This window comes from Macaca fascicularis, chromosome 10 (assembly GCF_037993035.2).
Source record: "Macaca fascicularis isolate 582-1 chromosome 10, T2T-MFA8v1.1".
Taxonomy (NCBI): domain Eukaryota; kingdom Metazoa; phylum Chordata; class Mammalia; order Primates; family Cercopithecidae; genus Macaca; species Macaca fascicularis.
The window spans coordinates 115,081,067-115,152,890 of NC_088384.1; the positions used below are offsets into that span (position 1 = coordinate 115,081,067).

A 71,824-nucleotide genomic window follows, 5' to 3' on the forward strand; every position below is an offset into this window, starting at 1 on the left:
AAACAGTGCCAGCCTCCAGGCACTGAGGTGGCCTTTAATCTTGCACTCACTCTCTAGGAAATGATGGGGCAGTATTCTGTGCTGAGAGAGGAAAAACACCCCCTTCCAAAAGCATGACAGGCAGAAAGCAGAGAAGGGCCAGGACTGGCTGAGGGCGGGGAACTGGGCCTCTGGGGTGGACACACCCTTGGTCACATTGCGAGGGTAGCTTAGTTGGCCAGTCCCACCACTGCAATGACCACAGTTGTGTTGGGCTCACACCAGTGAACCAAGGCTCTGGATTCTGAGAGTCTGAGGATTCTGTGAAGATCTCAGACTTGGGCTCACAGCAAGGATGCGTGAAATTGTCCATATTCAGATTGGCCAGTGTGGCAACCAGATCGGAGCCAAGGTAAGTAATGTCTGGTTACTAATCCTAGCTTTGCCACAATCCACAGAGGCGGACAACCAAGAGAATACCCTAAGTTAGCAGGGAAGACAATGAGTCGAGCAGATTTCATGTACTTGCTAAATATCAGACAATGCCTTTGGGCTTTAAAAAAATTCTTAAAAAAAGAATTTCACACGGGAAAAGAAGGAAACAATCTTTAAAGAGCTACAAGATACATTAAGGGCTTACAGTGTTAAGTTAATTTTCTCCATAGACACCTAGGCACAACACATGCCAACCATTACATTATATAATATGCTTATCATCTTTTTCTTTGCCCACTCTGTTGCCCAGGCTGGAGTAGAGTGGCAGAATCATGGCTCACCACAGCCTCAACCTCCTGGGCTCAAGCTATTCTCCTGCCTCAGCCTCCTGAGTAGCTGAGATTATAGGCGGGCACCACTATGCCTGGCTAATTTTTTAATTTTTTTTGAGAGACAGGGATCTCACTTTGTTGCCCAGGCTGGTCTTGAACTCATGGGCTCAAGTGATCCTCCCGCCTCCGACTTCCAAAGTGGTGGGGTGACAGGTGTAAGCCACCGTGTGTGGCACTTTTATCATCTTTTATTTTTTTGAGATGGAGTTTTGCTCTTGTCGCCCAGGCTGGAGTGCGATGGCGTGATCTCGGCTCACTGCAACCTCCACCTCCTGGGTTCAAGTGATTCTCCTGCCTCAGCCTCCCCAGTAGTAGTAGCTGGGATTACAGGCATGCGCCACCATGTCTGGCTAATATTGTATTTTTAGTAGAGACGGGGTTTCATCATGTTGGTCAGGTTGGTCTCGAACTCCTGACCTCAGGTGATGTGCCTGCCTTAGCCTCCCGAAGTGCTGGGATTATAGGCGTGAGTCACTGTACCTGGCTTACTTTTATCATCTTAACAATGAACTTCTCATATCTAAAAACAGTAATTTGTCTCAAAACAGCTTTTTGAAGTTTTTTGAGAAACTTTCTATACGCTGTCACTATGGTGTCTTTTCCCTCCCCTCTCATGTTTATTATAGCCCTTAAAAAAATCAATTACTGTTTGATTAGTATGCAATTGAAAATTTAAGAGATAGACCTAAAATAAAGTTTTTGTGTACAGTAACATCATTAATTAAAATACACTCCCTGGAATATAAATGAGTTTTTCTCTCCCTTGCCCCCCTGCTTAAAATTTTCTACCAAGTATGTAACTTACTTGGCCAACCCCAAGAACACAGATGCCCGAGCCCAGGATCTCCAGTCTTGATTTTAAGATGGCCAACTGCACTGAGAAAATTTACCATGTTCTCTTTGCTATTGTGAAGTTACTTTTACTAATATGAGATGCATTAAAAGTAAGGTTTTAAAACTCTTTGCTATTGTGAAGTTACTTTTACTAATATGAGATGCATTAAAAGTAAGGTTTTAAAACACCTACATTCATCATCCATCAATGACACTTGGGTTGTTTCTGCCTTTTGGCTATTGTGAGTAATGCTGCTAGGAAACAACTAAGGCTTTTAAATGCAGGTGTTTTAAATCCGGGGCAAAGAACATTACTGCTTGAAAAGAAGTCCCCATTCCTCCATGCCTCAGGGGTAAGACATTCATAACACACAGGCAGAGAAGTGGGAGGCAGGAGCCCTGCTGCTCTGAAGCTGGAAGATAACACAGAAAGGGGCCCTCGAGAGACAGTGTTGGGTTTAGATAGGGTCTTCGCTCTCACTCTCAATTGTATTGTCTAGCGTTGAGAGTCCTGGCTGACTCATCCTTTAGAGTCATAAGAACTTTAAGACACATTTAATTTGGGGTATCTTAGAACTTGAATTTATTTATTCTTCCACTCCCTGAACAGTGCTGGCAGTTTACCACGAACTAGTGCCTTGTTATTAAGACCATGGCCAGAGCAGCGCTGTCATTTACAAGATATGGTTGGAGTTTTAAACATACCCTTGGGGATTTTACTGTATGTGAATACATTTTCATTGCATTTTAATATGTGCTTTTCAGGGTGATCAGAAGGAGTCTTCCCAGTAACTGTTTCCATATTAAGAGCTTGGCACGTATCTATATTAATAAGTACTGTGTATGAGATTGGAAGTGCTTTATGTTTCAAATAGTTACTAGAGGACAACAATGTGTAATTTTGAGTTATGTGTATACCTGATCATCAAAAATGCACATTCCTGGCCGGGCGCAGTGGCTCATGCCTATAATCCTAGCACTTTGGGAGGCCGAGGCAGGTGGATCACCTGAGGTCAGGAGTTTGAGACCAGCCTGGCCAACATGGCAAAACCCCGTCTCTACTAAAAATGCAAAAATTAGCTGGTCATGGTGGTAGACGCCTGTAATCCCAGCTACTTGAGAGGCTGAGGCAGGAGAGTTGCTTGAACCCAGGAGGTGGAAGTTGCAGTGAGCCAAGATTGTGCCACTGCACTCCAGCCTAGGTGACAAGAGTGAAACTTGTCTCAAAAAAAAAAAAAAAAAAAAAGGCCAGGCATGGTGGCTCATGCCTGTAATCCCAGTACTTTGGAAGGCCAAAGTGGGCGGATCACGAGGTCAAGAGATAGAGACCATCCTGGCCAACATGGTGAAACCCCGTGTCTACTAAAAATACAAAAATTAGCTGGGCATGGTGGCGCATGCCTGTAGTCCCAGCTACTCAGGAGGCTGAGGCAGGAGAATTGCTTGAACCCAGGAGGTGGAGGTTGCAATGAGCCAGGATCACGCCACTGTATTCCAGCCTGGTAACAGAGCAAGACTCTGTCTAAAAAAAAAAAAAAAAAAAAGTGCTAATTACTTAAAATCATGCACACAGGTCCAAGTTATGGGTTGCTTGAAAACGTTCATGAAAATAAATCCCCAAAGTGAAATGAGATATTATTGTGAAATCAGATAAGAATTGTTTATTTTCCTATAATGGAATCTATACTTTACTAGCTTGACGCATCATAAGGAGAAATTAAGAGCTATATTGACATTAAATTCTAAACAACAGCTTTAATATATATAATGGCCTGAACTTAATAGGAAGAAAATCCAATTTAGTATTCTGCGTTTGACATGTTATGTAAGGAGTTCAGGTGGGGAGAAAAGGCAGTCTTCATATTACTTCATCTTGCTTAGGAGAGGCAAAAAGTGAATGATGCCATGGTTATTTATGAAAAGGTCCAAAAAGAATGTCTTGGGGAGGGTCAGGCAACCCCAGGGAAACAGGCCTGGGGGTGCTAACTTTCTCTCTGGTTAACACAGCGTTTTTCTGGGTCCGTTTACTCTGACCTTCCTCCTGCTTTCAGTTCTGGGAGATGATTGGTGAGGAGCACGGGATCGACTTGGCTGGGAGCGACCGCGGGGCCTCAGCCTTGCAGCTGGAGAGAATCAGCGTGTACTACAATGAAGCCTACGGTAGGACTGGCAGGGCTCTGGGAGCAGTGGTCCCGCAACTAGGAACATAAGTAGAGGAAGGGCAGAGGCCCAGGAGATGGAAATGTCAAAGCAGTGATGTCTAGGTTCAGGGAGGCGACAGGCAGGGCAGCAGCAGGATCCCAGAGTGGTAGGTCCCCAACCCTTGGTCAAGAGGCAGGACTGGGGAAGGAGCTGCTGGATGGGGCACACACCTTAACACAAGCAGGTCAAGTACTCACTTCCCTTTGTGGCTTCACAGATGAAACCAGAATCATTTCCAGTGCGAAGGAAGAGAATCTCTGTCACTGGCAATACCACAGGGCAGACGATGGAAATTGTTTCTTGGGTATTCTATAGATTTGTGGTATTGTTGTTGGGGTAAAAAATATGTTAGATACTCAAATCTCAACCTACCAAGGGCCCCTTTCTAGAATATCCATGATTTTTTTGGACCAGTATCACAAAGTTCTCTTTTGATAAAACATTAACTTCTAGAAAAACAAATAGGCTGACTTTTTCCTATTTTTCTACACAGGTAGGAAATATGTGCCCCGAGCAGTCTTGGTGGACCTAGAACCTGGGACGATGGACAGCATTCGATCTAGCAAATTAGGAGCCCTCTTTCAACCTGACAGTTTTGTCCATGGTAGGTTTTTCCAGAAGGTTCCACCAGGAGCAGGGGGGATGCCTTACTGGTGCCCTTCCCTTTTCACTTTTCTTCCCCTGCTGGTTACTCTTTTTGGTCACAGGTAACTCTGGAGCTGGCAACAACTGGGCCAAAGGCCATTACACGGAGGGAGCCGAGCTGATTGAGAACGTCCTGGAGGTAGTGAGGCACGAGAGTGAGAGCTGTGACTGCTTGCAGGGCTTCCAGATCGTCCACTCCCTGGGCGGGGGCACAGGCTCCGGGATGGGCACTCTGCTCATGAACAAGATTAGAGAGGAGTACCCGGACCGGATCATGAATTCCTTCAGTGTCATGCCTTCTCCCAAGGTGTCGGACACGGTGGTGGAGCCCTACAATGCAGTTCTGTCTATCCACCAGCTGATTGAGAATGCAGATGCCTGTTTCTGCATTGACAATGAGGCCCTCTATGACATTTGCTTCCGTACCCTGAAGCTGACGACACCCACCTACGGGGATCTCAACCACCTGGTGTCCTTGACCATGAGCGGCATAACCACCTCCCTCCGGTTCCCGGGTCAGCTCAACGCAGACCTGCGCAAGCTGGCGGTGAACATGGTCCCCTTCCCCCGCCTGCACTTCTTTATACCTGGCTTTGCCCCACTCACAGCCCAGGGCAGCCAGCAGTACCGAGCCCTCTCCGTGGCCGAGCTCACCCAGCAGATGTTTGACGCCCGCAATACCATGGCTGCCTGTGACCCCCGCCGTGGCCGCTACCTCACAGTGGCCTGCATTTTCCGGGGCAAGATGTCCACCAAGGAAGTGGACCAGCAACTGCTCTCCGTGCAGACCAGGAACAGCAGCTGTTTTGTGGAGTGGATTCCCAACAATGTCAAGGTGGCCGTCTGCGACATCCCACCCCGGGGGCTGAGCATGGCTGCCACCTTCATTGGCAACAACACGGCCATCCAAGAGATCTTTAACAGGGTCTCTGAGCATTTCTCAGCCATGTTCAAGAGGAAAGCTTTTGTGCACTGGTATACCAGCGAAGGGATGGACATCAACGAATTTGGGGAAGCTGAAAGTAACATCCATGATTTGGTATCCGAGTACCAACAATTTCAAGATGCCAAAGCAGGTCTAGAGGAAGATGAAGAGGTCATGGAGGAGGCAGAAATGAAGCCAGAAGATAAGGGACATTAACGGTGAGAGAAGCTGTGCCGTGGAGTCGCTTACAGAACAGTTTCACATTAGACGAGTGTTTCTCCTGCAGCACTCCAAAACCTATTCTGCACTGCAGCACAGTGAATGATACGCACTCATCATTAGCTTCGACACGGGGACTGCGGGAGACAGGTGGGGAACAGCTGACAGGCATTAGGGTCTTTGCTGACATTTACTAACCTTGAAGAGTTTGACATTCAATGCATACTTATTAGCTTAAAAAAATAGCAAATTTATTGTAAAGTGCTCCCTTTGTTTCAAAGTGTTCACTGAGTATTTTATTACATGCCCTGTGCCAGGCACCCAGACTACACATGTGGATTTGCAGGAAGCCACTGGAGTTGGTGTTAACATTTTTAAACTTTAGCAGCACTGATAAGCACCCTGGAATCCTCACTTGGTATCCGAGGGTTACTAAGACTCTTCCCTTAGGTTCTTTCCTTTGAGCAAATACTGCCTGCCGTCCTGCCTTCCTGTGCCTGCCAGCCTCCAGAAGAGCCAGGTGCCTGACTAGTACATGGGGAGCTACAGAGCCAAGGTCAATGTGAGTCAACATCCACTAGAAATATCCATGTTGTGTAGACCTGTGCACACACATGCTAACTGGAAAAGAGGAAAAAAGAAAAGCCACAGTCCTCTCCACAAAAACACCTGGTCCAAACATGAAAAACAAAAAGACAAGCAAAACTAAAGAACTGCAGTCCTCTGATCTTTATTTCTGAAGAGCTAGCCTTTAACATATACGTTTATATAGTTTAAATTTCTTACTACTGTTAGATCCCAGTAATTCATTAATCACCATCCTTGGTTTTCCTTTTAGAGGCTATTTTGAAATGCTCTTTTCACTTTCATTCAGCCATCACCCCCCAAAATGCTCTGCAGCCTCTCTGCTCTGAGAAACGGCACACCATCCGCTCGGCAACAATTCAAATGCAGGAATTAAGCAGCAATGGCTGCAGTGTCCTTCTCAGTTACGGAGGACATCGTCTCATTAGAAAACTTTTACAGTTCAAATTAATTTGCAGAAGTTGCCATAAATGTCTGCATAATGACACAGCTTTAACCACTACATGATTTTAATCTGCTCACATTACAACAGGACCAAATACACAAGAGCGTAATCAAATCATCCGTAACTTCTTAATTACAGTTTACCTATTTCTGACATGCAGCATTGCCATCTCTTCCAGTACCATCAGGGTTTTAATGGCCCTCTAGAATTACCACTGAGATGCACTATTTGATCCATGGATAACTGGTAATGGGAAAATGCTCCGACCCTCAATGCAGTAAATATTTACTTGCCGGCAACTGGGTTCTCATCTCTTGATTTGCTTTTGTAATTGGCAATAATAAAATAGCAGGTGGATGGATGACAGTTGCTTATTCTGAGAAACTTCACTCTTTTCACGTATGCATCATGAGGAAATACTAAAATACATACCAAGAGAAAAATACCTTGCCATCGGATCATCAACAAGTCTTCTATTTACAAACTTCAAAAAACACAACAATCATGTTTTAAATGCTTTCTACTTGTGGTTCAAGAAGTACTAGATTTAGTAAGAAACTCCACCTATACACTTTGTTTGAAGTTAGTAACTTCCTGAGATGCTAAAGACTTACAGCCTGCGATTATACAAGGATTTACACATGCTTCCTCTGGTGCTTTACTTCTAAAATCTAAAAAGGCAATGAAATAGGTATAAGGAGAGAGGAATTTAAACCTTTTAAAAAACTTTTGCTGACTTATATTACTGTAAAGATTTGTTTGCTCAATAGTAATCATTAAAGTACAAAATAATTCAATTTTAAATGGCAAAATTGCTTTATTTCAGACTAAATAAATTCCTTTTCTTGAAGCCTAACCACCCAGACTGAGTAGTTAAAAATATTTAGAAATGCATCTCACCATCCTACTCTTTCGTATGGTAGAAATAGATTTAAAAACACAAAACACAAACTAGAAACCTAAGAAATCTGTCCCTTTTGATTTTGAAGAGCTTACTCCTTTAGCAGTATGGTTGCTACGGCGACCTTGGTCTCTCAGAGACCGAGGTCTCTGAGCACAATCACCGAATTTTAGGGCTTATCCAATTCCTTCACTTTACTCACAAGGACTACGTGAACTAAGAGATTAACTGACAACCTCAAACATCTTCCAACTAGTTAGTGGGATACTCATTAAGTTGGTCTGATTGGGGTCACCTCATCATTGGGCACAGTCATCCTGCCAGTTACTCAGCACTGCTGGAGAAAGGAAGTTTATTTCATTATACTACTGGTTCAGGATATCTACTAATCACAGAGAAAAGAGCCTCTAAGAATCTCTGCTGGACAGTAAACTTGTCTTTTACTCAGTTAGTTCACTCCTTTCCATATCACAAGCCCTGTCCCTAAGTCTCACCTCTACCATCCGCCTCCTTAATAATATACCATCTATATACCAATAATCTACCAATATACTATCAATCTACTATACCATCTATATACCAATAATACCCCATCTGCCTCCTTAATAAATGACTTATCTCTAATTACCTGACTGGAAATAATTTAGCCTCTTTGCCTATTAGTTACTTTATTTGTCCTGTGTCAAAAAGGCCTGACAGCCTTTTGATTCATTTATGCCTGTTCTCTGTAATGGAGGATGCTTCCTAGTACCTTAATCTTGGGGACCACAGCACTGAACTGAGGTGCCCTAACTTGCAAGCAGGAGGATGACAGCTCCGAGGTGAAGGACCCCAAGGGCTCCTAACCCGCTGTTGTCCAGAGGCACCCTCTCACTCAATCGGCTCTGCCTCCCTGCTCGCTCTGTGCTGAGAATTCAGTAAAACCTACAGGTCAAGTGTTGGGACAATAAGTCATTCCCAGAAGCCGAGAACAAAGACATTCTATTTGGCTTAGCCTCGGCATGGCTGACAGTAGCCCAGATAAATTATTGTGAGCTTTAAGTACCATGTGAAAACTGGTCCCAGAACGGTGTTTCAAAATTTCCAGTTCAAATTTATTTCTCCATTCTCCAAAAACAGTTAAAATTAGGCAATTAACTTTTCAATGGTGTCTTACTTGCTCAAGCGCTTCCAAGTTTCAAAGAAAGGTAACGACATAACTTGCAACAATTTTCCATCCCTAAATAATGAATGAATGAATCACTATGGAAATATCAAGAAACTGATGTTGTGGTCACCGTGTCTCAGACCTACAGTCAAAACTCCTAGATTTTAACTTCAGTTTGGCTATCAACTCAATGAGCAAGTTATTAAATAGTTTTCAACATTTCCTAAGAGAAATGCTACCACAATATATTCATTTACAAAACAATGTGAAAAACATTTTGTGCTTAAATTCTGTAATTGTTCTTATCTATAGGTTTTAAGTGCACAATACGAGTACAATTTAGTATTTCTTCTTCTAATCAATGCTTTCAGTATTTAATAATTATTTCCATGTAGGTTACTGATGACCATGTCATTATTCTGACATGGCAACAATTCAAACATAAGGGACTACAAAGCCTCAATGACAGCAGATAATTTTGATCACCAATTAATGTCATGAAACAACTATTTTGAGACATTTTCAAAATCCTTTCTGAATCCCTTTGGTCACTATATATTAAATCTGCCTTCCCCTGCTTTTAAGAAACCCTGGTTCACATGGCCATAATCACGCAACTGTGCAGAGTTCCTTTAAAGAAAATGAAAAAGTCTGACAAACTAAAAATCAAGAGTAACAGTGAACCATACTTCAATTTATTGACATTGTCAATTTATGAACAAGACAGGAATTTTTTTTTTCCCCATGAAATGAGATCCTTTTCAATCTGCCATAACATGTGCCCACACATCTTCACCTTGGAAATGTAGCATTTCAAGCTTTAGTCAGGGTCTAGGAGGAAAAAGAAAATGCAACAGTTGCTGGCTAGTTCTTGGTTTTCTTAAAAACTCAACATGAATATAAGAAATAACTTCCTTATAGTGAACTGTATAACCGTGGCTATCATTCACACTGCCTTGGCTCAGATGTAAAAAAGCACTGGTTCAAGTACACAGGTTTAATCAAGCAGGCATTTCTCCGCTGACTAAAAGTAAACACTCTCCCAGCAATAAAGAAACTACTTTGCCTTTAAAAGACACTAACATCTCCTTGTGCTAATGAGGTGGGGTCAGTAACCCCGAAGGGCATAACAGAGAGGGGCTAATGTTCCTGACCCCCAGGACTTTGCAAAATCTCAGCGTTAGATGCAGTCTGGTGGCTCTGAGCCGAGTGAGGCTAACTGATTTTCTGTTAGCTTACTTTTTTTTTTTTTTTTTTTTTTGAGACGGAGTCTCGCTCTGTCACCCAGGCTGGAGTGCAGTGGCCGGATCTCAGCTCACTGCAAGCTCCTCCTCTCGGGTTCACGCCATTCTCCTGCCTCAGCCTCCCGAGTAGCTGGGACTACAGGCACCCGCCACTTCGCCCGGCTAGTTTTTTGTATTTTTTAGTAGAGACGGGGTTTCACCGTATTAGCCAGGATGGTCTCGATCTCCTGACCTCATGATTCGCCCGTCTCGGCCTCCCAAAGTGCTGGGATTACAGGCTTGAGCCACCGCGCCCGGCAGCTTACTGTTAAAACAAAACAACCCAACATAAAATTTAAAACAAAACAACCCAACATAAAACCAGGTCTCATTACTCAGAATTATAAGATTAGACAGAGAGCCCCTAGAAAAAGGGCTAAATTCAAAACACTGCATCTCCAGACTTGTAATAAAATATTTACTAATTCAAAATGAAAATGAAAAGTTAGGGGAGACAGTTTCAATAAGTAAAATTGCTCATAACCACAAGCTGCCAAAGAATTAATATTTATCACATTTCTGTGCTATTATGGGTCTGAAGCTTTTTAAAAGCAAAACTAGAAAAATTAAACCTGAAAAACATCTCTGATAATTTGCCTTGCCTACTTTTGAAATAACAATGTCAAGAAAGTACTTTTGAGATCAAACCACTTTTATAATTTGGAACACAAAAGTCTACACTTATCAACTGTACAGAACTTTTTATTTCATGTGAATGTAACTTTACATCACCAACATCTTTGAAAAAGTAAAATGAACCAAACCCTCTGGAAACATAATAAATTAGCAAAACAGTATTCACTGCAGGTTCTTGCATATTTTATTGCTTGATGCAACAGCAGGACCCTTGCCTGTACTTGTAGTTATTATGTTCGGGAAGCAGTGGTTTGTGAGAATATTAGTAGATGTGGGGGAAATAAAAATGTAAAGAACTGTAGTTTTTTATGCTCTTGAACTATTATGTAACTCCAATAGCAATTATAAAAGTGGGGAGTTCATCCTCCAAGTTATTTGATTTGTGCAGACAAATGAAACAGGTTTAACTAAAATAAGATGGCTCTCTACCTAAGCATTGCTAAATGAATTGAAAATCAATGTGCCAATTACTTCTGCTTGTCGGGCCCAAAAAGACTTTCTTTTTACTAGGCCATGGGACTTCTATAACCTGCATGCTTTAAATTATATTATCCTAATAACTTCCAAATACACTGACTAAAAAATGAATAGAACCCAAAATTAAAATTATTTTGATTTTTACGGTGCTCTAAAAACTTAAGATGCAACTGTTCTTCTAAATACATCAGTAACTTACAGATTATTCCTTCTTTACTTTCACAATTTTGACGCTGCTGCCAGAAGCCTTCTCGGCATTTGCTTTGAATTCTGTCTTCAGTGCATCTCTGACTGCTTTTGCACAGATCTGGGAGTATCGGATGTAGCTGGGAGAAAATGAGAGAAGGTATATAGTTAATTATCAATATTCCAGCCAGACCAACTGTTACCACTGTGCTTTCGCTTTTCTTCCTGTACTTTTTATTTTGGTTTGGTAGTACCTCATTGCAGAACTGGTTTTAAAAATATGACTAATGCCAAAAACAATCTATACAAAGCAAAAGAACACTAGAAAAATATGTACCAAAGTATTAATTGGTGTTTGGACAGATGATCTTTGATTTTTCTTCTTTGTACTGTGTTTTCTCTTTAGTGTATAGTAATTCAAAATAAAAGATGCATAAATGTTTTTTAAAATCCCACAGCACAGGAAAAAAAAAAAAAACCCTGAAATGTTTAGCGACTATAACAAGAATGCATCATCAATTCTCTCCTCAATTTCTCTCCTTAAAACTTTTATTACTCTTGGAAAATGAGGTATAATTAAGAGAAAACTATTTTGAATTACAATTCTTTCTAAATTATTTAAACTCTTTTCTGAGAAAAATGAATTCTGTCTTACAAGTCTGCCACTGAAAATACCTCCTAATCAAGATTTCTAAATGACACTGAAAAGTGCTTTGAGAACATCATCAATTCTAGCAAAATTGTAAAACCTGCTTCCTGTTTGGTAGATGGACTCCCATCAACGTTGTAGTTTCCAAAAGATGTCAGATCACCTTTCCCACTTTTGAAAAACAGGAAGTGGGGAGGGGTGCAATTTTCTCATGTTTTAGAATTTGTTTTGGGGACTCTGAAGTATGAGTTCCAATGCCTGCTTCCATTCTTACTAACTGGTGACCTTCAGGCTGTTCAAACTTTTCAGCATGTTTATTCACCTGAAAAAACAATAGAATAAAAGGATAATACCTGTCCTGCTGATAGCTGGGAGGAGGAAAAACAAGTGCGAAAAGGTATGGATCACAGGGTAGGTTGCCTAATAAATGGTATCTACTACCTTCCATCCTTCCAATTCTACAAGACTTCGCTTGCTTGACCTCAGCAAGTTGGGAAGCTCCGTTGTAGTGTAGTCACATGTACCCACAAAATGTAAAGTGCTACACCATCTAGTCAACTAACAAGGTGTGTCACCGGGAGCAAGGTACTTCTGCTCACTCAGGCGCACGGATAAAAAAAATTAGATGTGACACCTAGACCAATGGTTTGCGGTTCCACTATTGAGACACCATGTCCTCAAGTGGGTTCTATATTTGAGCTTTCCAGGAGCCACCTCTCACCTTTGTGCGGAGCTCTGAATAGTTTACCAGTGGCTTTCACCCCTTTTACACGGAAACCTGAGATCAACAGGAATTAATAGTTAAAAAAAAAAAAATGTGTAAAGTTGTAAAAGGCTCCATCTCGATGCTGGATTAAAAGTCAAAGCGGCTAACAGCTGTCACGTGGAGAGAAATCTCCTGTTTACTGAGGTGGATGTGACTGTACTACTTTCACCACCTGGCTCCAGCACCATTCTAGAAGAAAAAGGTTTAATGAGTAAGAGCTGGCCTCTCTCTCTCGAAACCTCCCATTCACAAAGGTGTCCACGGGCACTGTGCGGGTGCTGGGCCGCACCTGTGGGAAGCGAGGCAGTACACAGATGCACTCCCACGCGAGGCCGAGGCCTCGCCTGCCTGAGCGCTTTGCCCACAGCGACGCCATCTTGGCGGCGACGCCCGAGGTTCGGCCCAACCCCGGTCACGCGTGGGGCCACTGCTCCGTGTCCTGTATGACCTCTGGGCACGGGGATGCGCGCGGGCCGGGCTCGCGGGGCCCTTCCCTCTGGAGGCCTGGGCCTACCTGAGTCCAGCCTGTCGCCAGTAGGCCACCATGCTGTAGCGAAAGTGGAGCGCGTCGGACCGAATCGCTAAGACGCCGACAATGTCGGCTCAGCCGGGCGGTTCAGCCGCAGGAAGAGCAGACCACAGAAGCGGAAGGGGCGGGACGTGCGGACCTGCCAATCGCCGCCTCCTACCCGGCCCCGCCCCTGCGCGCGGCCCCTGCTGCCCTGCCGCGGAAGCCCCCCGGCGCCGGGAGCCAATGGGCGCGCGCGATCTGGACTGCGGGTGCCAATCCCCGGGCGGGTTGGCCGGCCGCGCCCACCTATTGGCTCCAAGAGCGCCCGGGGAGTGTGTCCCAGAGCTTCCGTATTGCCCCGGCGGGGGCGACCGGGGCAAGAAGGCAAGAAGGCAAGAAGGCCGGGGCAGCTCCGCTTGCCGAGGGCCGCGGAGTCGCGTACTTTCGGGAAGCGAAGACGCGAGGCGGCGCGGGCACGGCGGCCCCGAGGGCCTGGCTTTGCACGCGCTTCAGGGAAACGGCGCCGGCTCTTTTATATCTGTGGGCAGACAAGCGTGTCCTGAGAGCTGAGATTTAGAAAGGCTCTTAGGGCACCCCCTTTCTCGGAGTGACACTAAACCCTGGAAACCCAGTGGAGACTGGCGTTTTCTGTAGTTCTAGGACCTGCTTCCGATGTGCGACATGAGGGAGGGTAAGGCAATAGTTGCCACTGTTGCCCGTAATGGATGGGAAGAAAAATGTGTGGAAAACTCACTGGAGGCACAGGGGAGCTGCCACGGGGCCGGGAAAATGCTCATCTCAGTGCCTGTGATAGAAGCTCTAACCCAATGCAGTGAAGGCTCACAGTCTAGGAATTAAAGTGTTTCTGTCATAAAGAAAAGAAGCCTTTGCCCTTCACCTTTAATTACTAAAAAGAAATTATAATCAGGAAAAACATCACTTAAAAGAAAGTTTTTATTAACAAAAGTTTTTCTTAATCCACATATCAACTTTAGTATTAAATAGTCCAAGGGTTTCATTTATGAACACTTATTCCAGTTTAGTTCTCTTAAATTCATTTGCTTGTTGTGCATTTATGTTTAACTGCACTGGAAAATGAAAATTTATAGAGTTTTATCATTAGGTCAGAGTTTAAAAAAAATCAAAGGATAAGGATTTAAAAATCTCTATCATTAGGTCATTACACCTTTTTCAGAACAAGGATAATTTGCAGAAATTATACAAAGCAGATTTTCATCAAGTATCAATTATTTAGCGATATTTTATTTAGCTGAAATGTTATTTCACTTGTAAAAACTATCTCTGGTTACAAAAAAAACAACCAGAAACCTTATTAAATTTAACCTGCTTTTACAAATGTCCTAAGAAGTCTTAAGCTAAACAATGTTTAAGTAGGAAAACGATAATTTAAAAATAGTTTGTTATACTATTTCTGTGGTTTATGTACATATATTAACTGGTCTCTTTGATAGAAAACATGACTAGAAGTTTATCACACTAAGCACTGTAAAATAAAGGCAAGAGCTAATCATCTTCTAACAAAAATACTCTATGCAACAATTGCAAATGTCAAAGCTATTATTTAGTGGTTAATTGCCTGCTACAATATATAAAACAAAGTACATTTACTAGATTGTTTTTCAGTTTGCAGCTGCCCTCCTGACATCCCAAATAAGGAATTCCCATAAGTAAAACCTGCAGTGCAATTCACGTAGTGGTTAGTTTCAGGCCAAGCCTCCCCCTACCATCATCCTTGTTCTTCCCCACCACCCCCAAATCCTGCAGTGGCACCATATTATTAAAAACACTAAGTACCTGGGGTTTATGCCTCAGAGCAAGACATCATTTGAGTAATTTGAAATGATGTACAGCTCCTTCATGTAAAAAAGATGTTTTGTGGTCACAATTACTTCAAAAAGTAATTATATTCAAATAACCTGACATATGCCTTAGCAATTACAAAACCATGATTTTGACACATGGCAATTTTTAAGTTAGGCAAATGTGAAATGCTAAAAGATGTGAACAGCTGTTCTTCTGTTTAAGTTAGAGCGCTGCAAAACTCAGGTAATTACTTTATTTTTTTCGGTTAACATAACCAGCCCACGACACAGCATACTAAATCACAAAGTACAAATCCAAGGAAGTTAATACCTTTACTAAGTCACAAAACTTTGGCAAATCAATACAGTACTCTTTTATAATGAAACCATACTTTTGTTGGAGTCATGTTACTTCAGTGATAATTTTTCACTACAAAAATATTTAAGTACCAAATCAAAACACTGGTTTTTAATGGTGGTTTATAGCAGAGTAAGGTATTTTACACAAAAAATATTTTACAACTACACAATTTCTCCTTTTAAGTGAGCTCCCTTGTGCAAGCTGTTGAAGTGTACAGCAGCAGGGCAATGGGTGTCTATAGGAGGTGGCTCTGCTCTGTTCTGGGGTTGGTCCAAAGTCAGGTGGAGTTCCAATGTATGAAAAGCTTGAAAATTCTACCTTAAGGAGATTGAATATCAATACCAGTTTCCAAGAAGTTCTTGTTCAGTTTTCACAGAAATATTGGAACCCTCAAAATCAAGATAGTAATTTCAAACAACATTAATTTCAGATGATCCCTTTTATTTAGAGGCCCTGCATCTGTTTAGATCAAGTCACATAGCCTTATACCTACTTATAAAAAAACAAAAAACAAAACCCCAAAATATAGTTGTATTTTTTAAATAACAAATAAATATATAGTCAGCTTGGAGAGACCTGGAGTACCCGATGTTGTCTACCAACTGTCATGATCACTTCTCTGCAAACGCTGCTGCTGCCATTGGAGTCCTTATGGTTCCTCTTGCTGAGGCTGTCAGTTCTTCAATCTCAGCATTTAATTTATGTATTACCCATTCCATTGCTTCTCGGCCCTTAAACAAAAATCCAATACATTTATTGTTACTGAGTGAGAGCAAAGGCATATATCGAACTAATGACACACCAGGAAGTAACAAGGAGTATGACAAGTTTAACTCAATCTCAGGATGACAGATCATTTTTGTCCTGGCTTTTTCTTTTCTAATGTTATTTAGCAAACATCAAATGCCTTGAGCAACTGGCTTGATCCATAAACTGACTTTTATTTTGTATGCAAAAGATGTTCTCAAATGAATCTACAATGACAGAATGTCTTATTTGTTTCATGATTATAGTGGTCCCCTTTTCAGGGGGACAAGAAGGTCAAATCCCTTTTCTTTATATTGTAAACCAAAATCCTGTACAAGGGATCTGGTCCTCAACTCCCTCCTCACCCCTTCTCTCCTAGTGTTCTATGCAGTTCCTTGAAAAACAGAAAGAGCACTCCCCACTTCCTGTTCCAGGGCCTTTGCACACGCAGCTCCTCCACCTAGAACACTTTTCTTGGCATACCGCTCGCAATCCACCTGCCCCCATTTGGCGCTCAGCAGAAACATCAGTTACTGAACACTCATTAAGCACTCTCATACCTTTCTGTACCTTTTCTTTCCTAATGAAATGCTGTGTGATTAATTTCACCTGCCTCTTAGTTCCACGAGGGCAGGGACCACATTTATTTTGCTCCCTGCTGTATCCCCTGTCTAGCCTAGCACTCTGCATGGCACAGAGAAGGCATCCATGAGTATCTCCTGATAACTACATTAACCATGTGTTATGCAACAGTGCATTAGGCATCTTTCTCTAAACTTACTGTTTTAGATCATGCATTCTCAATAAACAAAAATTGGTTCTTGGGGGGGATGGAAAAAATTTCCCTCTTTTATGTATAAAGTCCACACATATGTATATGTTACATAACTTAATGGAGGTGGCAATTAGGGAAAATATGTCTCAAACGAGCTGGGGGGAGACAATAGTGAAAAAGGTTGAGAAACAGTGCTTTAAAAGACACACAGCTACACATCATTGAGTACTTCCTGAGTGCTGGGCCCCAGGCTACACACTTTCCATATGTTATCTCATTTACTCCATGCAAACCCTGTAAAATGGGTAATCTCCACTTCAAAAACAGGAAATTGAGGCATAGAAAGGTTAACTTAATTGCCCAAAGTTAAAAGGCTAAAAGTTAGAGCTTGGATGTGAACCCAGAGCCTTGGTAAGTAACTGTCCAACGTGCTGCAGTTTCCTATGGTAGAACTGGCAAGGGTTGGCTTACAAGGACACATGTGCAGTCAGCACCCCATTCCATTCCTACGAAACGAACCAGGGATAATAACCAAGAAGCAGCCTCACTTACTTTACTAGCGTTTGAGGATATCGTACTTGCCATCAGTCCTTCAAGGTAACTGCTGAGGCTAACGCCTTTCACAGTGATTATGGCTTCTTGAGTCAAAACGGTTCTGGAACAAAACATATTCATACAGATTCAGATGATCCAGCTTTCATTTTCAAAAAACTTGATTAAAAAAACTTAAACACCCTTTACAATACATTTGTTAAAATATTTTTTACTCACTTGTCTGGATCCTGAGGATGTGGTTTGTATATAAGTCTCTCATCTACTGAAACCATGTTTGTAAATGAAATCTACAGAATGAAAAAAAAAAAAAAAAGGTCAAATCATTTTGGAACTGAAGATTCAAAATGTTGCCAAAATCAACACACAAACCAAAATCTTACTAAACATATAAAACAACAAACAAACCGCTGCTATTATTGCATAAACTATTCACTGTCTACTTTTTATTTAAAAAGTAAAGTTGAGGAAATAAAGTATAATAATGATAATACACATAATCCCAAACTCATTTTATTGAGTGCCATCCCCTTAGAGATAGGCAGGATCATGAGAGCAGGAAGTTTGGAAGCGACACCCAGGGCCAAGTCAGGCCAGCACATAAGCAGGGATTCTCTGAACCACACCATGAACATGCACTCACTTCTATGGCAACTAGGAGAGAGACAAAGAACTCAGCCAGATAGTTAGAAATGAAACAAAAGGAAGCCAAGACTTACATTAGTAGATTTAAGTTCCATTGTTTTCTCTACAGGATCAACTACAGAATGTTCTTGCACATATGTTTTCGTTCTTGCTGCACCAATAAGCTAAGTAAAACATTCAGAATTAGGAATCAGAGGAGGAAGAATTTCTTACCAAGTGTACCAATATTTTACTTGAAGGAAAAAATGTATTACAATATTTTGAACCAAAAATCTGCTTCCTAAAAACGAGAGGAAACAAAGGTCAGAAAGGAGGCCTACTCACATATCATGGATGAGAGGAGACTGCCAGACACAAAAATTTTTCCCAGGGGCAATTAGAAACCAGCCCACTGAGAATGTCTGCAACGTGAGGCACCACCCTGAATCTGCCGCAGTGCGACAGTGGAGCGCTGAGGCTGAAATAAGGAAATCAGGTTTGGGGCAACATGGCAGCTAGAAAAAGGAGAACTCAAAGGCATCTATCAGCATCGTCCTAGAACAGCCCAAGGGAGGGGGCACCTCAGCTTCATTCTTCAGACAGAAAAACAGCTTTCTCACGATGGAGGATCACACATCAGTGTCCACTGTCACTCCCTGTGCTATGACCCTAAGCCCACCCCCAACTCTGCTCATTTCTGTGTCTGCACTATGGTTTGCATAAAGGAGGCAGTAAGTACATTCCTATTGAAAACGTGTACTTTAGTTTTCTTGGTGAACCTACTCTCCATAAAGAGACCCTCTAAAGAAACCTGGATCCACTTATTACACCAGTTTTCTCACATTATGGTAAACTGGCATTCTAGTTTCTTCCTGGTAAAATCTGCTCACTAAAGCCTGTTCATTCTTAAGGGAATAGAATTTTCTAAATGCACAGGAAGGAATTCCAGACCTTGGAACAAATGTGGCAATAACAAGTCCGAGAACATACTCCTTAAGGTACATAACCCACCACTGACCACAGAACTGTCACCTAACAATTATGACCAGACCATTACTGCCAAATCTTAGTATTGGTCTCAAGTTGCTGGCAAAAGCAGAAAAAGCAGAATATAACTCCTTTCAGATTACACAGCATTAGCTGGCTTCCTTAAGAAAATTTTATCGGGTGCCTTCATGAAGACTGTAATAATATTTCCAATTCATTATACACTCATAATTCAAGTTTATTATAATACAACTTGAACGGATGCAAAAAAATGACATTCAGAATAGGCTCCCACAACCTATTTGAAAGTATAATGCGGTTTAGAAAACTTCTCAACAGCAGTCACATTTCTCCAGGAATAAAGACACACTTACAGACTTCACAATGGAAGGCAGTCCCCACTCTGTGCTGAGAAGTCTGTGGCTGTGCAACTTTCCAGAGGGATCTATATGTCTGTCCAACACATCAACTCCAACCACACTTGGGTTCATAGGGTTTGGGTATTTCTGCATTGCAGCTGTTGTAACAGTTTCCCATGGGTGGCTGCCGATGTGAACCAAAAAACAAAACAAAACAATCAAACATTTAAAAATATGCATATGAGTTAAACAATTTTTATAATCTATCAAATCATTCATTCCAACGTAAGTTTAATGAGTTTATCTAGGAAAAATTACCTTCTGAAACACTGATGATTATGGGAACCTGATCTACATTTTTAACAGGCTTCAGTATTTTTCCACAATACAGGCTATGTAATAAAACTCCTATCTATAAAGATCAAAGCAGCCTACAAAGCATTACGGTATAGTTTCTCAAACCATCTTTCCTGCCTATCATTATCCACTTTCACATGTAAATTGTTTCTAGGAAGAACCAGTGATTCATGAAAATGTATTTAAAAATTATGTTCTGAAACAAATAGCCAAAAGTATGATTATGCCATTTATTATTTTTTCTGACCCCAATTCTATCAGTTTATAAGGAAGTAAAAAAAAGTAAAAGAATGTATGAGCACTATAAATTCTTACAGGGATCACAAAAAGATCCAAAGCATTGATTTCATTATTGAACTTTCCCTTCATTTTAATGTAATAAATAACAGTGGCTTCTCCAGTCAATCTTTATCTATTGTTTTTCTCAAAGGAGTGATTCTGATTTCTGTTTTGAAAAGGTCACTCAATGTCCTTAAGGCACACTCCTAATATACTATTTTCTAATAGTCTCTTTTAATATAATAAGCGTTTGCTTATCACCTAGTATTGAAGTGATAATATCACATCACTTGATAACTTGCAGGATCTTTATTTTCTTGAAAAAGCACGTGTTTGGGTGATTCAAAATGTGACGCACCTTTGTTCACGTCACAACTTCTGTGAATAAGACACTTGTACAAAAAATGTCATTTTCTCCTGCCTCAGCCTCCCGAGTAGCTGGGACTACAGGCGCCCACCGCCACGCCTGGCTAAAAAAATATCATTTTCAAAAGGACCCCTTATTAAGTACGATCAGTATTAAAGGTGATTTAGTCCACCTGCAGTCTGATTCTAATGCCTTCTATACTACTTATCTGTGCTCTCATCTTCATTTAAAGGAAAAAGACAAGATCTGGGGATGATGTTTCAAGCTGCAATGACTGATAAGCCACACAGCATTACTTTCTATTTTTCTAAAAGTGAAACAAGTAGACATTATTCCAACTTTTTAGAGAACTCAGACTGACAACTATATCTTGTCAACAAAAGGAAAATCTCAACTCCATTGATTTCCCAGAACCCTGGATAACCAGTGACATCATTTTTTTTTTTTTTTTTTTTTTTTTTGAGACGGAGTCTCGCTCTGTCACCCAGGCTGGAGTGCAGTGGCCGGATCTCAGCTCACTGCAAGCTCTGCCTCCCGGGTTCACGCCATTCTCCGGCCTCAGCCTCCCGAGTAGCTGGGACTACAGGCGCCCGCCACCTCGCCCGGCTAGTTTTTTTTTTTTGTATTTCTTAATAGAGACGGGGTTTCACCGTGTTAGCCAGGATGGTCTCGATCTCCTGACCTCGTGATCCGCCCGTCTCGGCCTCCCAAAGTGCTGGGATTACAGGCTTGAGCCACCGCGCCCGGCCGACATCATTTTTAATGTTTTCATTATAATCTTCTTTTCTCTACAATATTGTACCAATGAACCTCATTCTGTCTTTAGTCTCCAGCCTTATCCAGCAATCAATGCAGGTATATAAGCAGCGTTGCTTCATCAATCTGAAGAGTCCCCACAAATAGAAGCACATAGGCCAAGCACTCTGTTTCTTACCAAGGCAACTCTCTAAAATGAAAATCAGATGAACCCTCCCCAGGTCTCCATCCAGTCATATACCATGGTTAACTGGCTTCCATGCCCTTATCTCTTCCTCCAACCCTCTCTAAAAAATTAATAATCGCATGACTTCAGGGTGGTTATGCATTATTTGTAATTTAGTCCATCTCTCCTTTCTGAACCAACTTGAAACCGCTGATGTTGACTTAGCTTGGCTCAAGATTGCTTTATGAACCATAACCAGTTCAAACATTACAAACAATACTTACTATGATTAGGAATGTTCCAGCAATTAATCTGAGCTGTATTAACATAATTACGTGGGAAAGATCTCACAATGGAAGACATTCAAAGACCACACCAAAGTACAATCAGGACCTGGCTATGGCTCACTGACCTGTCCAACTTCTTCACCTTTGAAACGAGGTGAGGACATTATCAACTCCACTGGGGCAGCATCGATGTCTTGATTTACTTATTAAAATGTAATCAATCCAAAGAACAGTGCCTGACACATACTGGGCATCTCTGTATGTTGAAGGAATCAATGAATGACTTCACTTGGATACCAACTACAGGCCTCAGAAGAAAAGTGTTGGAAAATCAAAGACAGATAAGATGTAGAATGATGGCCGGGCATGGTGGCTCACGCCTGTAATCCCAGCACTTTGGGAGCCAAGGTGGGCAGATCACAAGGTTAGGAGATTGAGACCATCCTGACTAACACAGTGAAACCCCATCTCTACTAAAAATGCAAAAAATTAGCCGGGCGTGGTGGCGGGCGCCTGTAGTCCCAGCTACTTGGGAGGGTGAGGCAGGAGAATGGCGTGAACCCAGAGGCGGAGCTTGCAGTGAGCTGAGATCGCGCCTCTGCACTCCAGCCTGGGCGACTGAGCGAGACTCCCTCTCAAAAAAAAAAAAAAAAAAAAGATGTAGAATGATGACTTAGATATTGTTAGAGAGTAACATCCTAAAGATCAGAAACAACACTCAGATTTGTGAGGGGAGATGATGACTTCAATTTCAGATAGGTTGAGTTTGAAGGGCCTGTGGGACAGGAGGGTAGCGATGCCTAACAGGCACCTGAAAATGAAAAGCGAAGCTCGAGAGAGGCTGGAGCTCAAAGTACAGACCCTGGGTGCCATAAATGTATACCTATCATTTGGGACTTTGACCAAACAGCTCAGATTATGTGGGGAGAAAGCACGGATCAGGGCTGCTTCTCCCAGGACAAAAAAAAAAGGCTGTGACAAAAAGAAAAAAAAAAAAAATACCACAGGTGAAATCCAACACAGGAAGGCCAACAGAATCTTACTGAACATTTACACTGAATGGGAAAAGACAGGAAGTACTGAAGACAAAGGCAGAAAGAGTGTACAGGGAAGGATGAGCCAGGAAGAAAAGTTAGGGAAGATATGGGAGAAGAAAGTTCTAGGGATACTCAGTGCCAAGAACTTCTGAAGCATGCAAACCTAGAAGAGGACTGAAATTAAACATCCTCAGAGCTGAAATGGATTAGTGATGAATGTGACCAGGTTAATGAACATCTCAATGACTACAAATCTTGGGTCTTTTTCCTCCCAGAAAGACTGTAAACAGCAGGGAGAAAAGAAAGCTTCCTTCTGATTCCAATATTCTATACTTTGCAGGATACAGCAGGCCCTAGGATGTGTCCCACTAAGTACAAATGCTGACAACGTGTTAAAAGTTGCCTTCAGAGGCTGGGCACAGTGGCCCACACCTGTAATCCCGGCACTTTGGGAGGCCGAGGCGGGTGGATCACTTGAGGTCAGGAGTTCGAGACCAACCTGATGAACATGGTGAAACTCCATCTCTACTAAAAATACAAAAATTAGCCGGACGTGGTGGTGGGAGCCTGTAATCCCAGCTACTTGGGAGGCCAAGGCAGGAGAATCGTTTGAACACTGGAGACGGAGGTTGCAGTGAGCCAAGATCACGCCACTGCACTCCAGCCTGGGCAACAGAGAGAGACTCTGCCTCAAAAAAGAAATAAAAACTAACAGATGCCTTCAGAGACACTTTTAAAAAGATAAATGGCTTTGTAGTATATTTATTTACAAGGTTATACTAATTAAAACGGTGTGGCAACGACATTAAGATCAGCGGAACAGAGCAAGTAACTCGGGAAAAAAGGGATTTCGCTGCTTAAATTTGTGGCTGTTTTGTAAATGGAATCAGGGACCTGGAAGAGAATTTAACTCTCCACATCCAACTGGTTCAAGGCCTATTTTCGTTAGTAAACATTTCACATTATCCAAAAAGATGTTCCTGAACGTGGCCTCAAAGGGATCTAACACGGGTGGTCCCTGACGACCCTGACGACTTTTCCATCTCTCAGATAAAAATGGGTAACCCAGGGTCACACGCTTATTGCAGCCAGAGCTAGACCTTGAATTCCAAATCCAAGGCTCTGCTGCGTAGATGAACGAGTTGTGAAAAGGTTTCACATCCTGGTGGCCAGAGTTCACCCGAAATTCACATTCGGAGGTAGAAACTCCACCCAAAAGGCGGCCAGGGAAAGTACACTCTGGAGAAAACCAACACCTCCCTTTTGGGATCCTCGGGTCCACGTCCCAAAGGGGTTTCGCAGGGCGGGATGTGGCAACCCTGAGTGCTGTCAAGGGCCTCGTGCTCCGCGACGCCCCCAGGACCTCAGGAGGCCGCCGGCCCGAGGCTACCTCATGGTAGAGGACAGCCTGGAAGTGGCCCCCGTCACCCTCCCGGTCGCAGGTCTGCCTGGGTCTGGAGGTCGGAGCCGTCCCCTCGGCTAGGGAGCCTCGGGGTCGTGACCTTGGCCTGCCCTCCATGTCGCCAGGGCCCGCAGACTTCTGGGTTCGCTCCCCTTGCTAGGCCCGACGCCTAGAAGCCTCCTGCGGGCCGCCTCTGCCTCGCCTCGACTCCAGGGCCAGCGTGCCCGCCCTCCACGGAGCCGCCCCCGCTCCCCAAACTTACTCAAAGACGTGCTCCGAAGTCCAGATCTTCATGATGCCGGCACCCTGAGCGATGTCCGGGTAGCGCCAGGGGACAACGAGGCACAGAGGCTACACCGGCCCCTGCCCCGCCCCCAGCACTCCAGCCGGCGGCGCAGTGCGCAGGCGCTGTCGGGCCCGACGCGAGGGACGTCCCGACGCGCGGCCCTACGCCCTATCCCGGCCCGGGTTTTGCCCCAGCCTTGCGCGCAGCGCAAGGAAACCCCACCCCTTAGCGCCGGCGCATGGCGCCGGCGCAGTGCCGCAGACGGCAGCTTCGGGGGCCGGCGCGGGCGCTGTGCTGCGCAGGCGCGGCGGGTGGGGCGGGAGCCTTGACCTCTGGGCAGAGTTGGGTCAGGTCCAGGAGGTGCCTGGGCGCCCGCCTGGCCTTCCTTGTTCTTCTGGCCCAGCATATCCTCGCCTGGCATTTCGAGGCGTGTGGACGCATGCGGTCAGCCTGCTGACATGGATGTTCCTTGTGGTGGTCACTTGTGCAGAATTTCCTGGTGCCCCATAGAAGAGTTCCTGCCACCTCCTGGGTCAGCCCCGGCTGTTGTCCCAAATCCACCAGCCAGCCAGCCGACCAGCTGTGCCCGTCCCACCTGCCCTCCAGGAGCTTGCAGCCCTCGGAGGGGATAAATAAGGCGGGACGCGGAGAAGCTAACATCAGACATGCCCATGAATAATACCCCAACGAGGGGTAAAGTCCGGAAGCACGGTGCCAGGGGTCGGGTGGAAAAGCTTCCTGGCCGGGCACACCTTGCCCTAGGTGCATAGGATGCATCTGAGTTGAGATGTGCCTCCCGGAGAGACTTCCCTCGTCACCGTTTCTCACCTCGTTGCTGTGCTTCATCACAATATCATGTTGCATTTTCTATAGCACTTACCCCTCTGACGTCATCTTGTTAATTTATTTGTTATAATTCCCAATCGAACTGAATACTTGAAGGCAAGAATCTTGCCGGTCTTGCTCAAAAATAATTCTCAGTGTCTCATATAGTCACGGCTAAATGATTATTTATTGAAAAATGAAAAAAATCAATAGCTATTTGTGGGATGAATGAATTAATGGAGTCATCTAGTTTATTCGTTGTAACTTCCGCTAGACTGTAAGCCCCTGAGGGCGAGGCTCTTGCCAGACTTGTTCAATGATTTCCCCCTTCCTACATGACAATTATTTGTTGCATCAATGGATGAAAGAATGACTAAGAAGTGCTAGGCCAGGAGGAGATGGCATGTGGTTTCATTCAGAGATGAGCCTTGTCCAGGGGATGTGGGGAAAAGAAAGAGATCAGCCTGTTACTGTGTCTATATAGAAAGAAGTAGACATAAGAGACTCCATTTTGTTCTGTATTTGTGATGCTGTTAATCTGTGACCCTACCCCCAACCTTGTCCTTTGCAAGAGACATGTGCTGTGGTAACTCAAGGTTTAATGGATTTTGGGAGTGCAGGGTGTGACTTTGTTCCTAGAAAAGCTAGGTATTGTCCAAGGTTTATCCCCATGTGCTAGGATGAAACAAAGTTGCTAAAAGGTTTATCTCAAGGCACAGGATTTTCCTTTAAACTTATTCACGTCACAGATCCTTGTTCTTATGTCTTACTGCTAATTTCCTCCCTAAAAACGATCCTATTGTCCTGCCACTCCCTTATCTTTAAGATGGTAAAGATAATTATAAATACTAAGGGAACTCAGAGGCCGGTGCCGGCGTGGGTCCTCTGTAAGCTGAGCGCCGGTCCCCTGGGCCCCGCTTTTCTTTCTCTATACTTTGTCTCTGTGTCTTATTTCTTTTCTCAAGTCTCTCGTTCCACCTAACGAGAAACACCCACAGGTGTGGAGAGGCAGGCCACCCCTTCAAGGGGACAAACTGCCTGGTTTACCTCTCAGAATACGACTTCCCACCCTGCTCTCCCCCACTCTCCACAGCCGTCTACCTCCTAACAGAACAATTTGCCATTTTAAATGAAGGTTATGGAGGAAAATCTTTACATCTAGTTACTTAGAAGCTAGTTAGAAGGACCACCTCATTCTCGTTCTTAGCTTGTTTGATTGCTAAAAACAAATAAAAAGCCAGGTTAATTTAGAAGGGAGGATAATTTTTCAAAATAGCATAAGTCCTTTATACAGGAAAACAAAAATTATATTAGACAGGAAGGAAATAATATGGTTGGGTAGTTGCTAAGTGCAATTTGTGGTACCTGCGATTTTCTTTTTTTAAACCTACAGTACTTAAGAGTGATTTCTTGGGGAGGTAATGCTTTAAGGGCTGCTGAGAGTACCTCAGCCTTGACTAAGATGCAAAGTTAACGACGCTGGGTGTTAAAAACACTGGTTCAGGAACCATCAGCACAGAACAGCCTGTCCCTGCTATTCCTGGAGTTCCGTGAGGCTGTTCACCGTTCAGCATTCCTGTTCTGTTTAATTTAGAGAACATTATTCTGCCCTCAAGTTCAAAATTTCTGTGTTTTAGTCATGAAAATTAAATGACACCTATCTCCTCTGCCCGCAACACACACACTACATCAGTCTAATTTTACTTACTAGATCTAGAGTGATAGGATGGGGCATGGAAAGATGGAGATCCAGGACCCAAGTGTCTTCTCTGTGTGTCTCCTCATGGTGGGAATAATACCACCTCTTACTTGGATTTGGAGGGCAAGACTTTCATAATGATTATCTCTCGGAGACTCTCTTAGGAGACACAGAGGAAGCAAATTAATGGTTTTTAGATACCTAAGCCCTGTATTACTTGTCAGTGCCTCTCACAGAAACAGAGAAGTCATTAACAACAGGTCATTAATTTGATTTGAAATTAACTAGGTGACTAGTAGTTATGGCCCTTGCCCCAGGGATGACACATATCTCCACACCCTTCCTGTTGGGATCTCCTGTTGGGATCTTGCTGAGCTCCGTGTCTGGGACGAGAATGAAGATATGACTCTTACCCACAAGGAACTTTACAACTGGCCAGGAACCAAAACCAAAACACACGTTGAGAATCAACTAGAGGATATTTATTTATTTATTCATTTATTTTTTAGACAGAGTCTCACTCTGTCACCCAGGCCCAGGCTGGAGTGCAATGGCATGATCTTGGCTCACTGCAACCTCTGCCTCCTAGGTTCAAGTGATTCTCCTGCCTCAGCCTCTGGAGTAGCTGGGATTACAGGCGCATGCCACCACACCCAGCTGATTTTTGTATTTTTAGTAGAGATGGGGTTTCACTATGTTGACCAGGCTGGTCTTGAACTCCTGACCTCAAGTGATCTGCCTGCCTCGGCCTCCCAAAGTGCTGGGATTATAGGCATGAGCCACCATGCCCGGCAAGAATCAACTGGAGGATATTTAAAAGGAGGGTTGGGTGTTCACAGCCAAGAGACCCAGAACTTTGAAGTGCATCCTCTGGGTCCTTATGGAAGGTGGTGGGCAGAAGAGGATTGGCTAAGAGGCTGGGATCAGGGATTGGCATAGCAAGAGACAGATGGCTGTACTGACATGAGCGGCCCCACATTAGCCGGTTCCAGAGACAGGCCTGGCAGGAGAAGCACTCCATCGTTGGCTGGGCCTCAGCTACTGTTATTTCCAAATTCCCCTCACTCGCACACCATCTTTACAGTTGTTGCCCTATCTTCTTTCCACCTGTCCCATTGTTCTCAGACCAAATCGAGAGTCGGGCTGCTTATTCTCAAGGCCCAATAACAAAATTCAGATGAACTGGGAGAGAACTGGTTACAGGGAGAAGGCCTGGAAATTATCACCAGACCAACTCAAAATTACAAAGTTTTCCAGAGCTTATATATCTTCCAAGCTGTATGTCTATGTGTAAGTGTGTATCTTCCAAGCTGTACGTCTATGTGTAAGTGTGTATCTTCCAAGCTGTACGTCTATGTGTAAGTGTGTATCTTCCAAGCTGTACGTCTATGTGTAAGTGTGTATCTTCCAAGCTGTACGTCTATGTGTAAGTGTGTATCTTCCAAGCTGTACGTCTATGTGTAAGTGTGTATCTTCCAAGCTGTACTTCTATGTGTAAGTGTGTATCTTCCAAGCTGTATGTCTATGTGTAAGTGTGTATCTTCCAAGCTGTATGTCTATGTGTAAGTGTATGCTGTATGTCTACGTGTAAGTGTGCATTCATCTAAAGACATAAGTGATTAACTTCTTCTAATCTATAACTAAGATCTGAGTCCTGAAGCCTTTCCTCTGGAGCCTCAGTAAATTTACTTAATCTAAATGGGTCCAGGTGCTGGGATGATTACCCTTATCATGTCTCCTGCTAAATCATGGAGGTTTGGGGAGTTCCTTCAGACCCCCAGTAAACTTGTCTGTGGAGGCCTGGGGAGTTTCTTCAGACCCCTAGTAAAACTTGTTTAATCCTAAGCAGGTTCTGTTAAGAATTCCTTTGCCATCTTGTCATACTTCAAGGCCCAGGAAAGGCCTAGGCAAAACTTGGTAGGCTTTTGTGACATTCCAGCCCTCGTATAAGGACACTGGCTCTTTTGGCTTTTCACATTTAACCACTCAGTCAGCATGGAAACAGTTGTTATGGAGGCCTGCATTAGTGAGGCCTGGCCTGCCACACCATTACTACTTGATTTTTTTATATCACTGTGGTCTAAGAAGAAACGTACTTGGTCTTTGTCCCCAGTTCTTGTCACAGAGCTCCTAAAACCCTTGGGATTTCCTGAATGATAGGGATGCCTTTGATTATTCATAACAAGCTCCTTTTGATACCATCTCCAGGTAGATGGTGTCGGAATTGTAATGGCTGCTAGAGAATTGTGTGGTTGGTGGAGAGAACCCCTACACATCTGATGTCGGAGTGTATCTGTGTTGACAGTCCAGTAGTAGGAAAAATAGTGTGTTTTTGTCAGAATCAGCTTCCTTACAAATACACTTGAAAGGAAACTTTATATAACTTTTTTCAATAGAAAACCAGTATTTTTACCCTGATAAATGCTAAATACATGACTCTTAAAATAAGGCAGTGAGCCCCATGGGCTTCCTAACACCTTCTCATCTCCTCCCAAAGTGGGCATGTCTCACTTTGGTGCTGACTTCCAAACTTCCCAGGTGCTTTTTGGACTCTCATCCATTCTCCTCAAACTCCAAGCCACCTTTTCCTCCGAATCTCTCAGCAGTGACCTTTATCTCTAAATTAACTGTGAACTCCTTCAACTGTCCTCTTCTCTTTGTATTCTCATGAATCCTTTCTGCATATCTCCTTAACTCTGAGAATTTTTCTCTCTTTCCTTCCCTCCCTCCCTTCTTCTCTCCTTCCTTCTCTTCCTTCTTTCCTTCCTTCCTCTCTTGTTCTCTTTCTTTCTTTCTTCCTTTCTTTCAACAGAGTCTTGCTCTGTCTCCCAGGCTGGAGTGCAGTGGCCTGATCTTGGCTCACTGCAACCTCCTCCTCCTAGGTGCAAACAATTCCCCTGCCTCAGCCTCTTGAGTATCTGAGATTACAGGCATGCACCACCACACCAGCTAATTTTTGTATTTCTAGTGGAGGTGGGGTTTCACCATGTTGGCCAGGCTGGTCTCGAACTCCTGACCTCAAGTGATCCACCTACCTTGGCCTCCCAAAGTGCTAGGATTACAGGCATGAGCCACCATGCCTGGCCTTGTTTTTACATTTTTATTTTAGAGACAGAGCTTCGCTCTGTTGCCCAGGCTGGAGTGCAGTAGCATGATTACGGCTTACTGCAGCTTTGACCTCCTGGGCTAAATTGATCCTCCTGCCTCAGCTTCCCGAGTAGCTGGGACTACAGATGCATGCCACCATGCCTGGCCAAGATAATGTGTCCCTTCTCCTTTCCAGTCTTTTCGTCTGTGCTCCCTTCATTTAGTCATTGTACAAATAACCACTGATCATCTATTCTAGGTCATCCCCATCACACTACAGCAGCAGGTGACAATTTCCCCAGGGACAATATTCCCCAGGGGACATTGGCACTGTCTGGAGACATGCTCGGTTGTCCCAACTGGTGGTGCGGGTGCCACTGGCATCTGTGAGTAGAGGCCAGGGATGCTGCTAAACATCCTACAATGCACAAGATGGCAAGTGATTCCCCGCCCCAACAAAGAGGGATCTGGCCCCAAATGTTGACAATGTCAGTGTTGAAACCCTGAGGTTCATCTAACAGGCTCTTATCTCTGTCCCGGTCTACCTGTCTGGCTTTGATGTTTTGTCCTTCCATTCTCCAACTCAGCTGAACCCACAGCCACATAAATCTCTCCCTATCCTTACAGGTCATGCACTTCCACACCCTTGAACTTTGCATATGGTGTTATCTTCACCCAGAATGCAGTTTCCTCTGACTTGCCCTGGAGAGTCTTACTCATATCTTGATATTCTGTGCAAATACTCTGCTTTCCAAGTGCCTCGCAGATACGCCTCTCCCCACTAGCTAAGCACGGTGCCTTGTTTCGGCTTCTGTGCTCCTGTTTGCATTTGATATAGCCCTCGTTATGACACATCACTGTGGAAGTGTTGTGTGTGTGTCCACACTGCAATTTAAAGTACAAAGTGATGACTTCTGTGTTGGAAGGATGGGGGTGGGAGCATGGCTCCTTATCAACCTCTTCGTGGTTTCAGTCCTTACTATAAATGTGGCCACACAGTGAAGCAAGAATCATCATAACAAGAAAATATTTGCCACTGAACCAAATCTGTACATATGAACTTGGTGCCTTATGAAAGCACCAGCATAGATCCTCATCTCTTGAGCCTATGTGTTTGCTGGTTAGTCTCTCACTGATTGTCCAAGGCTAAAAATGTACCACAAGTGGTTGGAAAGTGAAACCAAAACTCTTGGAGAAGATGCAGAATTCCATCAAGTTGATGAGAATGATATTCAAGAATTCCTTCATTATACACTAACCCACGATAGATGACTTTGTGTAGAATTAAAGCAGTTAACAGTTGAGCAGAGGAAATTGGCAAGGGATGGTTCACAAAGAAAATGATATGAATGGCTAAAAGCTGGAAAAGACTCTTGGGAAAAATATTTGAGTCCTTGAATATTTCTGCAAAGATGTCCATCTCTGCAACTGAGTTGTGAAATTCAAACATATTTTGTAGTGCTATTTTCCAGTTTGGTGAGGAAAATCATTGCAGAAACCAGCACTTGGTTCATTCTATGTGATAACAATTTGATAGAGTTATAATTTTAATCTAACATATGTGTATATGTCTATCTCATATAAATATCTATCATAATATATATCACTAAATATATGCATATGGATATGTGTGTGTGTATATATATATAAACTTACTATCATAATTTAATGTAATTTAATTTATTTATTTTTGAGACGGAGTCTTACTCTGTTGCCCAGGCTGGAGGGCAGTGGTGCAATGTGGGTTCACTGCAACCTCTGCCTCCTGGGTTCAAGCGATTCTCCTGTCTCAGCCTCTCAAGTAGCTGGGATTACAGGCACCCACCACCACACCTGGCTAATTTTTGTATTTTTAGTAGAGATGGGGTTTCACTGTGTTGGCCAGGCTGGTTTTGAACTCCTGACCTCGGGTGATCCACCTGCCTCGGCCTCCCAAAGTGCTGGGATGACAGGTGTGAGCCACCATGCCCGGCCATTATGCAGGGCATTTTTTATTTGCAGTCACCAGACAGAGACCTGCTGCTTGCTGACCATGGCCAGCCCCACGCGTCCACTGCACGCCTTTCACATCATGAAGGGGGAAGGGGAACAATCCTCTCTCATGTGCCAAGATTCATCCTCTTTGTGAACCGCATAATTAAGTTTACCGAAGGGGACAGAGCCTGGCTCTTGTCAGGGAGCTTGGCGGTTTTCATCACCTTGCTATTGTTTAAGCCCAGGAGGTTGAGGCTGCAGTGAGCCATGATTACACCATTGTAGCCTTGGAGACAGAGTGAGACCGGTTTCAAAAAAAAGAAAAGGAAGGGAGAGCAGGACGATTATTCCAGTTTTACAGATGCAAAATGGAGGCGAAGAGACGCTAGTGCCTCTCCCATCCAATTCCTAGCCTTATTCTCTCATCACTAGATCATGGTATGGGGTGTTAAAGGTGATACCACATCAATATACAGCTTAGGCAATGGGCTTCCCTTGGCTCCCAGGTTCAGACTGCAATAAACAAAGCACAGCTGTTCATCCAAGTGGGACCCGCCAGGTTACCCCCGTTCATTCTGGAAGAAGGTGAGTGTATCACAATGTTCCGAACATAAGTGGATGTGTAATAGATACTTGCTGGATTCTATTCCTGGAATTTGGGATGGAGTCAGCGTTTTGCTTTTTCATGGTCTTTCTGAGAAGTCCATTCTGCAGAAGTGTGACATTTTATGTACATTTTAAAAATTACATTAAATCAAGCAGAAAAGGGTGGAAGAGTAGAAGGAAAGTCAGTTGTTTGTCTGACTTTTATAAAATTATAACTCTTGTAGGGACGGAGCTGGCCCTTTTAAAAAACATTTATTGAGGCCGAGACGGGCGGATCACGAAGTCAGGAGATCGAGACCATCCTGGCTAACCCAGTGAAACCCCGTCTCTACTAAAAAAATACAAAAAACTAGCCGGGTGAGGTGGCGGGCGCCTGTAGTCCCAGCTACTCAGGAGGCTGAGGCAGGAGAATGGCGTAAACCCGGGAGGCAGAGCTTGCAGTGAGCTGAGATCCGGCCACTGCACTCCAGCCTGGGCGACAGAGCCAGACTCCGTCTCAAAACAAAACAAAACAAAACAAAACAAAACAAACAAAAAAACAAAACATTTATTGTTTCAGCATCAGGACTCTGAACCCCCAGTGCAGAAGGATAGCATGATACCCTGGAGTAGAGTGAGGAGCCTAACATTGTAGGTGGAAGGTATTGAGTATGGCCCCAAGAGTAATATATTCAGTGGGTCTCTTCTGAAGCTCCAAGGGTCAACAAGTACCAGACAACAGGTACCTGTGGGCCAGGAAGTAATCCCCCTTCTACTCACCTGGGAGGTCATTGCTTGTCCTGTTGTCATGCACTCAAACTAGTTGACTCTGTCATTTCAATGAACGAAAGACTAAGCCAGATTATTAGCATCCAAGATGGAAACCTGGATATGGGATGGCTAGCCTCTCTAGCCATGTGCAGGCACAGCATTTGCACAACTGAGTCACGTTGGATAACTCTTTTTTTTTTTTTTGAGACAGAGTCTCGCTCTTGTCACCCAGGCTGGAGTGCAGTGGTGCAATCTGGGTTCACTGCAACCTCCATCTCCCGGGTTCAAGCAATTCTCCTGCCTCAGCCTCCCGAGTAGCTGGAAATTACAGGCACCCACCACCACGACAGGTTACTTTTTGTAGTTTTTTAGTAGAGACAGGGTTTCATCATGTTGGCCAGGCTGGTCTCGAACTCCTGACCTCAGGTGATCCGCCTGCCTCAGCCTCCCAAAGTGCTGGGATTACAGACATGAGCCACCGCGTCTGGCCCATGTTGAATAACTTTTAGGAAGAGATGATAGAGATTTCAGCTTCTGTTCTCATTGTATTCTCATTCTTGTATCCTCCTCCCAAACAAACTAAAACAAAGAAATGTGTCCTTTCCAGCTTTATGCATGCATGTCCTCTGAGAAAAGGCAGTCCTCTTCATATTTAGATGCTCCAAAATGACGTCAAAAATTTTCCGAAAGGTTTTTTTTTTTTCCCACCAAGTGTAAAGTAAACTGAAGCATTCTAGACTATGAGGCAAACCAAGCAGGATCGAAGGGTCTGCAAGAATCTCAGGTTGTGATGTTCTCAGTTCTGGTAAGAAACAGCACATGGACAGAAAGAGGCAAACAGATGGTCTGTCTCATTCACAGGTATATCCACAATGCCAGGCACATAGTAACAGCTCAATAAGCATCTGTTGAGTGAATAAAGGCATCAACAGAAAGCAAGCCAAGTCCTAGTGTTAGGTAACACCATGCCTTATTTATCATCAATGGGGGTCAACAATATATAGTCTGCACAGTTTATGAGCCCTGACATTTACCAGAATTTGCATCTTGTGAGGCATAACATGAAGGTCCCAATCCAGTAAGAACATAAGGGTATAGGGAGAGAATCAGCAGGTGCCCAAATCTGGGCAGTGCCCCTGTCAGCTCTATGGCTCCCAAAGCCATGTCTGGGGAGACCAGGGGACCTAGAAGCAGCAGTTGTTCCCCAGCTGGCTGTGCAGGGCAGGTCTGGAGGGAGGCAGGTGCCCGCAGCCCGAACTGCCTTCATTTAAGACAACAGCTGTTTGCTTGGGCCTTAGGCTGAGAAAAAAAATGCTAAGCCATATGTCGTTAGTCAGTGCATGGTCCTATTAGAAAAAGTGCCCAAATGATTGATTAGAAAGCAACCAGGCAGCCCTTGCATATTGCTTTACTTGTGTGCCGCAAGTTTATTTAATGTCAAAATGTACCAAAATCCACCCTGCTCCTTCCACTTCCATTTTTCATCACAGAAATATTTGCCAAATGCGTGCACTGAAACCACTGGGGAAGAGAGGAAAGTAGGACATTTTCTTAAGAGGAGGGACTGCAAAGTGAGGCAGAAGTTCGAACAGAAAACACCCCCTTTTGTGGATTGTGTGTGATGTTAAACAATGACGAAAATGTTTCTGAGTACTTGCAGGCTGATAGATCATAAAGGAATCTTAAATTCACATAGACCTTTTTTCCAAACACTTCAGACACCTGCCAGATGGGGAAACAGAGGCACTAGAACGCATATGTTGACAGTCTTTGGAATCCAGTGAGTTAAGACCATAATCTACATCTCTAGTCTTTTTCCTTTGCTCACTTCTCCATTCAGAGTAATAATGTAGAAAAAGCCTACCTTAAGAAGCAGTTTCAACGGTTTCTCATTTCTTCAAATGTATTGAATACAATTCCAAACAAGCTTCAGTCCTCAAATAGCTTTAGTCATTTACATCAGCCAACTGGTACTTCAGCAAAAATACATTCAGGTATTTACATTTTTAACAAGATTAATCAGCACATAGCATTGGTTATATATTTATTAAAATTCTACTTTGGGTAATTGTGATTTATTGGAAAAATTAATATCAAAATCTAAAATGTTAATCAAACTTAACTGAAAAATGCAAAAATCAGCACCTTTCTTTCAAACCAGCAGTGATAATGTATAAACAATAATAGAAAAACTCTATCAAAAATAACTCAAGGCCACGTGCAGTGGTCACACCTGTAATACCAGTACTTTGGGAGGCTGAGGTGAGTGGATCACTTGAGGTCAGGCATTCGAGACCTGCCTGTCTAACATGCTGAAACCCCATCTCTACTAAAAGTACAAAAATTAGCCAGGCATTGTGGTGCATGCCTGTAATCCCAGCTACTTGGGAGGCTGAGGCAGCAGAATCGCCTGAACCCAGGAGGCAGAGGTTGCAGTGAGCCGAGATTGTGTCATTGAGCTCCAGCCTGGGCAACTGAGTGAGACTCTCTCTCAAAAAAAAAAAAAAAAAAAAAAAAAAAAAAAAAGACCTAAAAATATGAAATATCTAGCAAGAAACCTAACAAGAGATGTATAGGATCTAAATGAAGAGAATCTTAAATTGTTTCAGAAGAACATAACAGGAAACTTGAATAACAGATGATATACCATGCTTCTGAACAGGAAGATTCAGTGTTTTGATACTGTCAATTCTTCCTAAATTAGTTGAATGAAATTCCAGTTGAAATCTCAATAGGACACTTTTGGAACCTGATAGAGTAATCCTAATGTTTATTTGGAAGGACAAAGAGGTGAGGATGGCCAGGAAAGTTTTGAAAAGGTAAAGAGGGGAATTCAATCTACCAGACAGTACAACATATTAGGTAGCTATAGTAGCTAAAATAGTGTTGAGCTGAGCAAAAATGGGTAGAAAGAAATGGATACCCTTAAAATCAACCTTAATATGTATGACACTTCAGCATGTACTTTAAATGGGCATTTCAAATCCAAGGGGAAAGGATAGTTTAGTAAATAAACGGTGCTGGAACAGCCAGTTAAGTATTTGGAAAAGACAGAAAGTAGGATTATCTCAGGCTATACATCTAAATCAATCAGAGATTACCTAAAGAGAGAAATACTAAAAATCTAGTTATTCATACAGCTTCAATTGCCTAGGTGGGACAGAGCCACATATCTAGAAAACATCAAAAACATTAAAAGGAAAATACAGTATGAAAATATTTACCACAAATATAATGGATTAAGAGTTAATTTTCTTAAAATACAGGCTGGGTGCAGAGGCTCACTCCTGTAATCCTAGCACTTTGGGAGGCCAAGGGGATCACTTGAAGTCAGGAGTTCAAGACAAGCCTGGCCAACATGGTGAAACCCCGTCTCTAATAAAATAAAAAAATCAGCCAGGCATGGTGGCATGAGCCTGTAATCCCAGCTACTCGGGAGACTGAGGCAAGGGAATTGCTCAAACCTGGGAGGCAGAGGTTGCAGTGAACCCAGATCATGTCATTGCACTCCAGCCTGGGTGACAGAATGAGACTCCATCTAAAAAAAAAAAAAAAATATATATATATATATATATACACACACACACACACACACATATATATATATACACACACACACACATATCCTCATATAACCATTAGAAACCCACTAAAACCCTTTAGAAAATGAAAATACCATGAACAGACAATTGGTAGAAAAAATGCAAGTGATTAATGAGAAAAAATGTTCCACTGCTTTGGTGATCAAATAAATGCCCATTAAAACCATATACCATTTTTGGCTGATCAACTTAGCAAATGAAAATATAGCTCTTATTCAAAGTTGGTGAATATGAAGTGAGGTAGGAACTTTCAAACACTTCGATTCAAAGTATCAGTTGGCACAATCTTTCTGGAGAACAATTTAGCAATATCTATGAAGAGTCTTAAACATTCCTGTTTGCCCTTGTGATTCTCAATGAAGGAATTTACTCTAAGGAAATTCAGAAATTTGGACCAAGATCTAAGTCACAGAATTGTCTGTAATAATATAAAGCTGGAAAAAGCTTAGGTGTTCAAAAAAAGATTCACTAGTTGGATCATGAAGAAATAGAATATGTGTTTCAAGGGGAGGGAGAAGAAGTGGGAGTATTCTAGGGAGAAAGAACAGCAAGGATGATAGGAAAGGTACATGAAAGTGCATTGCAAGTTTGATTTGGAAACTGTAGTGTGCTCTGGAAGGCCAAGTGTGGGGCAGATAGGAGGGGTAAGAAGAGGTGAGGCTCAGAGGCTTGTGTAGTGGTCTATCTCGTGCATGAGAATTTAAGATGTAAGGGCTCTGGGTTGGTTATCTTTATATCGTTCCAAGTTCCTAATTAACAAATGTCTGCTTGATAATCAAGAGATTTCTTTCAGTGTTGAGCGGCTTTGAGTTCAGTGTTACTAAGTTATGGTTTTCCTCTATGGCTAGTAAAGATCCAGCAAAGTTTCTTAGGAAGAAAATTAATAAAGACTCTCTCTAAGTAACATGGTTGATTTACTTTTACGACATGCATTAAATGATATTTTAAAACAGCCTTATTTGGACTTCAGTCAGTAGGGGGTGCACCAATGCTGGAAATTCTGATACTAATAAATAATAGCACTTATTTGTTAATCTTACAGTCCTTCATCCTGCTTACTACTTGTCCCTTCTTTGCCCCTCTCAAGACTCTCTATCCCCCACATTAAAAAATTTCTCATTGCTGCACATACCACCAGTCATAAAACTGATTTTAATAAGAATTAATTTATTGTTGCTGTTTATTAAATTGTTACAAGTAAGTGTGACGTTTTTGAGAAATTGATGCTGTATGGAGAAGAGTTTAAATTGCGCTTATTTATTCATGACACATTTTTAATCACAAAAGGTGAGAAAGTATTAATACTAGAAAAAAATGGAGGTGATATTTAATAGTCCATGGGGACACAAATTCTATAATTAAAAGAAGAGTAATAGTGACCTTGAGAGAGAGCATATTTCATAAAGTGTTCATTAAAAAGGAGTTCACTTTTGGAACTTTATTTTCTCAAAGTTCTCTTTATGAAATAGAATTAATAAAATGCCACAGTTTACTGAAATTTTAAAGAGTACAGAGAGGTGTGGTGTTGTGTAGAGAAATTGAGGGGGAAATAAAATTAGGTTTGTATATGGTATTTTTGAAGCAAGGAGGAACCTGATTGGCATACTTAACATTTGAAGAATATAGCTAAAAATATTGTGCCAGAATAATAAGCCCTGGGATCAAAACATATGAAATGAGAATTAGCATTTCCTGAGAGAAAATTAAAACTATAGAATTAAGGAAAACACCATCTGAATAGGAAAAGAGAGCCACTTGTGGAAGAGTAGAGTTTGGAAACTGGGAGGTGCCTACATTTCACTAGATGATGCTGTGCTCTTTTGAAATGATGATATAGGGTATACCAATGATCTTCTCCCTTTCCATTCCTTAAAAATGTTTATAAAGTGGCTTAAAACAAAGGAAAATATTAGGAATGAAAATGATTACTAAAGTGAATCATATGCAATCAAAAGTTTAAAAACTTTTGTAGAAGAAAAAAGAATGAAACTAAAATAATTTTTTAAAAAAATGCACCAAGTGGAACACCCATTAAAAGGCACAGATGCTCAAAAGAACTCGTAAAAGATATTTCAACATTACACTTTCTCTGAATAATATACTTACAAAAAGTCACACAGATAACCTAAAATTAAAAGTTTATACAAAGAGCAATGATAATAAATATGGGAAAGCAAAAGCTTTTCTATATTATCAAATAATATCATATTTTATCAAATAATTCAAGATAAAACATTATGTGAAATAAATGGGTGGTTATACAAAGATAAATACAGTACATACTTAACACATAGCAATTGTGAATTTATATGCACCAAATAACATGGCAACAAAACACAAAAAGTTAGGGATAGAAGAACTTCAAGTAGAATCTAACAAAAACGTAGTTATGGAGCAGCATTAAATTTCTTATAATCAAGACCACAACAGGTAAAGTAAATAAAATCCTGTAGTCTATAAGTGAGATATACTTTCCTTATAAGTATTCAAAGAACACTCATTACTCTTATCACTTGCTAGTTTACGTAAAATCAAATGAATAAATATCACCAGGGGTTTTACAGGCTGCGTTGTGACCAAAATACAACCAAAATTTGAAAGTAAATGCCTTAAGAATAAACAAACAAAATTGAAAATTACTGCAATATTTTAAAGTATTCCCTCAAAGAACAACCGGGATAATGGGAAAATAAAGAATTCAATAAAGACAATTTAGGAAATAATAACATTATACTACATATCAAAATCTATAAAAGTCAATGCTTGGAGAACAAGTTAATGACAGCTTTAAATATTTTTATTGTTAAAATGAAAAAGAAAAAGCAAATTTATTATTCAATATTACATCTTAGGGAAAAAAGAACACAGTAAAAGAATAAAAGATAAAGTCATAAATTGGAAAGCAAGAAAATAAACAGTAAACTAAGGCAAGAGCTGATTCCTTGAAACTTTGATAATAGACAAACCTGTGATAAATCTAATCTAGAAAAACAAAACAAAAGCCAAACATAAAAAGCAGAAATTAGAAATGAAACAGAAACTCTATAGACATAAAAATTATAAGAAATCAATGTTTATAATTATGCAACTATATTTGTAGCTTTCAAGGAAATGGGTAATTTCACACAAAATAAAAGTTTCTAAAGTTGATGTGAGATGAAGAAAATCTTTACACATTAATAAGAGAGGAACACATTCAGAAAATCATCGAAGAACTATTAAGATTTCAAGAAAGAGGGCTCTGAATCTGATAGATAATTTAAAAAATATTTTAAAGAAATAAATAATACTATGTTACAATGAGTATTCCTGACAGAGAAACACTTATACTACTGATAAGGATAAGCACCCCAAACAACTAGCCAAGGTCATAAATACAGATGGGGAAATCTTAAATGAAACCCATTAAAAAGACATTGGATTATGAAGTAAAATGTATCCCTGAAATGCAGGGATGGTTCAATGACAAAATGTAATACTATATCACTGAATTAAATGAAAATCCATACATACCCATTTCCATAGACGTTGACAAGTAATTTGACAAAATTCAGCATACATTCTTACCACACATTTTTTAAAAAAAAGACTAGAGGTATATTTTCTTAATATATTAATAGTTTTGGTTTGTTTGTTTGTTTGTTTTTTGAGACAGGGTCTCCCTCTGTTACCCAAGCTGGAGTGCAGTGGTGTGATCTCAGCTCACTGCAAGCTCCACCTCCCAGGTTCAAGTGATTCTCCTGACTCAGCCCCCTGAGTAACTGGGATTACAGGTGCCTGCCACCATGCCCTGCTAATTTTTGTATTTTTAGTAGAGATTAGGTTTCACCATCTTGGCCCGGCTGGTCTCGAACTCCTGACCTCCAGTGATCCACCCACCTCAGCCTCCCAAAGTGCTGGGATTACAGGCACAAGCCTCTGCGCCTGGCCAAGTTTTATTTATTTATTTATTTATTTATTTTTTAAATCAAGGCCAGGCATGATGGCTCATGCCTGTAATTTCAGCACTTTGGGAGGCCAAGGTGAGAGGACTGCTTGAGCCCAAGAGTTTGAGACCAGCCTGGGCAACATGACAAAAACTTGTCCCTACAAAACACACAAAAATTAGCCAAGTGTGGTGGTGCGCACCTGTAGTCCCAGTCTGGGACTCAGGAGGCTGAGGCAGGAGGATCGCTTGAGCCCAGGAAGTCAAGGCTGCAGTGAGCTGTGATTACACCACTGCACTCCAGCCTGGGTGACAGAAAGAGACCCTGTCTCAAAATAAATAAATAAATAAAATAAATAAATAAAAACCAAGTAACCTTATAGCCAATGGACAACCTTAGAGATATTTCTCTAAAAGCAAAATGAAATTAAGGTGCTGCCTTAATTTAAAATTGCTTTGAGATGTATATTCAATAAAATAAAATCAAAAATTAAGAAATAAGAATATGTAATGGACCCATAAAGACAAAACATTCATTTTCAGGTGATAAAACATGTAACTAACCCTGCTAAAAGTTGCTGGATACAGAACAAATCTTTAAAATCTATAGTATCCCTGTGTATCTGCATTAACATTTCATTAGTTATAATAAGAGTAGAAAATCCTTAGAAATAAGCTTAATAAGGACTAGATACACGAAATGCAATGAACAATGTACTGAAAAGCACAGAGGAAGACATGATGGAAGGTAGAACATACTGTGTCTTTCAAGGGAACACATTTTGTAAGGATGGTAATTTTCCCCAAGTTCAATTAAAATTCCCAGAAGATGTTATACAGAACAAACAAAAATAGCTAACGTAAATAATTGTAAAATTCATTAGGAAAGAATCGTCATGTGAAGCTATAAACAGTTTAAGCAAGTGGCGACCAGCCCAGCTGACCGAAGTGGATGTACCATGAAGCTACTGAAGCTTTCACTCCTAAGGACTCAGGGCACAGATTCTCCCAGTAATGCCTGGGAGGAGCTCTATTTTTCTCACAGTGATATACTTTTGTAAATTTTATGTAAGTGAATATTTTCTTCACGAGATACCAGCCCTCACCCAATGTATAAGTTTCGGGTGCCACAATACTTGAAGCCACCATGCCAGATATAAAATTATATTCTAAATCTATAATAATTAAAAGACATCCGGCTGGGTGTGGTTGCCCACACCTATAATTCCAGCACTTTGGGAGGCCAAGGCGGGCGTTTGAGACTAGCCTGGCCAACATGGTGAAACCCCATCTCTACAAAAATACAAAAATTAGCTGGGTGTGTTGGTGTGCACCTGTAGTCCCAGCTACTTGGGAGGCGGAGGTAGGAGAATTGCTTGAACCTGGGAGGCGGAGGTTGCAGTGAGCTGAGACTGCACCATTGTACTCCAGCATGGGCAACAAGAGAGAAACATTGTCTCTAGAACAGAAAAGCCAGAAGTAAATAAAATGATATGTAAAATTTAAATCTGTCATATATACACCATGGAGTACTATGCACCCATAAAAAAGAATGAGTTCATATCCTTTGGAGGGACATGGATGAAGCTGTAAGCCATCATTCTCAGCCAACTAACAGAGGAACAGAAAACCAAACACCGCATGTTCTCACTCATAAGTGGGAGCTGAACAATGAGAACACATGGACACAGGGAGGGGAACATCACACACTGGGACCTGTTTGGGGGTGGGGGGCAAGGGGAGGGTGATCATTAGGACAAATACCTAATGCCTGCGGGGCTTAAAACGTAGGTGATGGGTTGATAGGTGCAGTAAACCACCATGGTGCATGTATACCTAAGTAACAAATGTGCACGTTCTGCACTTGTATTTTACTGAACTTAAAGTACAATAAAATAAAGAAAAGAAAGGAGGGAAAAAATAAATACGGGAGAAAGTGTCACAAAAAATATGAAAGAACACAAGAACACATTACTTAGTATACGGTATTAGGTACAACTAGGTGATGTTCAAAATAGTAACAACTGGTATAGCAAGGGCACCATGCACTGAGAGGTAACGACAGTTACTGGCCATTCCCAACATATGCTGCCGAACCAGTGTGTATGGACTTCATGTCATCCCTGCTGTAACTTAGGAAATTGGGAAATGCACTCTATGTATTTATGTATTTATGTATTTATTTGTTTTGAGACCAAGTCTCACTCCGTTGCCCAGGCTGGGGTGCCATGGTGTGATTTTGGCTCACTGCAACCTCCGCCTCCCCGGTTCAAGCGATTCTTGTGCCTCGGCTTCCCAGGTAGCTGGGATTACAGGCACATGCCACCAAGCCCGGCTAATGTTTGTATTTTTAGTAGAAATGGGGTTTCACCATGTTGGCCAGGCTGGTCTCGAACTCCTGACCTCAATTGATCCACCCACTTCAGCCTCCCAAAGTACTGGGATTATAGGCATGAGCCGCCATGCCGGGCCAGGGAATTGCACTTTAGATCTATACCCCATGCTATGTTGAGCTCCAGGTGGACTGGCACATTAAGTTTAAGATACTCCTCATGCCTGTAGTCTCAACACTTTGGGAGGCTGAGGCAGGCAGGTCAGGAGTTTGAGACCAGCCTGGCCAACATAGTGAAAGCCCATCTCTGCTAAAAATACAAAAATTAGCTGGGTATGGTGGTGGGCACCTGTAATCCAGCTACTTGGGAGGCTGAGGCAAGAGAATCTCTTGAACCTAGGAGGCAGAGTTTGCAGTGAGCCGCGATCGTGCCACTGCACTCCAGCCTGGGTAACAGAGTGGGATTCCATCTCAAGAAAATTAAAAAATTTAAAATACTCGATTCTAAACTAGACTTTCTAAGAATAGAAGCAATAAAAGAAGCCAAACATTTCAATAACTAGAACATAGAGCATTTTTATAAAATGAAAATTAACAAAAATCAAAAAGGAAACTATTTGGGAAAAAATGTGAGCATCAAACATGGCAAGGGGTTAATATTTAAAGAAACCACATGGAGGGTCTGATGAACAAAGAAACAAAAGTCACAAGTGGACGATTTACACAAGAGCGAGGAGTAAACGAACATATGGAGAGGTGTGGGGCTTCTCGATTAGGTAAAGACATGCTACGTAAGGTAACAGTGGGGTGCCATTTAAACTGTTCACGTGAGCGACATTGTGTTTAAAAAGATGCATATTGCTGCTAAAGCTGCAGTTGCACTAGTAACTTGCATGGTATAGTTCAAATTATTTTACTTGCTTATTACTCTGTTCAAATAATTTTCTCTTGAACAGAAATAAGAGAAATATATACTGGCAATCTAAAAGTAAAATAATAAAAATGTTTTTGCCTTCTTGCCCCATAATCCTGTATTTGAGAAAAAGCATGGCATGGGGAAGAGAGCATGGAATTTCGAGTTGGAAATTCTAGGTTTGAAGCCAGGTTTTAATACTTGCAAGCTTGGCAATCCCAGGAAAGTTGTTTAATTTTTCTCTCTGGTCCTTAGTTTTCTCTTTTGCAAAGTCAGGATTATCATGTATCCCTCAGAGGGTTTGGCTGAAGGTTAAATGCAATAGCCTGGGGGTAAATGGAAAAGTTTTATGTTTCTATGGCACTTCGTTCCTTTGTTCATGAATCTCAGTTTCCTTATCTGTAACATGGGATAATAATACCTATCTCACAATCTTGTAGGGATAGTCAAGAGATAATGTATTCATTCCCGCACACATTCATTCATTTGACCTTGAGGGTTTAGGAATGACTTGGTGCTGACCTAGGTGCTGGCCATAGGGAGGCAGATGAAGCAAACCCGGTCGGCCATTCCCTTTCCAGCTGGAGCTGAGTCCAGGGATGGGCTTGTCATGTGGCCATCATGCCGCAGGCCTCAACAAACACAAACGTGCTGTAATTAGTTAGGAGGACTCTGCCGTCCAGGGCACATTCAGTGCTTCTCAAAAGAGAGTCCACAGTTGTATTTCTTTTATGTGTCCTCTGTATAGAACAGAGGTTCAAATGAATATTCCATTCACTGGGTGCATGCATGCATAAATGTCTGCAGGAGGGTCGTTTGTTTTAATGAACAATCCTAAGTTACCTAAATGTCCAATATAAGAGGAGTGGCTAGGCCAGAGGGATTGTAATCACGCAGCAGAAAACTTTGCAGTCATTAAAATGGAAAACTGTGAGCATCACGAAAGACACAGTAAAATATCTGATATAATATTACACAGGGAACAAAAGTAGAATACAAAATCACACAAACTTCACAATTATAAATATATGTCCAGAATCAGAGGGAATATTGAAAAGCAAACATTTTTATTACAGCAGTGAGATTCTGGATGAATTTTAAAAATTCCTTTTATGATGTGAAAATATTGTGTTAGCAATAAAATAGCAACTACCAGAAAGAAAATGGCTGCTGTGCAGAGAGAAAAATAGATGATTTTACTAAAATATTTTTGGTTGAAGTATAACTGACCAATTGCAAAGTGCACTTAAATGTACACTCAATGAATTTTCCTATATACACACCTGCCTAAATGTACACTCAGCTTATTTTTCCATATGTATACACCTGCCTAAATGTACATTCAATGAACTTTTCCATATGTATATACCTGCCTAAATGTACACTCAATGCATTTTTACATTTATATATACCTGCTTAACCTCCACCCAATTCAAGTTATAGAACATTAAAAATGGGTGATTTTAAGTGGGAGAAAGTAGCTTTGGTGTATGTTGTGAGGGTGGACATAAAATCAATAGACAGTATTATTTTGCAAAAAATCACTGTCTTCCTAATGTGAAGAAAAAATGTTAGAATGCATTAAAACAGCAGAGAATATAGGGCCCATTTTTAGAGGGAGTTCAGAAGTTGATAGATTTTCCAAGGCAAACAAAGTGAACAGACTTTTTTCCCTTTTTTATGCTAAATGGCCCAAATGGAGGAAAATCACTTTCGAATGATTACATACAATATGCATAACGACAAATCTGACACTGCCAAAATCATATCCACAACCTCAGTTTTCCTTCCAGCAAGATAAACAAAGCAACACCGATAAATCTGACTGGAAATGGGGCTGTCAAATGCTATCTTCCTGACTTGGGATTAGAAACAAGGGGAATGTCCAAGAAGTCATTTGGCACCAGGAGGGCTGTGCCTGTCCTTGTCTCTCTGCCTCATCCTTTGCTGCTCTTTCCTCCAGTATGTGAATACATATTGATATATTTCTCCTAATTCCCAAATCACAAACACTGAAGGCTTATATAATTTCACTGTGCTTTCTTTTCGGTTGGTGATTTATCTTGAGTGTTGCTTGACTGCTTTATCTTTCTCTACGCAGCCTCTTAAATTGCTTCAGCAGATCTAACCTCTCCAGAGACCGGAGACAAGCACAAAGCTTTATGCCGGACATTGCCAGGCCCCACGTCCGTGTGGGTGTTGAATGGATGCTACATGATGACAGAATGAGTCACTGAGTTTAGGCGGAGAGTTTGGAGGAAGGTGCTAATGAAAAGGGCTCTGGTGCTGCAGGAGACATACGCAGGTCAGGAATCATGACGTCAGCCCGGAGCCAGTGTTTAAAAATAGTGAAACTCTTCTATGAATCAAAATGATTCTATGGGGAAAAATCTAAATCGGTGATGGAAGGTTATATTGTTTTGTCAAAGAAAAAGTAATTTATGCTCAACCTCAAGAAAAGCAAAAGTTTCAAATCAAAATAAACTCAGAAGTGCTTGAAGTAGGCAGGAACTCATCAAAAGAGTTGGAGTGAACTTACCATGTTCTGTACACTAACTAAAGAAAATTGCTAGGGGCTAGTGAATAGCAAAGATGCCTGGCTCCCTTCCCTATCGCAGTCACTTCTGCAAGTAGGATTACTAGCTTCTGCTTTGCAACAGCTTTTGCTGTTTCTGATGGGTCCTCACTAGAAATAATTCAGGATCATGCAGCAGAGGGTAGAGTCAACAGAGCATTTACTGCTGAAGCCGTCAGAATCAACCCCAAAGAAAAATGGAGCTGAATATGCTTTATGATTACATAACGTGCCTAGACTTGACCAGCCCAAGATGTTTGTTTATATATGCCTAGCATGCCAGATTCGACCTGACTTAAGTGGCACCTGCTTTAATTAATTTAATTGGTTGTCTTTTCTTGATGGAAAATAGAAAGATATTAGTTAACAACTCCAAAATCTCTTCCCTACCCCATGAAAGCCTTTGTAAATTCTATTTGATGAGGTGGTTAAATTATTCAGTGAATGATTCTATACAAGCATATGCTCACAAAAATAATATTTAAACAATACTATAGCTGACATGGAATAAGTACCAAATAACTAGTCAGACTGCATCTGTACTTTTACACTTGATCTGAGCCAAAGGCTAAGAAGCAATGCACCTCTGTACTTCTAAATGTGAAATCAATTCTGCAACATAAAAACATTCACCTGTGGGAACTGGGATTTTGGCTTTCTTTTAGTAATTCATAAGCTTGTGGTAATAAGTGTAAAAACAGGATTTACCAATTGAGTAAAAATTTTCCTATTTATAAAAACTCAGCAAAGCCAATAATTAAATACTGTAGTTTTTGAAAGTATAGTTTTAAAAGTTTAGTCTTTTTATAAAATCAGCTGTGATATATATTTTGAAATGAATAAATAGTACAGTAGGCTAGAGATCTTATTTATTTATTTATTTATTTATTTATTTATTTATTTGGAGACAGAGTCTCGCTCTGTGGCCCAGGCTGGAGGGCAGTGACGCTATCTCGGCTCACTGTAACCTCTGCCTCCCAGGTTCAAGCCATTCTCCTGCCTCAGCCTCCCTAGTAGCTGGGATTACAGGCACCTGCCACCATGCCCAGCTAATATTTTTGTATTTTTAGTAGAGATGGCATTTCACCATGTTGGCCAGGTTGGCTTCCAACTCCTGACCTCAAGTGATCTGCCCACCTTGGCCTCCCAAAATGCTGGGATTACAGGCGTTAGCCACCACGCCCACCTGAGATCTTATTTTTTTTCTTAAATAACCTGGAGCAACTTAATAATAAAAATAAACAAGTTAACTTTAGTTCCCGTTGTTCACTTTATACATTATCAAACTGTTGCCGTAAAACATGAGATGAAGGTAGAAATGGTTTTAATGAGGCATGCTTGATTTTTCTTAGTTTGTTTCACGTACATTTTATCCGTATGACAAAATATCAATGTGGAATTAAATATTATACACAAAGAGGATATAGAAAACAAACACATTTTATTTTCGCTTTTATTCTTTCCCATTGCACTCAGTATATAAATGAGTTGCAAATGAGGTACAGCTACAAGTATGAAATTATGCTGTTTGGTACAATTCTGATAATTTGTATCAATGAAATATAGTAACTGTTGCATGGAAGATCTGACTCCATCTACACAGACAGCAGCACAAATAGATAAAGGAAATCTGAGTTGAGATTACATAATGAGAAGAGTATGCAACATAAAATTCTATGGGTTGCATTACATTTTTTAAAAAAATTATGTGGATACCAAGAAAGGTAAAGAATTTGACTGCATAACTGGAAGTTATGCCTCTAATTCTCTAATTATCACCAAGCTAATTTATAATGGAATAGCAGGATGAGAAAGATAATTGTGTCTTCAAATGAAGTATGATTTCTCAGGGGTGAGCTATATTCTGTGTCACACTGGAAAAGAGACAGTCATTGCCCTTTACTTCTAAAAGGATTTAGACACATAGAACGCATTTGTTCTCTAATAATTGCGTACCTCAAATTGCTTCAATCCTAAATAAATAGCGGCCTATTTATTTAGGATTGAAGCAGTTTGGGGTATGTGATGATTTAGAATGGTCTAAAAATCAAACAGTCTTAAGAACAACCTTGCATCCTTTCCAAGCTATTCTGAACAATTGATTCTATGTATTAGATGCAATTTTTCAACCTTTTATGTTGCTAAAGATGTTCGTTTGCCTCAGAATAAACAACCAGCATCCTGCCTGTAAGACAGAGTAATACTTTTACCTTGATGATTATGAAAGATTAAACAGAAATATTTTAAAAGACATATTTTAGAAGATAATATAATCCAGAGGCTCTGCAATTTGTTATCCATGTCTGACATAAAATAAAAATTTATCTGACATAAGAAGAAAAAAGAAAAGTGACTGGCAATTAAGATCAAAGAGTCAACAGAAGCAGACTAAGAGGCCATCCAGGTATTGCAGTTAGCAAACAAGTACTTCAAAATACCTATGATTAAGATACTAAAGAAAACAGAGACAACTGTGGGCAAAACAGATAAAAGATGAGGTGTTTTAAAATGAATTGGATATATCAAAGAGCTTGTAGTACTGGTTATGATCTCCAATACAATGTTGACTGGAAGGGGCAGTGGTGGTTCTTCGTATCTTGCTCCTGAGCTCAGCAATGATGTTAGCTAGAAGGTTTCTGTAGCTGTGCCTTTAAGGTCTGGGCATTGTGCTATCTGTAAGTTATACTTCCATAAAAATCAAAACAAATCTTAGGAGATATTTTTCACTTATAAGTTAAACTGTTCAAAGGGGGATAACCTCTGTCTCTTTTGCTTAAAAAATGCGGATATGCTCAATCTAACCTCTTTTCAGTTTCTGAGAATTGCAGTTTCAGGAATTATTACTGACATCAGCTACAAATAAAACAAGAAAACAATTGTTTAAAGACCTCAAAATTGATATAAAACTATTCTGGTCAAGACATTTTTATTAAAATATTGTTTTAAAATTTGGCAGTTGATTTCTGGTCTCATCATGATGCCAAAAATTGATTAAATAGATTCAATGAGCTATCTACATGAACCAAATAACAGATTTGTTAAAGTCCCTACTACGTGTTTAGGCAGTGACATTTGTCAGTAGCCAGCGTAGTAATAGTTATAAGTGACAATTTGGGGAAGAGGCTGGGCTGAGAGTGTTAGTTCCCATCATGTAGCTCAGTCTCCATTGCCTCAGCCAAAACTGAAACATAAAAGAAGCGAAGTGCTTTCAAGCTTGCATGGGAAGGTGTCTTCTCTTACCCCTGGAACCAAAGAAGCGATGAAAATCTTTGTTTATTGCTTTCGTTAGAGACTCAGACACAGGCTATCAAATGTGCAAAAACGTTTTCTTTCACATAAAAGATTTCTGATGGCCACGTCACTTGTTTCAATTTCCTGTTCGTTCCAGCTACTGCTATCTGGGAGCGGGATTCAAATGGAAGATATCTTGCATTTATCCCAAAACATTCAGCTACCTGACATGAAATATGATGGGACTTTCTTTTAACTTGTTTCTTTCTTTGGATTTTTGTTTTTCACATCATCTCCAGTGTTTCAATTTTCTTAGCAGCCAGAGGCTTCTCCTGACTGTCCCTTTTGGGTAAAGGTGGTCAGGGCTGCTACAGGCCCAGGCCGCATTCTGTCTGTAAATGGTTTTGCAGGTGCATGATAGACATGGATTCAATTCTTGCTTCCTGATTTCCTGCAGGACATTTCGGAGCTATATACCTCCATGTACAGAGGCCCTGGGGAAGAATGCATACTGAGGGGAAGGATGCACACTGAGGGGAAGGATGCACACTGAGGGGAAGGATGCACACTGAGGGTCTTGAGCAGGGTGCACACACTGGGGCCCAAGGGCCTAACCTGGCCAGCTCTCTGTTTTTGTACAGCTCCCAAGCTAAGAATCATCATGTTTTTGAATGGTAGGAAAAAAATCAAAAGGAGAACAATGCTTTGTGACACATGAAAATGATATAAAAATTCAAATTTCATTGTCTATAAATAACTGGAACGGAGCCACGTACACTCATTCATATTGTTCATGGTGGCTTTTGCACCACAATGGCAAAGTTGACTAACTTTGTCAGAGGCCTTTGGTCTGCAAAGCCTAAAATATTTACTATGTGGCCATTTACAGAAGAAGTTTGCCCACTGTTATGGATTAAACTACGTCCCCAAAAAAGATGTTGATGTCCTAACCACCAGTACTTGTGAATGTGGCCTTATTTGGAAATAGGGTCTTTGCAGATGATCGAGTTAAGTTGAGGTCCTTAGGGTGAACCCTAAACCAATATATATCCTTATAAAATCAGAAAATCTGGAAACACACACACACACACACGCATGTGAAGATGGAGGCAGAGATAGAGCTGATGCTTCTATTATACCAGCCAAAGAATGCTAAATGTTGCCAGCAAAACACCAGAAGCTTCCAAAGAGGCCTGGAACAGATTCTCTCTTGCTGCTGTCAGAAGGAGCCAACCCTGCTGACACCTTGGTCTTGGACTTCTTGCCTGCATAGCTGTGAGACAAGAAACTTCTGTCGTTTAAGCCCCTCAGTCTGTGGTGCTTTGTTATGGAAGCTGGAGCAGCATGTACCAGCTCCTGATGTAAACACACACATTATCCACTGAAAGGTGCCAATGCCCTTTTCACTTCATTGGGTTCTTAAAATTGTCTGCTGTGAACAAATGCCACAGATGTCACCTCCTTTTCTTCCTGTTGTCATCTGTGGAAAGGCCATTGGGAGTGGCTTGGACATCCTCTCAGTGATGAGGCTCTCTCAGGGATGCTGACTCCCTCTACGCACTCCAAAACTCCCCACAAGTGACAAGCATTTTATTTTTCTCAATAACAAATCAAGAACTGTCAGTTAAACTCCCACCTGAACCAACTTCTCATAGCCTCCTATTCAAAAATTATATTGTTTAAAAAAATCTTTCTTTTAAAAGATAAAACAAGGATGGCTGCATGTGATTTTCTCTCTACCAATATTTTCGAGAACATACACCAGTGGAAGTGCCCAGTAGGATCCCAGAATTTAGGGAAGGTTTCAGTGTTTCATTTTAATATTCCAAACAATAAAATGAGGAAATGAAATGTTTTGGTTCCTTTTAGAACCTGCTAAGGAACCAAACATGCTTTTAAATGAGGACTCAGTTAAAATATTGGATGGAAGCAAAAGATCATTTAGAATCAACAATAAATTCTCCTGATCTGCCTTTTACAATTAGTTATTTACAGTTTAAAAAATGCCAAAATCATTTCTAAAAATCATTCCAATACAGGTGTAAGTTGTTAGTGTAATGCAATATGAATACCTAAATATACATAAAAAGACAAACAAGGGGTTCCTTATTCACCTTAATAACAGGGCTTTGGGATTCTTTTGTAAATGACTCATTTTATAAATGTTTGGTGGTTCTATATTGTTCTAGAACACATCTGTTGCAAAAAAACAAAAACAAAAACAAAAACAAAAAACCTCCAATTCCCAATCAAACAAAAGATTTACTGGGAAACTCTGAGATGCCCAGTTCTAATTCTGGTGCAATGGGAACAAACTTATACTGAGACATAAACTTTGACCTCAGGGAATTTATGGGATTCATTTTTAGCCTGCTTGCAAAGATTAGAAAATGATATAGTCAAAGACTAAACGGATGGAAAGACTTGTATGTACAGTTGATATTCCAAACAGACAAAAATGCTTACAACTGTCATGAAACCACAGAGAGGAGACGGACGAGATTCAGCTGCAGCCTGAAGGAGGGGTATGACCTGGAGAGACACAAAGAGGGGAGAGGAAGGATGTTGTGTGATGCACACCAGACTCAGAACCCACTGGACTGGGAATGGTGACTGTGATGTTCCTCACTAAGCAGTGAGCTTCCTGAGGGCAGGAGCTGTGTTTTGTTACTTTTTTGGTCACTAGTTACTGGCAGTGGACTGCACACAGAAATCGGGCTCAATGGCTAATGAATCGAATTAATGATAGTGAGAATCCCGGCAAAACAGAAATAAATGAAGGGGCTGGAATGTTGGGAGTCCCCAAACATAAAGAGGTTTTATCTCCAAAGGTTACTTACCAGGGTTTTGGACTCAGAATTCATTTATTACCAAAAATATCTTGTAAACACTGATCACCTTCCTGCAATAAATTTTGGCCTGTGCACAAAATTTAAAGGGTACCAAAACCTTCAATAATCAAGGTAAATAATATTTTAATGCAACATACTTTTTAAAATAAAAATAAATGCCAAAAATCTCATGATAAACAAAATACCACCATTTTAAATAAAGACAGGATCGATATTATTGACTTTTCTTGTTGCTAGTGGGTGAAATACGCTCTCTGCTGATCCCACGCAGCTGAGGCTGGTAGGATAAAGGCCAGAATTGCCAGAGGCCCTGTTTGCCATGATGTGGAAAGCTCAGATTGACAATGAAACCACAGAGATGAAAGCAGAAGCAAGAGGCAAAAAGAAACTAAGTTCTGAAGTCATGTTTGAGTCCCTGGATCTACTCATGCCTGAAAGAAAGTTCTGCTGGGTTTTTGTGTTGGGAGCTTCACTCCCCTTTTCTGTTTAAATTCAAAACCCAGTTTGAATTGGATTTTGGTCCTTTCTAGTCCAATGGCTAAGGAAAGCTGAGTAGCAAACCAGTCCCCCTCTGATTTGCCCTTGCTGTGCCAACAAGCGGGCTATTCCTTTTAACTGCCTAGCTTTCCCCAAGCTCTTCTCAGCTTTATCAGTTTTCTTCTTCATTCTCTCTTCCTAAAAGAATGGAACGTGTTTCTCCATGCAGAGCCTAGGAGATTCCTAGAATGGCCAACAATTCTTTGAGATTCATGGCATCATTAAATGTAGTTGAATTGCAATGGCATTGTTTCTGCTGCTTCCTTTGTAATTATCAATACATAACTCTTTTGCATTATTTCTATTATTCCATAGAGTTTATTTAATGGAATCTCTGTGGTTTTATTCTCAATCTGAGCTCTCCACATCATGACAAAAGTGGTCACTGGCAATTCTGGCCTTTATCTTACCAGCCTCAGCTGCATGATAACAGCACAGAGCATATGTCGACCGGGCGCGGTGGCTCCCGCCTGTAATCCCAGCACTTTGGGAGGCCGAGGCGGGTGGATCACGAGGTCAGGAGTTCAAGACCAGCCTGGCCAACATGGTGAAACCTCATCTCTACTAAAAATACAAAACTTAGCTGGGTATGGTGGCATCCGCCTGTAATCTCAGCTATTTGGGAGGCTGAGGCAGAAGAATTGCTTGAACCTAGGAGGCGGAGGTTGCAGTGAGCCCAGATCGTGCCACTGCACTCCAGCCTGGGTGACAGAGCAAGACTCTGTCTCAGAAAACAAACAAGCAAGCAAAACCACACATTTCATTAAAATATTATTTACCTTGATTACTGAGGTTTTTGGCACCCCTTTAAATTTTGTGCACAGGCCAATGCCTTCCTCTCTTTCCAGCCTGTCCTGGCTACACCTGCAACGTTACTCTGACCCTCCCCAGCCTCCGGATCCTAAACAGTACATTTTGCCCCAAGGTATCTGCTATGGCTGAATTGTGCATCCCAAAAGACATGTTGAAGTTCTAACAGCCTGTACCTAGGAACGTGACCTTATTTGGAAATAGGGTCTTTGCAAGTACAATCAAGCTAAGATAAAGTCAATAGGGTGGGTCCTCGTGCAATATGACTGGAATCCTTACCAGGAGAGGAAACACCCTGTAAAGATGGAGATACCGGGAGAAGATGGCCATGACAACGGAGGCAGAGGCTGGAGGGACGCATCTGCCAGCCAAAGAAGGCTGAGGATTCCTGGCAGTGCTGGGAGCCAGAAGAGGCAAGGGAAGATTCTCCCTTGAAGGTTTCAGAGGGAGCATGGCCTTGCCAACACCTTGACTTCTAGCCTCCAGAACTAGGGGAGAATCCATCTCAGTTATTTGGGGATCCCTGCCCCCTTTCTTTTAGTGCTTTAGCACTGCAGTCCTAGGGAACGAATATAGTCCCCAATCTAGGGCCTTCTCTTTGGCTTCATCCTTGGGATCCAGAGACTCAAGAACCATATTTGAGCTTCTCCATATCTTCTTCACAATTTTCTCTCCCTCTGTCCACTGCTTAAATGTTGACATGCCCTTGGATTCCCCTGTAAAGTCTTCAGTGGGACTCTTCTAGACAATCTCCCCCTCTACTATCTAAGAAGGAAAAAAACTTGCTCCCATGAACTGGCAGCAAGAGGGGCCACTAATCAGCCAAGAATTGCTGGGTGGGGAGTTTCAGAGTAAACTGAAGGCAGCTAGCAAGCTGTGGCGTGCATGATTGCAGGATCCTACAGGACAGCGCTGAGGAAATGGCAGCGAGTCAGCCTGGGTTGGGGAATGCAGAGCACTCATTATTGAGATGTGCAACTTCAAAGTTACCTTTTACTCTACCCTAGCTAGTTACCCAGGTATAAATCTTATTGTTCTTCCTTCAAAATATATTTTGCCACTAGTTGCCCAGACTGGAAACCTCAGCCCCCGTAGCAGTTCCTCCCCATTTTCACCCACCTTTTTCTAATCAGTTGTCAAGCTTTAACTTTCAGTTATTGTCACTACTGTGGCCACTGTTCAAGTTCAGAGACCTTAAACAAAAATGTTGCCAAGGTCACATGCGAATAACTTGAAGATCCGTTGGCCCCAAGCCCCATCCTTGTCCCCTAATGACACAAGATCTCAAGTTTTGTCCTTGGACAGTCAAGCCTCGCCTCAGTCCTGGCACAGAGCGATGCTTCATAAATGCTTCCTGACTGAATGAAGAATCATGCATTTCCCTCTCATTTCACTTAGTAGCATCTTCCAAACAGGATGTTTTTTAGACTTTTAGGACTTCCTGATTATTTGGTCACACAGGGCCTGATCTTCTACATTGTTTCATGTTGCTACCTTTAAGAGAAAACAGGGCATACGTGGAATTTCACAGCAAGCTGTCGAGTACATGGAATTGCCATTAGGGGTTCATAAATCTCTGTTTTGGGAAGATGGGTGGGTGGGAGAGGTAACTGCAGGGAAAGATGAGCTTAGGAAATATGATTGATTCTTAGGTTGGGGAGGAAGCATGGGTTGCAAACCGGCACAGAGGAGGACCCCATAAGTAATCTCTAAAGCTATGGCCACTAAGAGGAATGGGAAGGATCTCACCAGCTAGAGATGACAGTGATGAAAGGAACAAACACCAGATAAAAACAAGCCGCCAGTAATACAGATTACATGAAAGCAATGCATGGTTCTTTCTATCTCCCAGAAACAAATAAAGGACAGCTAAGACCAGTTCAGAAACACTACTGAAAAAGTGGAATTCTTTTCCTCATGCACTTTGCCAAGGAGTTATTTGTATCTATTGTTATTTACTTTGGCTTCATTATTTGATCCTACGAATTCTTATGAGAATCAAAATCAGGCCAGTTTCAGTGAAGCAGTGCACTAGCATATTGTGTTAGGAAGCTTGAAAAGTATTCAGATGAAAGATACACAAAATGCTCATCGCATCACTGACACAGACACACCATATGCATCTTATGTGAGTCCTCTATATATGAACTCTTATGCTTAAAATTCAGTATACATTTATTGTATGTGCTTTATTCTGATCAACTGAGTAGTGCTTCTGAGATAGAAAAACTTGCCAGGTATCCTTCCAGCTTTTCGGCACCAAGTAGGGGGAAAACAGCTTTCAGAATTACCATGCTGAACTTTGATGCTACTCTGAGAAAGTTACTGCCTAATTCTACATCTCTTATGCAAACCGGGTGGCGCACGATTTCATTTCAACTTATTAAGTCAATTACCTGAAAAATAGACACCAAATTACAATGTATACTGTTTTTTTTCCACTTTATAGAGAATCAAAATGTCACAGGTAGGTGGGATACCACAGAATTTAAAAAGTTTTCTGCTTATGAATGATACATAATTTCAAATGACTCATAGCACTTGTTGAAATAAAGTATCCAACCTGGCTGACTCATAACACTGACGCTAGAGTTTCAAATAGAGTTTCCATTATCACACAAATTGATCCAATCTATGCATTGCACAGAGTTATTCTGACCATAACAAATTACTAGTGACCAAGCTATCAATCATTTAAACAAGCAATGCTGTCACAAGATAAGACACTCAATTACCTCACCCCGTCTGCGAGTTCTATAGGAACCACTTTCATAACTTTAACAGAATGCTCTGGATACATTTAAAAATCTTTTATAATTCAGGCTCCATTGTCAAGCTCTGATGAAAAAGTAGGGCTCTTTATTCGCCTGTAATTTCGAAAATGGCTTCATTTCTTCTCCAAGTACATGCAAGACATTTTGGATAGTTTAAGAATACCGGTTTTCTTAAAAACGCTATGTGAGAAATGTGGATGTCTGGAAATGAAAAAAGCCAGATGGCTTTATTTGTTTCATCTCCTTTTGCACCTACAGAGTCTGAAGAGATCATACAATGCGTCCTTCACTTTGGTGTCTTTTCAACCAGGATTGAAGAGAAAAATAGAAACCTAAATAATTAAGACTGATTCATACTTGTCCTCTCACAGCAATGTTCTACCCACTAACTTATAACACCTTTATGAAAAGTCAGATCCCCTCCATTTCAGTTTCCTATTCCAATACGGAAGATGGACATTTTAGCAGCAAGACTTCAAAGGGGAAAACTTCAGACACAGACTGAGTGCACTTTGCATTCTGTCTTCATTTATAAGAGAGACACTAATGGATTTAAGCAAGGAAGGTGAGTGGGCTGGCTTTTATTCAAGCCCTGTATCTGTATTATTCGGTGTTGCTGTCATCACAAACACCTTTTCTATGGGAAGAGGGTGCCCATTTATTTTTCTTTTCCCCAAAAGAAAACTTCTCTGCAGGGATTTCAAAGTTCTAAGGAAGTAGTAAGAATCTCCTATGAGATGATTCTTTGGTTTTCTAGGGTTCTCATACAAAAAATGATCTGTTCTTTCAACTAGTATTTCCTGAGTTTTGCTGTGTGCAAAGTGAAGTGGTGCTTGACTTCATGAGGTTTACCCTCTGGTGGTAGAGAAAGATTCTTAAGAAGCAAACTCTTTATTAATCATAAAGCATGATAGGTCATGAGAGATAGAAGCATGGCAGAGACAGGAGGCCAGGTGGGAACAGGGATGGAGGGAGGGTGCTTCCTACTTAGGACAGGTTATTCAGCTACCCAAGGAGGGGACACCTAACCTGGGGTCTGAAGGATGGAAAGAATCCAGCCTCCTGGTGAGCAAGAAGAACAGTTTTCAGGAAAGGAAATGGGGATGCTGGACTCCCTGAGATTTGAATGGGTGGGGGTGGGGGTGGCAGATGTTGGTAGAGGGAGGAAGGAAGAGCAGCATTCACACTTCTTAGCCTCATACCCCAACCCCCGTCTCCCCTTTCCCCAAGGAAGAGAGGCAAGTCAGGTTCAGAGTCTGGGGAGGATGTGGGGACTGGAGCACAGCAGGGGTGAGAGCAGCCCCCTGTGGGGTTCAGTATGTGCATGTGCATGTTCTTTAGCATGTGCACAGCTGTGTGTGTGCAGGTGTGAGCTTACCCAGGAGGGGCCACTCCCAAGTGTACCAGGACTTGTCTGGGAGGTCAGAGTCTCTGTGCCGCCTGTGTGTTCTCATGTAAATCAGTCTACAGTATGTGGCATCCCTTTAGATGTGGTGCAGTGCACACCCTGAACACCTGTACAAAGCTGCCCTGGGGATGAAGGAAACATCCAGGGTGATGCAGAGTCCTGGCTTGTGCCATTGGCAGTGCCAATACTGAGCAAGGGAGTGGCAGAGGACCAAGTTGGACGGGAAAGAGGATGAATATTCTTCCCCTTTTACCCTAATTATGTGGCCGATTTTTTTTTTTTTTTTCAGTTTCACCATGTAAAATGTCACGGGGGCAACATGCAGTCTTGATTTGTCCCTTTACCCATGAAACCCAAAATGAGGGCACATGATGGATGCAAACTCCAGAACCACCGTGAGTATGTGAGGAGTGAAGCCCACAGGGTCTGGGGTTAGTCTGAGTTGGTTTCCCCTGGGCCCCTCCATCTGCCAGTTCATAGGTCCTGTAACCTGGTGAGTCCCAGCGGTGACATCCCGAAAGTGGGAAGCTCACACTGAGAGGAGACACCTGGGTGGGGACCTGGGTCTCTGTGACTCCCAGGTGCCTGCTGTCTATGGTTCTGCCTTTTTTTTTTTTTTCCCTCTTCTGTGTCTCCTCTGTGTGTGGATCTGCACACTCATGCTCTCCTTTGGGAGGGCATTTCTTTATTTTATTTTATTTTATTTTTTTTTATTTTTTTTTTGAGACAGAGTCTCGCTGTGTCGCCCAGGCTGGAGTGCAGTGGCGCAATCTCGGCTCACTGCAAGCTCCGCCTCCCGGGTTCACGGAGGGCATTTCTTTAAATCAAACATTTAAATTTTGCATTTTTGTAACTCATACAAAAGAAATAAAAGGTTTTCCAAGCAAATAAATTTTAAATACAGAATATCAAGTTTTAAAATATAGTACCTCAAATACCCTCTCTTGGTCTATGTAACATATGATAACAATTTGAAAATTATTTCAAAAACATTTCTATCCTTTGTCATAGGAAACTTGAGTTGTGAAATGGCTTCATTTTTACCATGCTCAAATATATCATGATCTGTTGAAGTGAGAGGTACACGTCTGGGAGTACAGGGCAGTCATAATCTTGAGATCTCATGCTCTATTTTTCTGAGTCTTTCATTTATGTCTGTAATTTTTTTGGAGCCAGCACATCATGATAAGAGAGTACTTAGATTTTTGAGGATTCTGAGAACTTTGGAAATAATGTCAATACTATTAAAAAGGAGTTAATGGCACAAGAATGGTCCACTCAACCTTAAACCCATCTTGCCAAAGATCTTCTACATTCAAATCAATTAAATATTTTTATTTTTATTTTCAGAGATGGGGTCTCACTCTGTTACCTAGGCTGGAGTGCCGTGATGCGATCACAGCTCACTGCAACCTTGACCTCCTGGGCTCAAACGATCCTCCTGCCTCAGTCTCCCAAGTAGCTGGGACTACAGGCACAAGTCCCACTGTGCCCAGCAACTAAATATTTTTAAGTGAAACCACTGACATTTTCATAACTTCACTTTATCTTCTAGTGAAAAGAAGGTTTCATTCTTCACACAGTGACACTGGGAGCCTGGCGCAAGCCTTGGCACCTCTGCTCTCAGCTCAGGAAGGGCACAGAACTGGGAGCTGGGGTGCTTCTGAAAAAAAGCAGTGATGCCAGACAGTGGCACCCACCACATGGCAGTTATCATCCTGTTTCTAGGAACTTCCAAGTGAGATTGGTAGTATTAGCTCGAGTGCCCTGATTTACTAGGGTTTTGTTTGTTTGTTTTGTTGTTGTTTTGTTTTGCTTTTTTTGAGACAGTGTCTGGCTCTTTCACCCACACTGGAGTGTGGTGGTGTGATCATGGCTCACTGTAGCCTCCAACTCCTTGGGCTCAAGTGATCTTCCTGCCTCAGCCTCCCGAGCAGCTAAGCCTAAAGGCATGCACCACTATGCCCAGCTAATTTTTAATTTTTTTTGTAGAGATGGGGGCAGGGGAGACTTTCTGTGTTGCCCAGGCTGGTCTTGAACTCTTGGCCTCAATCCTCCCACCTCGGCCTCCCAAAGTGCTGGGATTACAGGCATGAGCCACCATGCCAGGCCTGATTTATCATTACCAGAAAGCATTTCTTTTTTGCACTCTCCGTGAGCTCTCAGCACATCACTGTCCTAGACAAGAAAATGAGGTGATATTTTCTGATAAGCCTAGAGTGATTGGCTGACTCAAGCCTTGTCTTGCGCACAGAGCCTTTCTGGGTCAGCCAAGTGCGAACAGCTTTTTTCCTTTGTTACAGGTTTGATAGTTCTTGGCCTCATTTGTAGGACTTCATGTAATCTGCCTTATAGTGTGATTAAATGTATATGTGCTGTCACTAGATTTTGAATACATAGAAGAAAAAATTTACATCTTTATCCTTGCTCTATTCCTCAGAAAAATGCCTTAAACAACAATTCCTCAATACATAGTTATGGAATTTGAATTTCAAACGTATTCTCTATTAATAGATATAATCAGTGCCAAACCCAAGATTTGTGTTTCAAGTGTAAGCCAGGATATACACTATATCAATCAGGGGTTCTGATTACCAGCAACAGAAATGGATTCTGATTAACTTAAGAGGATACGAATTTATTGGAAGGCTACCAACAGTTGACAGAACCAATGGAAAGGCCTGGAAAATTGCCTCGGAAAGTAAGCAAGCACTGCAAGAACAGAAGCCAAGAGCATCAAGGGTCCAGGGGTCTCCCCCACTGGCAGCCACCTGCTTGTGCACCTGCCATTGCTGCCCCTGGGCTCCTAACCTTTATGCCACCATGTTGAATAGCCCTCAGGTGCTTCCATTTCTTGGGGGCACATCCCAACATTTCAGAACCAAGAACAGGGGAGCATGCAATCAGCTGAGCGTATATATGCACACATATCCTGGCTGCCAGGAAATGGGGAGGTGATTTATCTGCACCCTATCTCAGGGTGGAACTGCATACTAGACAGTTTCCCCAAGCTATGATGGTATTATCAGGTCGGAGAGGGAGAGGAGGAGGGAGAAAAGAGAAGGAGGACAAAGAGGAGGAGGAGGAAGAGACAGAGAAAAGGAGAAGGAGGATGAAAAAGAAGGAGAAGAAAAAGGAGGAGAAGGAGGAGGAGAAAAGGAAAAAGAGAAGGGGAAGAAGGAGAAGGAGAAAAAGGAGGGCAAGGAGAAGAAGAAAGAGAAAGTGAAGAAGGGGGAGGAAGATGGGGAGTAGGAGGCCAAGGAGGAAGAGGGAGGGAAGGAGAAGAAGAGGAAGGGGAAGAGGAAGAAGGAGAAAAGGGGATGGGAGGAAGAGGAGAAAGAATAGCAGTGGCTACTAAGCTACGGAAAAATTTTTATTTTCGTTAACTATGAGTTTTTAAAGCAGTTTGCACAAAAAGTTGCTTTTCACAAAAACAAATCAACCTTTCTGAACAAATTTCCCTAAACATTGAAACGGTTTTCATGAGTAGAAACAGGTTCAGTAACTAACTATATAATCTAAGTGACAAAGTCTGTGTTAATAACACAAACATTTAATAAGATCAAATACAAAGTATAAACAGTTTTCATGTCAATACTAAGAAAGCGGAAATTCTCAGAATAGAAACCAGAAAATGAGAGAGTGAGTAATCGGGTCCCAGAGGTTGAAAGGGAAGAACGACGTGATACATATTCTCTCATCTAGTGCTACAGGGTGTCTCCACCTGCCTCCCATTTGGAGATAAAGACCGGATATGACACTAACAAGTAGGTATGCGCCCAAAGCATGCTACTAGCCTAAGAATATGAATGACAAATCATGCTGTTTTCCCACATGGAATAAAAGTGCTCTTCCTAGGTCAGAAATGATTTGTTCATGATGACCATAATGATCATCGGTACCACGCGTCTAGGCTAAAAATTCACCCTCCACAAACCTTCCACTTCCTCCTAATTTTCATGAATTAGTTATTTCAATGCTCCCCAAATAATCTAGTTGACTATAAACCTTTTCATACTCCTTAAGCTACAATAACTCTTGATTTTAAAAATAGGGCCTTACATTACTAATGCTATACCAATTTTTAAACATCATGCTCTGAAAAAATAAAAGCCTATTACTGTAAGTTATATATTAAGTTTTTTTGGAAGTGGGTACATACAAATACCGCTGTGCAATTTCGATGTACTAGGAATAACAAAAAATACTTTTAAAATGTTATTCATCTTGCCCATAGAATATTTATTCTTCAATTACTAATTACACATTGGACTTTCAAGGTGCAGAATATGGCACTTCTTTGGTAAGCAGTGACACATGTCATCAACTCCACAATTTTACTTAGGTTCCACAAAGTGGACCGCCACCAAAGAGGGGGGTCTCTCTTGCCTTGGTAATGACAACTACATACACTATCATCATCATTTTTTTTCTTTTTTTTTTTGAGATGGAGTCTCACTCTGTCACCTAGGCTGGAGTGCAGTGGCACGATCTTGGCTCACTGCAACCTCTGCCTCCCAGGTTCAAGCGATTCTCCTGCCTCAGCCTCCCGAGTAACTGGGACTCCAGGTGCCCGCCACCACGCCTGGCTAATTTTTGTATTTTTAGTAGAGACAAGTTTTGCCATGTTGGCCAGGCTGGTCTCGAACTCCTGACCTCAGGTGATCCACCTGCCTCGGCCTCCCAAAGTGCTAGGATTACAGGCGTGAGTCACTGCGCCCGGCCTGGATCAATATTTCTTAAAGGCAATTTGTCAATACATGTCCGAAGCCTTAGCTTTGTATTTTTCTCCAAGAAATCTAATTTTCTGGACATATATTAAAGATACAATAAATTTGTGTAAAGATTGTGCTATGAGCATATCCACCACAGCACTGCTTAGCAAAACAGAAAATTACTAATTTCAATGTCCACCCTCAGGGCATTAGGTAAAAAAAATCATATGTCCATACCATGGCATTAAAAATGAGGCAGGAAGGAAAATGTAAATCCAAACCACGATGAGATACCATTTCATACACACTGCGTTGGCCATCATCAAAAACTGGAAAAGAAGTGTTGGTGAGGACTGGAGAAAGTAGAATCTTCATGCATTGCCAGTAAGAATACAAAATGGTTCAGCAATTGTGGAAAACAGTTTGACAGTTCTTCAAAAATTAAACATAGAATTATCCTACAACCCAACAATTCCACTCCTACCTGAATACCCAAAGAATTGAAAACAGCAACTGAAACAAATACAGGTACACGCATGTTTATAGTAGCTCTATTCACAATAGCCAAAAGGTGGAAACGACCCAAGTGTCAATCAGCAGAGGAATGGATAAACAAACGGTGCTGTAGACATGCAGTGGAATGTTATTCTGCTAAAAAGGAAGGAAGTTCTGATATTTGCTACAATGTGCATATAAGCCTTGAAATGCTAAGTGAAAGACGCTAGACACAAAAGGTAACATATTGTGTGATTCAATTTACATGAAACATCCAGAATAAGGCAAATCCACAGAGACAGAAAGACTAATGGTTGTCAGGGGGGCTGGAAGGAGGAGTGAGGTGGGGAGTGACTGCTTAATGGATATAGGTTTTCCTTCTGGGGTGATGAAAATGTTTTGGACCTAGGTAGAGGGGGTGGTTGTACAACACTGTGAATGTACTAAGTGACACTGAATTGTTAAGAAATGGTTAATGGTTAATGTTACGTTACTTTTTCCCTCAAGATAATAAAATGATGCAGAAGAATATTTTGTGGTAAGGGAAGATGTTCACCACATATTTGGGGGGAGAAGTGTAAAAGTAGGGAAATAAAAGCGGATATAGGAATTAATTATTGAACTTGCTAAAATAATTTTATAAATAAACACTATATATAAAAATATAAACACATATGAATATGTATTTTATAACATATAAAGAATATATAAACGGACAGAAAGGCTTTATACAAGAAAGCCCCTAGTGGTGATCCTTGGGTAGGGGGATTATGTGGTAGGATTATGGTTGACTTAATTCTTTTCTTACCTGTACTTCCAAATATCTTATAATGAGCATGTAATACTTTGTATTAAGAAAAAAATTGTATAGGTGGTATAATAAAAATAGGAATGTAAAATCGGGATTATGTCTGTTGACTCATAACATGCCTCCATAGAATCCGGTAATAACATGGATAGCTTTTCCATGAGCTCATCTGCATTATCAGGCAAATGATGTCCTGTGAAACACAATCACACAGTGGAAAGCAGGATATACCATGCTGAACAAGCAAGTCAGGCACCCTAAACTGGCTCCACTGTGCTATCCAAAGGCTTCAACCTCTTAGCTGAGATAATATTGAGGTAATGATAGTAACATAACTAAGTTACATGACTTTGAAATGCACTAAAAATATATATACTTAAAAGAAATAGCATGTCAAGAAAATAAGCCAACCTACTGCATATAAGTAATCCTTTAACAAAACGTAATTTGCTTAAAATCCTTAATAAGAGCTCATTCTTTTATTCATAAAGTATATGAAAATGTGATCAATTTTACTATAATGAAATAAAATCTGATATTTGTTTACTATTTTTTACTACTATTTCAAGGTGCTGTTAAAAGAAAGCTACCCAAATGAAAATATCTGTATTTTCATGCTTTAAGAAAACTTGGTAAAAATGAAAAATTTCAAAACAGGGAATCATGTGACTATGAATTGCATGACTTAAAAAAAGATTGAATTATTCTATGAAAGAATGAGCTTTCACTGCATTTCAAAAAATGTCAGTTTTCCTGCTTCTATAGTTACTTGAATTCTTTCAGGTTCTCTCTTAGATACAATTGCTTGTCTAGATGTTACTAATTGTTATCATGAAGGTTCCCTTCTGATCTCATCTAATTTTCTTTCTTATTAGCAGAGGCTGACATTCATTCATCCGAAAAGTATTTGAGGAGTGTCTACCACATTCCAGACCACATGCTCGGAGCCTGGTGGACTGAGCATCACTGGCCCTACCCTCAGGCCATAAGCGGGCTGTCCAGTGCCGAGAATAGCAGTGCCACACAGGCATTTGGTACATATGTATTGAATACTGGCCTTAGGAGGAGGGATCAGGGCGAACTTGTGTGTGCACATTACAGCCTCTCCCAGGGTTGTGGGTTGTCCATGTGAATTTGGGTATTATTACATCATGGCACGTGGATAAGGGCTAACATCTATTGAGCATCCACTGAATTCTGGGCAGAACGCTGAGCACTTTCCCTGCACTAGGTGATTCACATCCCATTGATCTAGGGGCTACCATCACCACACTCTACAGATGTGAAAACCGAGGCCCGAGGCAGTTCAATGTTACTTGCCTGGGGTCATACGGAGTGAAACCTGGCGACTGCATCTTCTTGCCAAGGGCATGGAGAAAGAGGAAAGTGATAAAGACCAGAGGTGTGTTCTTGGGAACGCCCTCCATCCAGGGAAAGAGGGGACAGCAGAGCGGCAGGAGAAAGAGCACGAAGGGACTTCCTAAATCCCTAAATGTTCAATCAACTACCAGGATGCTTCAAGAAAAGCTGGCTCACAAGAAGTTTGGGCTGGACGGGAAGGAGGGTCCAGAAGCACTTGGTATCTAGGAACTGGGGGCCTTCCAAGGAATACCTTCAGCTACATGGGTAGGATGTGGCTGAGTTCCTGGGCCTAAGAAGGCGGCTGAGCTATGGAGGCAAGGTGTTTTTCCCAAGAGGCTTGGGGTGGCAGGCATGAATGTGCTTAGAGGGATGTCTTGAGTGGGAAAAGGATCCAGGCAAGAATTGCTTCAGGCCAGGATGAGTTAGCAGAGAAGCTGAAGACATTTGAGAGGTGAAGGCTGGAGAAGGCTCCAAGAGGAGCTGAGGGACAGGGCCCAGTGACCCCCAGCTCAGCAAGGGCAGAGGAAGGAGACTTTTGGCTCCAATGGGGAACTGAAGAAGACATCTAAGTAAAATATTAGGCAGTGTGATCTGGCACGAGGCGGGAGATGAGGCGAGCAGGCAAGATTCAGCATGGCTGAATGGGCAGCTTGATGGCCCAGGCACTTGCTGGCTCCTTTGTCATTTCAGAGGGTGACTTTCTGTTCCAGGCTAGTGATACCATTTTTTTCCATTCATGGTAGTTTCATAAAGTTCCCTTTTAAAATAAACCTATTCAGATAAAATAAATAAGTCCATTAAGGGAAGAAGAAAGCAAATAATGGTACAGATGGTGCAGGGATGTGGCAAAAATTGTGAAGGGGCGTGGGTGAGTGAAGATTTGACAACATTGCATACAGGAGTACATTTCCTAGTTAAAAATCATTTAAAATTTAATTTTAAAAAATGTACAGTTAATTGCTTCACCTGCAATGCTGGAAACTGTCTAGGTGGGACCGAATCTGAGCCAAAACCAACACCCGCCCAGGGAGAAGAGGGCTGAGTCCTTGGCAGGGGTTCCGGGCTGTTCTTGGCAGAGAATGTGGCCCGGAGAAGCTGTCCAGCTGGCTCAAACATGTGGATTTGCAGCTGTACACTCAAACTGGGCTCCATCCTTTTTTTTTTTTTTTTTTATTTTTTTTATTTTTTAAATGAACTAGTTACCCTTATTTCAGTGCCTCATGAAAATGTTTTGGGGCTGGGTATGGTGGCTCATGCCTTTAATCTTAGCATTTGGGAGGGTGAGACAGGAGGATCGCTTGAGCCCAGGAGGTCGAGGCTGCAGTGACCCTTGGTCACATTGCTGCACTCCAGCTTGGGCAACAGAGTGAGACCCTGTCTCAAAAAAAAAAAAAAAAAAAAAAAAAATTCAGGTTTATGAAATGCTTTTTATTATGAGGATGAGAAATACTTGGATTTTCTCTGTAATTAGAATTATGAAACCAGTTGGGCCACTCACCCTCTCTAGCCTGGGCAACAGAGTGAGACCCTGTCTCAAAAAAATATATATATATTTTTGGCTCATACCTGTAATCCCAGCACTTTGGGAGGCCAAGGCGGGCAGATCATGAGGTCAAGAGATCGAGACCATCCTGGTCAACATGGTGAAACCCTGTCTCTACTAAAAATACAAAAATTAGCTGGGCATGGTGGCATGCGCCTGTACTCCCAAGCTACTTGGGAGGCTGAGGCAGGAGAATCACTTGAACCCAGGAAATGGAAGTTGCAGTGAACCGAGATCATGACATTGCGATCCAGCCTGGTGACAGAGTGAGACTCTGTCTCAAAAAAAAAAAAAAAAAAAAAAAAAAAAAAAAAAAAAATTAATGCTCCTGTTCAGAAAATATTTTGTTTTGTCTTACTCTATAACTGCAAGGCATTTCAAAAGAAAATGAAAAATCTTTGCTTGAATGGGCTAAGAAGCAAAGGAAATGGACTGACAGGGTTTGATCTGACTGTGTCCTCTGTGGCCAACATCATCGCATCTCTGCAGAGAACCCACAGCCTTTTTTGATTCTGGGCACCAAGACATAAACAAGACATGAAGACAAATGCCAACTTCCTAATAGATTTTAACCTTTCCTTCAGATTTTCTTTGGAATACTGAATGGACTAATCAATTTTCCTATTTTCATTCTAGAAACTCAAATAACACTTGCCAGGTAGAGATGAAAAGACAGTAGGTTCCAGAACCCTTTCCTTCTTCTAGGACATACATGGGGCACACAAGCAGTTTTATAAGTTACAAACATATGCAGAGAATAAAATTTTAACATAAAAGAAAAGTGTGGAAATGCCTCATAACATTAACTTTTATTCGTATATGGAGAAAATCACTATTTTCCCCTATTTACTTCATTTAAAAATTTCCTCCAGTGAAATACAATTAGTTGTTGAAGAAAGATAACCCTAGGAACAAAGTGCTGTGCACCTGTGTCTTCTAGACTTGCAGTGGTGTTGCTGTGCCACCCTCAGCTGTCAGGTCAAAGATTAGTTAGGATGAAAGTTTTCTGGGGCAGAATGAATGCATAATTGCATTTAAAAAGGAATCTGCTTGATACTCAAGATTACTTGCCTGCTCCATCCATGAGATTCCTAAAGAAATTAGGTCACTCAGTAGGACATAAGTTCAAAATTAAGACATTCCAATTTATCATGAGGACAAAGTACGGTTTCAGACAAAATCTTCCACATAAAGGAAGATTCAGCTAAACATCCATTAACCTAAAAATTAACAAAGGAAAACTTTGAAGATACAAATCATGATTTTAGGGCATCTTATTTTCTAGACAAGTTTTGAAAACATCAAAACATGGTTATGTAAACTGCTTTCAAAGATAAACCCTTGATTACTGGGGCTGCAAAAGTAGGAAACAAATATCAAATGATATAACAACACCGAATTTGATTTTACAGCACTTCCTTCAAAACTCTAATTAAATTAAATGCAAATAATGTGAGCGTATATCAGCCAGAAAGTTTATAATCCTTCTAATAAAATCCGTATGTTTTTAAAGAAGGTTTTACGTAGAAAAAGACAGACTTTAGAAAGAAAACACAAAAAATATGTACTGGTCTAAAACTTTGAAATAACAACCAGACTGTATGCCTGGGACAGCGTGAATTACTGTGAGTAGAGAATCCTGTTTGTATTCATTTTAGTGTCTGTTAGGAGGTTAGGCAGAGAGTAATTTTTAAAAATGGGCTGGTAGAGTTTTGCTATTGATTTGTAAAGTTGACTTGTATACCATGTGACAAGGTATGTAACTGATATGACTTATTCAGATGCAATCACAATGTAAAGATTTCATACATTTCTTTATAAATATTCTTTAATAATTCAGAAAATATCACATAAATACTAGTATAGTAAGAACGGAATTGTGAACTCCATATTACTACTAGGCATTCTTAGCGTGTGTATTCCAGAGGTGTTTTCCAAAATGGAAGGCACTGATGAAGATTTACTGTTCAGTATTGTAGGGGTTAGCAAACTATGGCCCACAAGTCAAATCTGGCTCGCTGGTTTGTTTTGTAAATAAAGTTTTATTGAAACACAGCCATGCCCACTTATTTACATATTGGCTCTGGCTGCTTTCGTGTTGTACCAGCAGAGTCTAGTGACTGTGGCAGGATCTTCTGGCCCCAGAATCTCAAATATTTTCTCTCTGGCCCTTTACAGAAAAGCTTGCCAACCTCTGGCTTGTAGAATAATTCAGAATTGTGATGATTTATATGTACTTTAATATCCACCGTGATAGCGAATTGGCAGATTAATTAATTTTGTTTCTCCTTGCTTTGTTACAGTCAAAATAAATTAGGTGTTTATTTTAGAACTTGTGGCTGATTAATGCTCAAAAACAAATACGGAAAATCACTCATCAGAACTAAATACTCTGCAAGTAATTTTCACAAAAATAAACGAGGTGGAGAATAAACAGGACAAAAAATGGGTAATATAAATAATGAGACACTTATTCAAAGCTGAAGACTACCCTCAGACTCCTAAGATAACTTAGGTTCTCACAAAAACCGATTAACCTTGCTCGGAATGCATTTGCCCTCTTTTCTGTGAAGTAAACATTTCTTGTCAAAGGCATCCTGACGGCGGTAATTAAGTTCAGAAAGTTCTATACTGAGTGGGAGATGTGCCTGTATTGCTTGACTTTTTTTTTTTTTTTTTTAAATGAGAAGACAACATCTCATGGTAGAGAGCTGAACTTTCGATTTTACAAGTGAATTCTACCAGTTTATAAACTTGGGATGCAACTGTAAATAAATACATAATAAATGTTCTCTAAAATACAAGATATAGGTCATAAGAGTTAAGGGAAAATAATTGCAGTGATCAAAACAGAATTTAAAAATGAGGTAAAATGAATTGCTTGGAGCATCTCCATAGGTTGGGAGAATGCTCCGAACCCATGCATCGCCCCGGTCAGAAGGACCACCAGGGGGCGTCTTGTTTCTAAGCTTTCCTTAGGGGTTGTTCTTTGTTAAGATTCCTGGATTGGTAAAGATTCTTTGGCGTTTTTGGAGAGATCCTGAAACTGATTAATTAACTCTGAGGCTTTCAGTTCCTTGCCAGTGATCCAATAGATCCATCCCAGTGGGATGGTTATGTCCCTTAGATTTAGGAACCTGCATTTTAATTAATATAGCTTTCAAGCTACAAAGTGTTGTAAAACCTACAGTCAAGTGCAGCCCTGGATGTTTTTCGTATGAATTTGTGCTTAGGTTAAGATTTATTCCCCGAATAATTGCTTATGGAAAACCAGAGGATGTATGTTAGAGTTCTGGGAGTTTAGTGTCTCTTTTCCTCATCCTCAGAGTATGTGACCTTGAGCCAAAACTTGACCTCCTCAGGCTCCAACTTCCCTAACTGCCACTTTTGCAAGCTGAGTTTATACACATGAGTTGAGATAATGCCTGTGGAATGTCTGGCACATAGTGGGTGCTTCATACCCATTATCAAGCTTCTGTTATCCTTTAATTGTATTAAAACAAATAGAGATCCACGGTTTTATGTTCATGCCTGTTAAATTTCTTCCTTATTTCAGTTCATCTTTCATCTTTCATTTTCATTTTTTTTTTTTTTGAGTTGGGGTCTTGCTCGGTCACCCAGGCTGGAGTGCAGTGGCATGATCTCGGCTCACTGCAGCCTCCGCCTCCCAGGTTCAAGTGATTCTCCCACCTCAGCCTCTCGAGTAGTTGGGATTACAGGGGCACACGACCACACCTGGCTAATGTTTGCGTTTTTAGTAGAGATGGGGTTTCACCATGTTGGTCAGGCTGGCCTCAAACTCCTGACCTCAGCTGACCCACCGACCTCCACCTCCCAAAGTGCTGGGATTACAGGTATGAACCACTGTGCCCGGCCTCAGTTCATCTTTCCATGGTAAAAATCCTTCTGAATCTTGATTTATTCTGTCAAAGGATGAGTGTTCCCTTCTAGCCCTGGGCTACCTCTAACTTGAATTTTCATTTTTCTGAGCCTTCATCCTAGTTCAACATTCACAGTCAAGTGGACCTCCGAGGTACAAAACCAGGCATTCTCCTTCCAGGTTGATAGCAACTGACACTTTTTGGGGGAAGCCTGCCATGAGTGATACCTTGGGGAAGCCAAGGTCAAGGGCAAAGAAGGCAATGACCATCACTGGGATGCTCACCGGGTCCTGAGCCTGAAGTCCACTCTCCCCAGGTCCTCCTGCTTTCCTGTTGGATGCCAGTCACACCCTGGTCATTTGGTGGCCCCTGGTGTCTTCCCACTTTGCGAAGCCTTTGGTGGCTTGGTTCTGAGATGCATGTGTCCTCATTGCCTCAAATATGAAGAGGGACCCGTGTCGTCCATCTTTCGTCTGTGTCTGTTCTCCCCATTTCTCTGGGTGTACCATGTCCAGCACTGAGGATTGGTTTTCTTCCTAACAGTCAAAACATTTGTCTCAGTCTGCCTTGGACAATCTGACTTCGTAGTGCTCACAGAGCTTCATCATTTGCCTCACAGTAGATGGAGTTTTAAAGTCTTTTTTTTTTTTTTTTTTTTTTGAGACAGAGTCTCGCTTAGTCGCCCAGGCTGGAGTGCAATGGCGCGATCTCGGCTCACTGCAAGCTCCGCCTCTGGGG

At 41.5% G+C, this 71,824-nt stretch overlaps 3 protein-coding genes across 4 annotated transcripts; 1 reads left to right on the plus strand and 2 right to left on the minus strand.

Annotated features, from left to right (window-relative positions):
* The first annotated feature begins 240 nt into the window (after window positions 1–240).
* Window positions 241–7,458, plus strand: TUBB1 (tubulin beta 1 class VI). The gene is made up of 4 exons (XM_005569467.4): window positions 241–391; window positions 3,692–3,800; window positions 4,336–4,446; window positions 4,550–7,458. The coding sequence occupies exons 1-4, from the start codon at window positions 335–337 to the stop codon at window positions 5,626–5,628; spliced, it is 1,356 nt and encodes a 451-aa protein (XP_005569524.2). The 5' UTR covers window positions 241–334; the 3' UTR covers window positions 5,629–7,458.
* A 1,924-nt stretch (window positions 7,459–9,382) lies between these two features.
* Window positions 9,383–13,339, minus strand: ATP5F1E (ATP synthase F1 subunit epsilon). Of its 2 annotated transcripts, none has more exons than XM_005569469.5 (3): window positions 13,221–13,339; window positions 11,305–11,431; window positions 9,383–9,540 (listed from the first exon to the last, which is right to left on the minus strand). In XM_005569469.5, exons 1-2 carry the CDS (start codon window positions 13,250–13,252, stop codon window positions 11,308–11,310), a joined length of 156 nt encoding a protein of 51 aa, XP_005569526.1. In that variant the 5' UTR covers window positions 13,253–13,339; the 3' UTR covers window positions 9,383–9,540; window positions 11,305–11,307. The 2 variants fall into 2 exon arrangements, with proteins under 2 accessions (XP_005569526.1, XP_065379430.1); XM_065523358.2 differs by having other exon boundaries at window positions 9,383–10,257.
* An 814-nt stretch (window positions 13,340–14,153) lies between these two features.
* PRELID3B (PRELI domain containing 3B) lies at window positions 14,154–24,480 on the minus strand. Its single transcript, XM_045363228.1, has 6 exons — window positions 24,359–24,480; window positions 19,461–19,629; window positions 18,195–18,284; window positions 17,695–17,765; window positions 17,476–17,578; window positions 14,154–16,132 (listed from the first exon to the last, which is right to left on the minus strand). The coding sequence occupies exons 1-6, from the start codon at window positions 24,388–24,390 to the stop codon at window positions 16,013–16,015; spliced, it is 585 nt and encodes a 194-aa protein (XP_045219163.1). The 5' UTR covers window positions 24,391–24,480; the 3' UTR covers window positions 14,154–16,012.
* Window positions 24,481–71,824: the final 47,344 nt, after the last annotated feature.

Bases quoted from the DNA above. Each gene is read 5' to 3' on its own strand.
- TUBB1 (XM_005569467.4), top strand. From the start codon at position 335: ATGCGTGAAATTGTCCATATTCAGATTGGCCAGTGTGGCAACCAGATC. The intron at 3,801-4,335 runs GTAGGACTGGCA...TTTTCTACACAG, and splicing joins GTACTACAATGAAGCCTACG to GTAGGAAATATGTGCCCCGA. The intron at 4,447-4,549 runs GTAGGTTTTTCC...TTTTGGTCACAG, and splicing joins ACCTGACAGTTTTGTCCATG to GTAACTCTGGAGCTGGCAAC.
- ATP5F1E (XM_005569469.5), bottom strand. From the start codon at position 13,252: ATGGTGGCCTACTGGCGACAGGCTGGACTCAG. The intron at 11,432-13,220 runs GTAGGCCCAGGC...ATTTTCTCCCAG, and splicing joins TGGCGACAGGCTGGACTCAG to CTACATCCGATACTCCCAGA.
- PRELID3B (XM_045363228.1), bottom strand. From the start codon at position 24,390: ATGAAGATCTGGACTTCGGAGCACGTCTTTGA. The intron at 18,285-19,460 runs GTAAGTGTGTCT...TGTTTTACTTAG, and splicing joins TGCCTTCCATTGTGAAGTCT to CTTATTGGTGCAGCAAGAAC. The intron at 17,579-17,694 runs GTGAGTAAAAAA...GTTTTGTTCCAG, and splicing joins CATCCTCAGGATCCAGACAA to AACCGTTTTGACTCAAGAAG.